At 52.3% G+C, this 70,177-nt stretch overlaps 1 protein-coding gene across 3 annotated transcripts; it reads left to right on the top strand.

The window, feature by feature from the left end:
* Positions 1-27,376: 27,376 nt before the first annotated feature.
* Positions 27,377-61,779, top strand: H6PD (hexose-6-phosphate dehydrogenase/glucose 1-dehydrogenase). 3 transcript variants are annotated; one of them, XM_082865449.1, is made up of 5 exons: positions 27,377-27,480; positions 44,018-44,654; positions 45,817-45,934; positions 57,412-57,681; positions 59,432-61,779. In XM_082865449.1, the coding sequence occupies exons 1-5, from the start codon at positions 27,476-27,478 to the stop codon at positions 60,793-60,795; spliced, it is 2,394 nt and encodes a 797-aa protein (XP_082721575.1). In that variant the 5' UTR covers positions 27,377-27,475; the 3' UTR covers positions 60,796-61,779. The 3 variants fall into 3 exon arrangements, with proteins under 3 accessions (XP_082721575.1, XP_082721574.1, XP_082721576.1); XM_082865448.1 differs by lacking the exon at positions 27,377-27,480 and adding an exon at positions 35,976-36,195; XM_082865450.1 differs by lacking the exon at positions 27,377-27,480 and adding an exon at positions 39,089-39,306.
* The last annotated feature ends 8,398 nt before the right edge of the window (positions 61,780-70,177 follow it).

Below are 70,177 nucleotides of genomic sequence, written 5' to 3'. Positions count from 1 at the left end.
GCTCGGGGCTGGCATCAGATGATTTCAAAGTATCTTTCATTTGTGGGGCTAAAGTTTGCACTCATAAGAGGAAAGACAGGTTCTGAACCTTAATCAGATCTGCAGAGGATGGGCACAGCAGAGAAACCGCTGACTCTGCATTGGGTGAAAAGCAAAAACGGTCAGTGGGCGAGTGCCATGGGTCAGGACCTGGCCCTGGGGCCCTAGGGTCCCAGCAGCACCTTGGAGCCTTTTCCCGCCACCCCAGCCTGCCTCCTGGCCCTCCCTGCCTGCGGGATTTGGGGTGCTACTCCTTAACCAGGTGGGGGCACCTCCAGTGTCCCATTTCCTGCTGAAATCCAGGCCCGCCATTTGCTCTCACGGCCCTTACCTTTGCCTTATACCTTAGTCCTTGCAGGAGCCCCAGGGACTCGGCTGGCCAGTTGGCTCTGCCTGGAGGGCGCAGGCAGTCCCCCGAGAGCTGCCTGTCCCCACGTCCTTGGCAGGAAGACTGGCAGCCTCAGCACTGCGCCTGTCCCAGGCTGAGCAGGGAGGCTCCTCGTGTCAGATCTGTACAGGCCCCCAAACTGATGACATCAGCGGGGAGCAGGGTCTGCAGGCCCCATGACCCCTGACCCCTGCCATCTCCCCCTCCTCCTCCCCCTCTGCCATCTCCCTCCCCCTCCCAGCGCAATGCAGGCTCCAAGGGCAGCCTCCAAGGGGAAGACTCTCAAGCCAGCGATGGGAGGAAGCAGCCACCAGCACCCAGGCTCTCCCCGCAGAAGTCCAGGGTCCCGGACAGTGAGAGGCACCGGTCTCCGAACTGTCTCACAGCTGCAAACAGCCCCGGAAGAGCAGGCTCGTGTGTGCAGTGTGACATCACTTCCCATCTTGCCAGGAGACAGGGCTTTTGCCAGGAACAGGCCCCAGGGGACGAGTCGGGCAGCATTTTCATGCCACTGGCATAAATGAAGACCTGCACCAGAGGCTGCTGTTCTGGGCAGAAGGTGCTGTCTGGGCTCCCTGGGGCTGCCTTCTCTGTCCCCAGCCCCTGCCTCCTGCCACCTCAGCCCCTCACATCACCCAGGAGGGTCAGCAGCTACCAGACCCCACCCACATCTGCTGGCCCTGCTTCCCTCTGTAGGGGAAGCTGGACTTCTTCCACATCCAACTTTAACCTTCTGCAACTAACTCGACACTGGGAAAAACCCTTTCTGCCAGCGCCTTTGTGCCTCAATCTGTCTCGGGAGGCTTTCCCAGACATCCTGAGTGATGCATTCAAGAATACATCCCGAGAAGGTCCCTCTGCCCTCACCCAAGAGGATGCCTGGGCTGGGAATCCCTTCTTACCTCCCCCCACCCCAATTGGAAAGACAGTCTCACTTTCCAGACTGGTGTTCACGATTCAGAGCTGGAGGTCCAAAGCCAGGGCCCAGTCAGAGCATCCCTGGGCTCATCCCAAAGGCTTCATTCACCTCCCATCCCTTCCGAGGTGCCACACATCTTGTTCTTCTATGGAGGTTTCGGCAAATCACGCCTCACTCTTGCTGGGTGCTCCATACAGAAGCGCCTGTGAAAATGGCCCATCCAAGGATGCGCGAAGCCGGTCTGTACAAGAGCCTCCGTTTGTCATCCTTCCCAACCGGGGAGGCTGCCTCCGGCCCCAGCCCTCAACTCCGATGAAGTAGAGTCGTGCAGAAAATGTTGTATAAATAAAGCCCGAGACTCACTCACTGCACCAATCAGGGACCGAGTCCTGTCTCGGCGCTGGCTGCGCGCAGCCGCCGGGAGGTGGCCGTCGGGACGCGAGCGTGGCAGTGGCGCGCCGCCCGCCAGCCCGGAGCAGTGGTGCAGGGCCTCTGCACCGCCCGCTGCTGCAGCCCCGCGGCAGCCAGCACTGCTGACTTGGCCCGGGCGGCGGGGAGGGCGGGGGAGGGCCTGCAGCAGCTTGGGTTCCAACCGCCCCTGCGCAAGGAGACCCGGAGAACCAGCAGCACGGGCTCCGCGGGCCAAGGCCGGGGCAGGTGACGGGCTGGGAGAGGAGAGCGCGCGGGAAGCACTGAGTCAGCACTGGTGCATTGCGAGCCGCCGCCGGGGAGCCTGGGACCGAGACGCACACCCGCTCCTGCCCCTCCAGGCACACCTCCCACCGAACTTAGGGACCAGCTCTAGTCTCACTGTTTCCCTGCCACAATCGCAGGGCTAGGATGCGCCTGCTCTAAGTGATCTGGGGGATGGAAAGAGAGAATTCTTTTTAAAGATCAACCCAGGCCCATGGCAGCCCCTAGATCTGACCCGTGGGCCGGGTGGGGGAGAGTTTCTTCCTGCTCCCACCCTCCGGCAGCCCCTGGACTAGTGGGTCAGGCCTGGCGGAAATGGGGGCAGGGTAGTGGTCATCATCAATTGCACTGGATTTTCTGCCTGAGGAAAACCTTGGGAAATGCTGGTCCCTTGCTGTCCAGCATGGGACCAGCTCTCGCCATACCAGCTCCTCAGCAGCTGGCTTCCCCATTCTACTCCCTGAGAGATGAGGGCGTCCAGGGGCCTGCAGGGGCTAAGACCCACCTGTCCATCCCTGAGGCTCTTGCGCCACTTTGCGCCACTTCTTCCCCAACTGCCTTGATGGGGTCCCTTTGGCCCCGACGGCACCTGCTGAGGGAAGGAGAGCTCTCACAATGAGAAGCTTGTAGAAACCCCTTTCTTCATCTCATATTGGTAGTGCATGTCATTCATCTCACAAGCTCCAGTGATGTCTGAGGGCTGGGCTCTGGGGTCACCTGCTCCCCTTGGGGCACATTTGTGAAGTTCCTGTCTCACCTGACCTCCCCTTAGGGGACCAGAGACTAGTGGATGTGGGTGGGATGCTGGGGCCAACAGTGGCATTTGCTTTGCAGCCACGGACAAGAGTCCTTTCTCTTGGCTAATTCCAGATATAAAGGAAATAATTCCAGATGTAAAGGAGGCTCGTTTGTCATCCTGGCAGGGGAGGGAGGCACTGAATGGGAGAGGAGTTTGCCTGGGCATGCCAGCTCTAGCCTCTTGCTCCCCGGGGGCAGAGAGCCCGCTGACACCTCCATCCCACTGATAAGGGAAAATTCGTCAAGGTTTGTCCAAACAGCACATCCTAGCAGCTTTCTGGGGGGAGGGGCAAGTTCTGCCTGTTGCACCAATGAGGCTCCATCATCAGCACCACACGATACTGACCACCAAAGACCCTAGTGTGCGGGACCCCGGTGACTCATCTGGGTACACCAGGCTCAAAGTGTTCCACATCCAAGGAGGTCAGTCTGGAAAAATTAAGTTGCTCTATGTCTCAGGAGGCTGTGCAAGCCCATGCCACTGATCTATGAGCCGAGGTCAAAGACTGTGTTAAATACACAGGGAATATATATAAAAGCGGGTGGAGTGAGTCAGAGAGACAGGGATTTTGAAAGCAGAGAAGTATCAAGGTACTCCTAATTTGGGGGAGGTTTGTTTTCACCTGCAGAGGGCTTTTCCAATCTAGGCAATTATGTGGTCTAAGACCCTATAAAATATCTGTCTATGAGCCCGAATTTTCCCAAATGCCTGCAGAGGTTTCAATGGGACCACCTCTCATGCCCCAAGGAGCTTCAGCTGTTGCAGCCCCTGCCAGAGGGCAGGCAGGGTTTTCTAAAGATGAGCCTCCAAGTCTGGCTCCAGTCTACAGCAAGACCCAGAACACAGTGCAGAACCCACAGAGGTCATGGCACGCCGCCAGCCTTGGCCCAGTTGCTGTTTCAGGGACTCGCCTGGATAATTTATATCTGAGAGGTTTGCTTAGAGCAGATTTAGTGAGAGACCTAAAGTTTTTTGTTTTTTGTTTTTTTTTTTGGTAAAAAGATACCGTTTTGCTTTGGGGAGAACTGCACAGGAGCTCAGCCCATCCAGTGCCCGGGACCACCTGGGCACATGCCACCGTTGGCCCTGCGTGGCATCACCCCCAATGCAGACCTGGATCCAGGCACTGCACGTCCCGGAATGCCACGCCAGTGGTGCCAGCCTTGGCGCTCCTCCAGCCGGCACCTACTGAGGCAGCAACTGCCTCTGGGGCGGCCCTTTGGCCAGATGGGGAGGAGTCTGGTCCCGGAGACCAGAGTTCAGCCGCCTTGGGCTCCTCGTGCATTTCCCCCGGAAAGAGCCACTGCCCCAAGTGTGCTTTCTGCCGCTTCTGTGCGAACCCCATCCCCATCTAGATGGGCGTCTTCTGGAGCCCCCCCCCCACAATGGCCTGGCACCCCGTGCATCATAATTCAACACCCACTACTAACACATCAGTGAATTCATCCGTTCTTAAATGCTACAGCCTCTGCCCCTGCGGTCGCAAATCGTTGTTTCAAGTTTCCCTCCAAAGCACATCTCAATAAACCCACAAGAAGAAAACCTCCACCACCACCCCGCCCCGTGAATAAGGCAGTGAAGGCTGCCTCTGTGTTCCCAGGGTTCAAGCCAGGCTAGAAAGATCACAACAGAGATCAGACCAGAAATCTCCAGCCCGATTCCACACGGCTTAAAGAGCCAGTTAACCAGACACAAACGAACGCACGCACGCACGCGCCGAGGCAAGGACTACGCTTAACTCATCAGTGAGTCTGTGGGGTCTCCCCGTGCCCAAGCATGTGAACCAACCCGAAGTCAGGTCCTGAACGCACTTTGGATTTCGCCCAGGGCTCGGCGCTCCCCAGTCTGAGTTACCCAACGGGCTGACCCGAGAGTGGGTATCCCTTTCTCTCTCCTCCTCCCCCCCGCTACTGAGGTTCTGCAGTCACTTGAAGGAGAAAGATTTCGCAGTACGGCATTCTTAAAGCTGCAGTGTCCAAATTCTCCTTCAAACCCCAAGTGTCACAGACATCAGCGCACTTACCGGGGTCCTTTGCAGAGGGTGGGTGGGCAAGGAGGTTGGGCATGGGAGGCTTGCTTGGAGAAGCCAGGCGGGTGGGAATCAGAGACTCAGACTCTAGCGAGGGTAAAGAGGAGAGGCAGACTGCACCGTGATAGCCTCTGCAGTTAAACCAGGTTGCTGGGACTGCAGCACGACTGCAATGGAGTAGTTTTTTTTAAATCACAAAACCACCACCAGAATTGCCTCCACAAATTTATATTCATCGTAGCTGAATTAAAACACAAGGTGCAAACATAAAACCAACATGAGAAAGAAACCGAATTAAAAAAAAATAATTCGAACAGCATTTAAAAATTATTTGGAAAATTTTACTCCTGTGAGCAACTGACTCAGCTTTCCTTGCACGGAAAGCCATGCGAGGAGGGACCTGGATGAACTTCATGGAGCCCGGAGTTGCTGTAAAGTGCAGGGAGAGGGCTTCAGCTTCTTAGAAAAGAAAGCTTTTTTAAAAACCCAAAGAAAAGGGAATCGTTCTGCCGGCTACCTAAGGAGCGGGTAAAATGAGCTGATGATCTAGCATCAAGAAACCCACACACCCCTCCCGGAAAGTTACCTCTCTCCTCTGCTCAGCGGCTGCCGGCTGCCGTCCTGCCCCGATGCCGGCAAGTTGCAGACTTCTGCTGGGAAGGCAGGACCCAAAATAAGAAGTGTCAGCTGGGTCCTTGCACCGAAATGATGCCAGGAGTCAACGCTGCAGGCGCGGGGATGGTCTCTCCCCTTCTCCCTCCCCCATCCTGGTTTAATTTAAACCCCTGACACTGCAAGATGCCCGCTCCTACAGAGGCGCATCTCCAAAAACCCTCCTTACCACCAGGTCCAAGGCTTTGCTCCACCTCCCACATTTGTTCACCTGAAGGTGCTTTTCCGGCAAAAGAAAAAAAACAACGAAAAGAAGACAGGGACTGCAGAATCCTTAATTCCTTCCTTCCTGGGACCACATTTTAGAGAAGGTGTGACTTGTTCAGAAGTTTGAGAACTGCAGCCTGATGCCCAGGAAGGAGCAGAAGCAACGAGTGACAAGTCTGCTTTGCTTCAGACAAAAGTCTATACCATCACTTTACCAAAAAAAGGACAGAGGTAGACACAGGGTAAGAAGAATAGGAAAATTCCTCTCTGTCTGCTGGCAAATTTTCAACAGTTTGGGAAAATCTCTATTTTTGCTTTCCCTTCAAGAAAATCCCGTTTTAAAAATTGGCAGGCACATGAAATGTACAAGATGGCCACAAAGTGTAAATTTTCGTCCTGATGTGTCTGTGATTCTTAAAGTTTCTGCTCCTACCTCTGTGAAAGTTAATATCTTTTAAGATTGAGATAGGGATTTAATTGGGAAAATTCCAGGAAAGAGCAGCGCTTTAAATGCAGATACGGTTACAATAGCACATCCTAATATAATCTATGAGAGATAAAGCAGATTAGATAAATTGAGATGGAGAGCAGGGTAAGGGGAGAAGAAGGGATTCCCAGATTTTGAATTTAATGCAGACTGAGAGTCTGAGAAAAGTCAATTAAGGAGAAAGGCGGGGAGAGAAACTAAGACTCCTAAACCAATTGCTCAGAAGGACCAACTGCATCAAGTTCATGTACATTTCATTACTGAAGTAAAACCTGGTGTGTGACTGGTTTCTAAACAGACCCAGGGGGAAGGCTGTGCTGCCGGCATCCTGCCTGGGGCACACAGGGCCACCCTGCTGCAGTGTGCCAGCGCCGAAGTGGGCACCGCATCCGCCGGCCACTCACCCACTTTCCTGGCTCTCAGGCTTTGGCAGACAGGTAAGGCTGTGCGGCACGGGCTATGCTGGCAGGCAGACCCAAGGACCAGCCACGGTCAGGCTGTTGGCACCCTCCATGCTGCACCCCTTGTTGTGGCAGGGGTGGCCGCAGACTCACGGAGGGTCCCAGTGGAAGGGACCCCAGAGAGCACACAGCCCCATCCCCCCATTTCACAGACAGGTAGTCCTGACACCCAAGAAACGTCAGGGCCTCACGCAAGGTCACCTGGCCAGTGAGAGGCAGAACCTGGATTAGAATTTGGATCTCCAGATCCTTGGTCCTGTGAACTTCGCCCTGTATTTGCCGTCCCCCTGCCCCTTAGGTGAGCCCACTTCCTCTGCCCCTTCTTCATATGACCTTGAGGATCACCTCTCTGTTCTGTGAGTCAATTTCCCCTCCCTAGATGGTATGCAGACTTAGGCCAAGGAGTTTCAGCTCTTTGAAAATAGGAAAAATACCAAGTCATTTTCTCGCCTTCAGAGGCAAGACCATACTTACGGCTTAGGAACCAAAGCAAGTGTTTCTCAGTCTCCTCCGATTTTGAGGCCTACAGGGTCATCTGCACTGGGGCTACTGGAGCAAACTGCCTCAAACGGGGTGGCTTAAAACAACAGGAGTTTATTGTCTCACCGTCTGGAGGCCAAAAGTCTGATATTAAGATGTCAGCAGGCTGGTTCCTTCTGGAGAATTCAGTCCATGCCTTTCCCCCGGCTTCTGCCGATTGATGGGAATTCTGGGCATTCCTTGCCTTGTAGATGCATTGCTCCAATCTCTGCCTCTCACTGGCCAGGTGACCTTGCGTGAGGCATGGTCTTCATGTGCGTGGCCTTCTCCTCGTGTGACGTCTTCCCTTCTCATTTGTCTCTTCTCGTATAAGGACACTTGTCATTGGGTTTAGGGCCCATCCTAATCCAGCATGATCTTGTCTTGAGTCCCTTAATTATATCTTCAGAGACCCTTTTTCCACATAAGGTCATCACAGGTTCCACATCTGTTTTCTGTGGTGGGGGGCGTCCTTAAACCCACTGCGTTGTGCACTGAAAGTTTTCACATGAGCGGCACCAGCAATGGAATATCACGGTCTGATCCCATCCCAGTCTCTGGAGCTGCCGTAACACAGAGCCCTTTAATGCCATTTGCAGCAACATAGTTGGACCTAGAGATTATCATACTAAGTGAAGTAAGTCAGACAGAGAAAGACAACTATCATGTGATATCCCTTATATGCGGAATCTTAAAAAAATGATACAAGTGAACTTATTTACAAAACAGAAGCAGACTTACAGACTTTGAAAACAAACTTACGGTTACCAAAAGGGAAAGGTGCAGGGAGGGGGGGAATACATTAGGAGTTTGGGATTAACATATACACACTACTATATATAAAATAGATGACCAACAAGGACCTACTGTACAGCACAGGGAACTCTACTCAATATTCTGTAATAACCTATATGGGAAAAGAATCTGAAAAAGAGTGGATATATGTATATGTATAACTGAATCACTTTGCTGTACACCTGAAACTAACACAACATTGAAAATCGACTGTACTCCAATATAAAATAAAAATTAAATTAAAGAAAGGAGAAGTTTGGAAGTCCAGTGGTTAGGACCCTGCACTCTCACTGCCAAGGGCCCAGAGTCGATCCTGGTTGGGGAACTAAGAGCCACAAGCCTTGCGGTGCGCAATGCTCGGCCTGCAAGTGCTCTATTTGTGTCGACTTAGTTAATTCTGTCAACAGCCCTCTGTGGTAAGTACTGCCATCATCAACCCCATTTTACAGTCAAGGAAACTGAGGCACAAAGAGGTTTAGGTCACACAGCTACTGAGTAGCAGGACGGAGGCCATCTGGCTCCAGAACCCGTGCTCTTAACCACACTTCTGCTCAATCGTGCTGGGGTTGCAGATACTTCTCTCTCTCTCAACTTGACACCATTGATTTTCTATCCAACCCACATCTCTGCTTTGTGTCTTTTACGGGTATTTATTGGGCATGTTTGAATGTGTGCTCTGTGCTGATCTAAATTCTGGGCATTGATTGTCCTTTGCCATCCCTACCAGGGATGCCTCTTCAGCCTCTAGACACACGGGAGGGACTCAGGAAAGTAAACCATGCAGATAAGCCCACGAGGTTACCCTAAGAACGGAGGGGACATGTCACTGCACATCTTTATCCTGCATGATCAACAAGACACCCGTCAGGTCAGTAATTAACATGAAACAAAAACAAGCATCCGGGCTTCCCTGGTGGCGCAGTGGTTGAGAGTCCGCCTGCCGATGCAGGGGACGCGGGTTCGTGCCCTGGTCTGGGAGGATCCCACATGCCGTGGAGCAGCTGGGCTCCTGAGCCCTGGCTGCTGAGCCTGCGCGTCTGGAGCCTGTGCTCCGCAACAGGAGAGGCCACAGCAGTGAGAGGCCCGCGTACCGAAAAAAACAGAAACAAAAACAAGCATCCATTTTCAAAACAACAAGAAAGAAGAAACTTGGGAACAACGGTGGTCTTTGGGAGATGCCGACATTGTGGTTCTTGCACTGGATCCTCTTTCCCAGGCTGTTTTAGCAAATCTGGTGAGTCTGTCACTTTCTTCAAGAACAAGTTCTAGGGGACTTCCCTGGTGACTCAATGATTAAGAATCCACCTGCCAAGGCAGGGGACACGTGTTCGAGCCCTGGTCTGGGAAAATCCCACATGCTGCAGAGCAACTAAGCCCATGTGTCACAACTACTGAGCCCCCATGCCACAACTACTGAGCACGTGTGCCACAACTACTGAGCCCGCATGCCGCAACTACTGAAGCCCATGCGCCTAGAGCCCGTGCTCCGCAACAAGAGAAACCACGGCAACGAGAAGCCCGCACCACAACCAAGCGTGGCCCCCGCTCTCTGCAACTAGAGAAAGCCGCACGCAGCAACGAAGACCCAATGCAGCCAAATAAATAAAGTAAATAAATTTTAAAAAAGAAAGAACAAGTTCTAATCCATGTTAGATTTCTTCTTAGGCCTTGAGAAATAACTTGAGCACTTTGCACACAAACTGCTGGGTGGAAGGCAGATACAGCCCCAGTTTTTTTCATTGGCTGCCTTATGCGGGGTTAATATGCAACAATACCACTGTCTCTTATATTATATGTTCAGTAGCAGTAGTAGAAAACTAGGTTCAACCTAGGGAAAGTGTCCTATCTGGAAGTTGTTCTAAAATATTACTCTAGATCAGGGTCTTTCCCTTTTAAGGACAAGGCAGAACCCTTGAAGGCCCAGGAGAAGTGCTGCCTGGAGATAAGCTCGAGATGGCCATCTGACTCAGGAGATTCCCTGCCTCTTACATCATAGAAAGTCCCTCGACCTTTACATAGCAAAGCATCTGGGTTGGGCCTGGAGAACATCGTTGAATGCATCACAGTGGCTTTTCTTAACGGATGAGTAAAGCTTTCTGTGATGACTTCCATGTGCTTGGCCTCTTCTCTATCAACACAAAATCACCGTCACTAGGGAGGGGTCCAAGAGGGTGGCTTTCGTCGTCTTCAACAGAAGACAAAGGCTTTGCCCGCCTTGAATCTCCTACATTGTTTGACAGCTGCGCTGAGCAGCGTGCTTTCTGCTCCGAGCAATGCCACGTGAGGGCACAAGGGTGGCAGAGTCAAATGCATTTTATCATTAGTGAGAACTCTTCCACCCCAAACAATCACACTGCTTCTTCCTCCTACTTCTTCATGGTCAGCTGGGGGACAGCAATCTCCTACCCTCCTGATCTGTCTCGTAGTCTGTTTAAACACAAAACCCATAAATGCTCAAATATTAGATCTGCCAGCTTACATATGCACTTGGTGAGTTTTCTCAGTTGTTCATTTAAAAAGTGTTAACTGAGGGACTGCCCTGGAGAGGTCCAGTGGTTAAGACTCCGAGCTTCCACTGCAGGGGGCATGGGTTCGATCCCTGGTCGGGGAACTAGGATCCCGCATGCTGTGTGGCACGGCCAAAAAAAAAAAAAAATTGTTGATTGAGTGCCTTCTATGTGCAGAGCAGTGGAGAGCCACACATTCTGTCCACACTGGGCTAAAGGTGAGCTTGCGCTCCATAGATTGTTAATGTATCTTTGCTGAGACATTGGAGGTTCACAGCTTAAGCTGAGATTCTTCCCCAGGATGTCTGTGTTAACTGCCAAGGGATGATGGGGGCATCTTCAGGCCCTGGCTGCCTGATGAAAAATATTTTCAGTGCAAGGAAGCCTTCTTGGGGTCCTCGGCCATAAGCATCTTTCACTGTGCCCATGGAACCTGCATCTCTTGGCCTGTGCCCAAATGTCCCCTTATCAGAGTCACTCTCTTCTTCAAAACAGCACACTAGGACCACCTCCTCACTCTACTCCTTGCCTTCTGAGCAGGTATATCAGCACCTGACATTGTACACTTATTTGTTTATTCGTTAGCATTTGTGTCCCTACACCGGGGTGCCACCTGCCCCAAAGCAGAGAGGTTGGCCGTTTCACTCACTGCTGTGTTCGCAGCATTAGGACAGTGCCTAGGAGGCAGTAGAAGCGCCATACGTTTTTGTCAATGAATGACTGACTGAATGAATGAACAAACATATTCCCTTTCACGTTTTTGTAAATGAATGAATGAATGAATGAATGAACAAACGTATTCCCTTTCCTTTCGATCTGTGCCAGTGGAATTCTTCGTTTCCAGGCAAACCTACGATCTCCGCCACTTGGGGACTTCTAATTTTCCCCCATAAGTGAAAGCTGGCTTCCCACAAGCCCACATGACGACTCTGCAGATCACATCCCACGGAAAGTCACTGCTGTCCTTCCCCGACACGTGGGCCGGGGGGAAGGGCGGGCCGAGCAGGCCGTCCCTTGGCCATAGTGCACCCCTTTGGAGTTGCCCTTCATCTCAGAATAAAATGCAAACACCGTACCAAGGCCCAGGAGGCTGTGAGGCCCAGCCTTGACCCCTGCCTCCAGCCTCCCACCTCCTCTTGGCCGACCTCTCCCTCCTGCTCAGATTCAGCAGTTCCAGCAGCCCCTGGCCTCCTGCTGGTCTTCCTGAACAGCCCCTTCTCACCTTCAGGTGTCAGCCCGGCTCCCTTCCTGGAAGAGCCTCTTTTGATGGGCTCCCTGGAGTGGCTCTTGGCTCCCTGCTCCTTCCCAATCAGTCCCGGCAGTCCGGCGTCTGTCACTGTCTGTGATTCTCTGGTTCACCTGTTCTCTCAGGAGAAGGACAGTGTTCATCCCTGGATACCCTGTGCAGGAGGAATACCTGGTATCAATGCCAGCCCCACCCGCCTCCAACATCAACGAGAATGTCTGTTGGATCAAGGGCCGCATGACTGCTCCCGGGCAGCCTATGTCCGTGTCGCCACAGCCCTCTCTTTCGACACCTGTATTGACCTGTTGGGGCCACCGTAACAAAGCAGCACAGACTGGGCAGCTTACACGACAGAAATGTGTTCTCTCAGTTCTGGAGGCTGGAAGTCCAAGATCCGAGGTTTCAGCAGGGCTGGCTTCTCTGGAGGCCTCTCTCCTCGGTTTGCAGACGGCCGTCTCCTCACCGTGTCCTCACATGTTCTTCCCTCTGTGTGTGTCTGCGTCCTAATCTCTTCTTCGTATAAGGATGCCAGTCAGACTGGATCATGGCCCCCTAAGGACCTCATGTTAAGGTAATCACCTCTTTAGAGACCTCATCTCCAAATACAGTCACACTCTGAGGTACCGGGGGTGGGGTTTCAGCATACGAATCTGGCAGGGGGCACCTAATAACACACCTGCTATCCAGTCACCCCCGCCATCACTGGCTGCCTTGCGTGAGCTCTCCCACTCTTCTCTGACTTTGGCCTTCGGCCCCCACTCTCCTTCCCACTCCTACTTATCTGAGTGCCCCCACTGCTCACGTTCTGCTTATAGAAGCTTTCTGCTCAGATCCTTGTTTCTCGCGCTTGGCCATCCGGTTGCTCAGCCCACCACACAGCAATTACCCCGTCTGCTGAGTGCTCACTAAGGGCCGGTGCTGCCCCCGCACTTCCCACATTTATACCTCACATAACCCAGGAGGGGGCTCTGACTGCCCCCATATTATGTAGGCAGGAACCAAGCTTGGACAGGTCGAATGAGCTGCCCCAGGTCATAGAGTTGAAAGTGGGGGGACCTGGAGTGGAACCCAGACTTTCAGCTTCAGGGAATGTGTTCCAAACACCATGTTTGCCCACAGATTCCCAGGGCACATCATCGGTGGGGTGAGGGGCTAGGACAGGCAGGCTCACTTAGAGAGCAACAGACAGGGCAGTCGATAGACTGGCAGCCAATGAAGAGATGGCAACATTAGAAAGAGCAGAATAGGAATAAAAAGCATGGCGATCTGGTCCATTTCCATAAGGGCTAAGAACCCTCTAAGCCTCTAAAGGTCCCCAAGCCATCACCATACGCTGATCATAGAGAACAGCAGGAAAAGAGCCTGTGTAGTGAGGACGGGCAGAGTCAGCAAAGAAAAATACAGGACTCTCAGTTAAATTTGAATTTCAGATGAACAACAAGTTATTTTTTAGTCTAAGTATGGCTCGTGTAATATTTGGGACATGCTTTTACTCCAAAACTATTTGTTGCTTATCTGAAATTCAAGTTGACTGGACATCCTGTATTTTATCTAGCAACTCTAGGTTCACTACATGTTTGATTTTAAAAAGGAAGAGAATGTGCAATGTATTCTAGAGAGAGTTCCTTCCAAAATGGGTAAAATAAAATGATGAGTGCTGAAGTGATCCTTTGTAACAGATGTAACAGATAAGAACTGTGTAAATGGGGGCTTCCCTGGTAGTCCAGTGGTTAAGAATCTCCCTGCCAATGCAGGGGACACAGGTTCAATCCCTGGTCTGGGAAGATCCTACATGCCTTACGGAACAAGTAAGTCCGTGCGCCACAACTGTTGAGCCTGTGCTCTAGAGCCCACGAGTCTCAACTACTGAGCCCATGCACTGCAACTACTAAAGCCAGTGTGCTGCAACTACTGAAGCCTATGCACCTAGAGCCTGTGCTCTGCAACAAGAGAAGCCACCTCAATGAGAAGCTCACGCCCCGCAACGAAGAGTAGCCCCTGCTCGCCGCAACTAGAGAAAGCCCACATGCAGCTACAAAGATCCAGCACGGCCAAAAAAAGAGAAGAACTGTGTAAATGACAGAAGCCATAAGTAGAGACTTAAACAAAATAGAGGTTTATTTCTCTTTCATATAAAAAAATTCCAGAGGTCAAAGGTCCACAGTGTCATCAGGGACCTGGGCTTCTCCTACCTTTTTCTTCTCTCATTCTTAGCCTGTGACTTCCAGACTCACTGTCACCTCATGAGCCAAGAGAGCTGCTGGAGCCCCAGCAATCACATCAGCATTCCAGGCAAGAAGCAAGGAGCAGGTGGAGGAAGCATATGAAAAAAGCACATGCCAGCTGTCTATCCCCCTTTTCATAAATTCTGTAATACTTGATAACTTCTGCTTACAACTCGCTGGCCAGAACTTAATCACGTGGCCCTATTTAGAGGCAAGAGAAGCTTGGAAGTGTAGTGTTATAACTGTGTACATTGCCACACTGTAAAAAATCAAGGATTTGTTATTAGAAGAAGGGGAGAATGGATTTTAGGTAGGCAAGTAGACAATAAAACACTATGTCTTCTTTCCTTGAATATTAGGACACCTGGCCTTTCTGCAGGACGACTTTAAGGGCCCACTTTTGAAAAATATAGGCAACTTTAACACACCTGCTATTTTGTTTTATAGACTTCACTTGTTACGATCCTAAGCCACCAACGGTTACAGTTTAGTATGACAGAAGAGTCATAAAATAAAGCAGCAGATTGATCTTTTTATATCCAAAATCTAATTTAAAAGGATTTTTTAAGGAGAAGAGTAAACTCCTTGAAGAATAAATTTCAGGTCTCTGTGGCTCTCCCCTTAGATTGTAATTCAGTTCAGGCTTTGCCCAGATTCTGCTATGTGCCCGACATGGTGTGGAAGCAGGGGATAGAAGGAGGACTGCGTGGCGCCCACCCACGGGGCGCTTGCTCTCTGGGAGGTGATACGTGGGTGTGAAATGGCCTGAGATAGTGCCTGCGTTCCTTCCTGATTAGGTTAGGTGAGGAAAGAGACTGGTTACGTTGGGTGGGGAAATCACTCATATTCCTGACAGAACTCATCCAGTGGAGGAGAATTCTGGTCCTATGATGCTCCACGCGGGCTGTAAAGACCTTCATTAGCAGCTGCAGCTCTTCTCAGTGACAGGTTTTGGGGCAATTTTCTGGGTCTCCTGAAATCGCTCAGTGATTTGCATGGGTCTCTTGAATTCTGCTGAGAATATTTCACCTTTTAGATTTCGTACGAAGCAAAACTCTTAAAAGATGGAAAGAAAAAAAAAAAAAAGAAAGAAAGAAATCCTTGCTTTGCCCTCAATCTGGATCATTAAAAGCGTGTGTAATGAGATGTTCTAAAGGGACTCACCGGCTCCGTTTCCGTCATGGGTCCAGTCTTGGGAGGCCACCATTCCCCGCTCCACGGGGACAAACATGCGAAGGAGGGGTCAAGTGACTGCTTTGCATCCATCAGCTCAATGACTACTCTGAGAGAGAAAAAGATGCATCACATTTGAGACGAGGGAAGAATGCTTTTCAGGGGTCATTGTCCCGCGAGTATCGCCCCCACGTGGAGGATCGGGGACTTGCTTCCCCTTACCACCAGCTGGCTGAAGGGATCTTTACGTAAAGAGCTCAAGAGGGCAACACAGGTGCCCCAGGGCCCCGTGCAACTCCCGCCTGAGAAATCGAAAGGTGGAGAAGGGACGCCTGGCTAAAGCACCCCCTGGCAGTGACATTCTTTCCCTGAGAGCCGGTTCAAGGTGGGAGCTTCTGGGGACCAGGTGTGCGCCTGGGAGAGTCTTTGATCTTCCCAAAAGATCGCCTGGAGGGGAAAAGAGACCTCAGAGGAAGAGGTCTGATCTCCAGGGACTGGGGATGGAATTACAAATAACAAAAAGCCAGCCAGAGAAGGCATTTTCACAGGAGTCAAAAGAACAGCAGGTGTCAGCTCTTCCCTATTGAAATTTCCAAAGACCCTTCAAAGTGCCTGGTGTGATAAGCTTTGAATATCTGCTGAGCCCAGGTAAACCTCATCTGTCGCTTTCTCGTGTCTTCTTCCTGCAGTTCAGAGAGCAGGCGGAGGCCACGGCTAGCAACCGGAGGGCCGCCCAGGTAGAAAAACGGTACCCTAGCCCCTCCCCTCCAGGAGCTGGGGGCAGGGAAAAGCTGTAACTCTGGGGTTCTGACTATTATATGGGACTAGACATTTTAAATCCTGGCTGCAGAGAGAGGCTGAGAAAGTCACGTCTCATCCAAGATTTCAGTTTCAGATTTCATCCAGAGGTAGAGTGAGCGCCCCAGCAGGTTTGAACCGGCAGTGGGGCGAGATGAAGTTTTGTCTTTTGCACCCAATGAGTCCCACTTGCTCAAGGCACCAGCTACATGTGAAAAACATCTCAGGGTTAATCTCCCAGTTGCAGCAAAGCACAATAAGGCATTAATTAGGGCTCCATTTACACTTCTTGCTTCACCTCTAAGCACCTGTTTATGGGGAGCTGGTTCTTCTAATGGCTGCACTCATTCCTGTTCTATTTGTAATTCGGATTTCTTTAAGTACCTGGGAGCCATGCTCTAATATTAGCCAACTTTCTGGAACTTAATACAGATAAACTCATTCTAGGAGAATTAGGAGAACGTCATTAGCCTGTTACCCAATTGCATGGGTTCTAAGAATGAAGTATTTCAGAGACCCTGGCACATGTTGGAGTTTCATATGCCTTTTACTTTGTAATGGGGACTCACGTACTCAACATTCTCCTACACTGGACTGGTGTTGATATCAAGGCAAAGTGTCTGATTTTAGCTAACACATAATTACCTTTTACAATAAAATTGCAGCTGGGCCGTTGAGGAGGCGTTGAGAGGGATACAGAAGTAGAAGCGAGAACTGGGCCCTTGAAGAGGTTTTTGCTGTGTGGACATTGGCTGCTGTCCCAGGTCTGAAAAGTGTCAGTCTTGGGGATAAACTTCTGTGTGTCTAGCACTCCCCATACAAAGGTCAAAGGATGACTGACTTGTTCTAATCCCAGGGCACAGGGGAGACAGGTGGGCAGGGTATCCTGGGCTAAATGATACTGCACAAGCCAGACACCTCTCAGATCCTCATCTATGGGATGCTGCCCCAATGTGACTTTCTTTTTTCTTTTCAGTATTTTCTTTTATTGTGATAAAGCACACACAACATAAAGTTCACCACTTTAATCATTTTAAGTGCACCGTTCAGTGGCATTAAGTATTCACCGTGCCGAGTAACCATCACCACCATCCATTGCCACAACTTTTTTCATCTTCCCAAAGAGAAACCCTGTACCCAGTAAACACCGACTCCCATTTCTCCCCTCCCCCAGCCCCTGGCAACCACCATTCTACTCTCTGTCTCTATGAATGCGTCAGTTTTAGGCATCACAAATAAATGGAACCGTACAACGTTTGTCCTTTTGTGTCTGGCTTCTTTCACTTAGCATAATGTTTTCAAGGTTCATCCATGTTGTAGCATGTATCAGAATTTCGTTCCTTTTCGTGGCTGAATAATATCTCATGGTGCGGACATACCACATTTTGTTTATCTGTTCATCTGTTCACTGATACTTGGGTTGTTTCCACCTTCCGACTATTGTGAATAATGCTTCTACGAATGTTGGTGAACAAGTATCTGGGTCCCAGCTTTCAGTTCTTTTGGGTATGTAACTAGGAATGGAATTGCTGGATCATAGAGTGATTCTGTGTCTAACTTTCTGAGGAACCTCTAACCTGTTTTCCCTATAAGCAGCTGCACCATTTTACATTCCCACAAGCAGTGCATGAGCGTTCCGATTTCTTCACGTCCTCCCCAACTCTTGTTATTTTCCCTTTTTCTGTTTGGTTGTTTAAGTACAGCCATCCTAGTGGGTGCGAAGTGGTGTCTCATTGTGGTTTGACGCGCGTTTCTCTAATGACTAATGACGTTGAGCATCTTCTTATGTGCTTTTTGGTCATTCCCATATCTTCTTTAGAAAAATGTCGGTTCAAATCCGTTGCCCATTTTTGAATTGGGTTGTTTGGTTTCGTTTGTTGCTGAATTGTGGCGGTTCTTTATATATTCTAAACACTACAAATATTTTCTCCTATTTTGTGGGTTATCTTTTCACTCTCTAGGGTCCTTCGATGCACAATCAAATGGGGCTTTTTGCATACGTTGAAAAAAAAGTTGATGTGACAAAGATCTGCCAGCTGACAGCTATGTCATGTCAATTAATTCATCTATTTAACCCACAAGTGTGTATTAAGGAGACCCTCGTTCTGGGGTTTATGTTCACAAGATATAGTCGCCACTAGACAGCTCCCCTTCGAAGCATTTATAGTCTAGTTAACAAGTCACTTCCCGTAAAACAGAGAGGCTGAAAAACACCCACAGTGGATGTTGGCAACTGACATGCGATCATTTCAAATGTGTGAATTCCAATCGGATGTGACAGGAAGTGCCCCCGCACCAAAGGAGGTTGGTCGGGGAAAGCCACACAACTCCGCATCACCTGCCCCAAACCGCACGGTCACATTTACCACCAGCAATCAATATTGCCATCCTCACAGTACGGCATCTGGACCGTAGGCCATACGCTGTATGGCATCTAAGCTAGCAAGAACTTGAGAACATTAACTTTAGGTGTTACAGCATTCCCAGCTCAGTTGGTCCCTAACCAGGTCAAGATTATTATTTTCTGGGGAAAGAGCTCCTTTGTAGCTTTGAAACATATAAATACATCAGCAGTCCCACCTTTCATGGAGGCTACATCATCAAAATTACAGGAACAGGGCTTCCCTGGTGGCGCCGTGGTTGAGAGTCCGCCTGCCGATGCAGGGGACACGGGTTCGTGCCCTGGTCCGGGAAGATCCCACATGCCGTGGAGCGGCTGGGCCCGTGAGCCATGGTCACCGGGCCTGCGTGTCCGGAGCCTGTGCTCTGCAGCAGGAGAGGCCACAACAGTGAGAGGCCCACGTACCGCAAAAAAAATAATAATAATAATAAATAAATAAAAATTACAGGAACATTTTTTATTGAGCGCCTAATTTATGTCATGGGTGCTCTGTTTTCTTAATCTTGATTTTAAAATAATAATAATAATAAAAGTTATTTACTGTTATATATCATTGAGTTTAACAGAAGTAGATCTTACAAAACCAAGAAGTTAAAAGGCAGTCACTTATATAATCAAAGGAGTCTGTAGCTTTGAAAGCCTTCATCTTAAATTCTTATGAAGAGGTTTTCTGGCACAGATAAGATGGGTTTATAGAAGCATTAAATCTCTGGACAGGGCTTCCCTGGTGGCGCAGTGGTTGAGAATCTGCCTGCCAACGCAGGGGACACGGGTTCGAGCACCGGTCTGGGAAGATCCCACACGCCGCGGAGCAACTAAGCCCGTGAGCCACAGCTACTGAGCCTGCGCGTCTGGAGCCTGTGCTCTGCAACAAGAGAGGCCGCGATAGTGAGAGGCCCGCGCACCGCGATGAAGAGTAGCCCCCGCTCGCGCAACTAGAGAAAGCCCTCGCACAGAAACGAAGACCCAACACAGCCAAAATTAACAATAAATTAATTAAAAAAAACATCTCTGGACAATATCAGCAGAGACCCTCATCACGAGTCCTGGGCCTTGGACAAGTGAAAGCCAATCAGAAATCATGGTTGCTGAAATGGTGATACCAGTACATGAGGGAAATATTGCATCTGAATTACATGTTGTTTTCCAGCAACATTTTTGTTACTTAAGGCAAGGTACACTCATATTTCAGGGAGCCTAATGGCACTGACTTAACTTGCCAACCGTCCCTACTTGAAACCTCGTTCCCCTACGAGAGTTTAAGCTCCTTGAGGGTAGCTGTGTCTCCTGGACCCTCAAAAACTTGCTTGAGAGGGACTTCCCTGGCGGTCCAGTAAGACTCCACACTTCCACTGCAGGGGGCACGGGTTCGATTCCTGGTCAGGGAACTGAGATCCCTCATGCCGTGCAGTGCGGCCAAAATAAATAAATAATAAAGTATTAAAAAAAAAAAAAAAAGACTTGCTTGAGAGTGGGGGGACCAATTGCTTAAGCCAAAAGGCCAAGCAGCATCCTTGATTATTCCTCCTCCCTTGTCACCCACGTCTAACGCATCAGCAAATCCCATCAATTTCCTCTCCGGAAGCCTCTCTCCACAGAATACAGATGTCCCTTGTATGTCGACCATGTGTTTCTGATCCTTTGACATCCGGGGCTTGCTGACCCTGGAGGGACTGCCCCTCCCAGGGCTAGCCAATTCCTAGAAATAGTCTGTGATTCACTCTGGCGCAAAAAGTGCCTTTCATATGCAAACAAACCCGTCCGGATCGCTAAGCTCCAACCTCCTTCTGTATCAGGCTCTCAGACTCAGGGCCACTATCTACCTGTCCTAATCACCCTGGGCCAGATACAGCCAACTAGGGGACAGCCCCTATTTCCCCGGAGCCTGCTGAAACTCTTCAAACTGGCCAATCCTAAGCCTGCTGACCCTGCCTTGCCCATGCTTCCCTTGGAAACCACTGTAAAGGCCCCTGTACACATTTTCCCTCACTCCCTCTGCCTCCTGGCTGACCCTGGTGCATCCCCACGTGGCCCTGCGTGGGCGGCAGGGCATGCCCACTCTTCTTGGGAACTGGAACAAACTACCTTCTCGATGGCAGTCATCTCCTGATCTGTTGGCCTTGCCGTACCTGAATAGTAATAACATCTACATGTTAATACATCCTGGAGTTGTGCCCCTAGCCTGTCTGGACCCTACAATAACCCCCACCCACTCGATGTGCTTCTCCTCCAGGCCTGCAGCCCAGAAGCCCAGGGACTTTCCAAAATGAAAACGGATTGTGTCCTCTTCTTTAAAATTCCCTAGGGGCTTCCACTACAAATTAGAATGAAATCCACACTCCTTTCCGTAGCCTGGAAGGCACCACGTGTCCCAGCTTCTACAACCTGTCCTTAGGTCTCCCCTTGCTCAGTGCTCCAGCCACACTGGCCTCCTTTCAGCTCTGCAGAGATGCCAAACTATTTCCTGCCTTGGGGCCTTTGTACGTGCTGTTCTCTCTGCCCGGAACACTCTTTCCCTAGCTTTTGTGTGATTGGCCCTTTTCCCTCTAGTCTCAGTCAAATATCACCCCTGGAGAGGCCTTCCTTAACTGTACAGTCAGACATCCTGTTCCATTATTCTGTTTTATTTTCTTCATCACACTTGTCACTCTGTAATTATTCTTTTGCTGCTCTATGGTCCATCTCTCTACCACACGCCCCGACATGGAGTAGAACATAAGCTCCTTGAGAACGGGAGCCTTGTTCATGGCTGTGTTCCCTGAGCCTAGATAGCCTGGCATGTCGTACTAGATGAATGAATGAGGGGTACCTTACCTGTGTTTCCAGGCCTGGAGAGGGGAGTGGAAGGGGCTGAGGAGTAAGGAGTTGTCCCCTGCTGTGACCCTGCAGCCACTTGGAAGCTGCTGGCTCACCAGAGGCTCCCCAGCTCCTGGCCTCTTATCAGGCTACTGCAGTGTCAGGGCTGAGAGAGACAGACAGTGCCTGCTTCCTGGAGAAGCCAACGGGAAGCCAGCCTCTGTCTCGTGAGGTTCTGCTGACCAGCACATTTCCCCTGCAAGGGTGCCTTCTCCTTCCACAGACCCCAGGTTCATCTGTCCCCTGCTCCAGAAGCTTGGCTGTCCCCAGGCTGCGTCTCCACTTGGCCCAAAGGATATGATGCAGCTTTTGCCGGTGCAGAGATGTCTGGGGTGGCTGCCAGCACTGTTATCTTTTCATTTCATCTGCCAGCCAAGAGCTTTCCCCTGCTTTTGCCTCTTGAAGCTTAAGGCAAGAAATGTTGACCTTGAGTACAGGTGCTTCTTCATTTGTTACTCAGGGTCCCCTGTTCTGTTTCACATCCAAGCCAGCGGCTCCCCAATCTTCTCTCTTCCTTTCCCTTGACCCTGAGGCTGTTCCCTGGCAGCCTCAAAAAAAATTTGGGATTTTTTTCCCTGAGATCTGGTTCAGGCAGTAGGAGCGCTGCTAGTTTGCCCCCTTTACTCAAGGGTACCAAGGCACCTCTTTAGACTGTGGCCAAGTGGCCGCTTGGAGGAAACATTTCCAGAGTCATGCACAGAGTGAAGGGGACTCCAACCCCTGAACTTGGGGGCATTCATCTGACAAACATTTTTTGAGGATCTGCTGCTTGCCAGGCATTGGTCTGCTGGGGTCTGTCTTACTGCACCAGGGAGGGACTTTGGTCATGTCAGTGTTGCATAGAAATCCAAGCATATGTGTTTGGGGCACATTATGCGACAGTTCAACAAAGCATTCTGGGACAACTGGATAGTCACATGCAAAAGAATAAAGTTGGGGGACTTCTCTGGTGGCGCAGTGGTTGGGAATTTGCCTGCCAGTGCAGGGGACACGGGTGCGAGCCCTGGTCCGGGAAGATCCCACATGCCATGGAGCAACTAGGCCCGTGCGCCACAACTGCTGGGCCTGCGCTCTAGAGCCCGCGAGCCACAACTACTGAAGCCCATGCGCCTAGAGCCCGTGCTCTGCAACAAAGACGAGCCACCCCAGTGAGAAGCCCATGCACCACAACGAACAGTAGTCCCTCCTCGCCCCAACTGGAGAAAGCCTGTGTGTAGCAACGAGGACCCAATGCAGCCAAAAATAAATAAATAAAATTTTTTTAAAAAAGAATAAAGTTGGACCTCTTACCTCTCACATCATACACAAAAATTAACCAAAAATGAATCAAAAGCCTAAACATACGAGGTAAAACAAACTCTTAGAAGAAAATGCAAGCATAAATTTTCATGATATTGGATTAGGCAAAGCCTTCTTAGATATGATTCCAAAAGCACAAGCAACAAAAGAAAAAACAGATAAACTGGACATCAGAATAAAAAATGCTTATGCTACAAAAGACACCATCAAGAAAGTGAAAAGACAACCCACAGAATGGGAGAAAATTTTTGCAAATCTGGTAAGGGGCCTGTATCTAGAATATATAAAGAATTCTAACAACTCAATAATAAAAAGATAACTCACTTGAAAAATGGGCAAATAATCTGACTAGATATTTCTCCAGAGAAGATATACAGTCAGCCAATAAGCACCTGAAAAGATGCTCAATGCCATGAGCCGTCAGGAAAATGCAAATCAAAAAAACACAATCAGATCCACTTCACACCCACAAGGATGGCTAGAATCAAAAAGTCAGATAATAACAAGTGTTGGCGAGGATGTGAGAAATAGGATCATCCATTGTTGGTGGGAATGCAGACTGGTGCAGCCACTGTGGAAAATAATCTGGCAGTTGCTCAAAAAGTTAAACACAGAGTTACCATATGACCCAGCAATTCCACTCCTAGGTATATACCCAAGAGAACGAAAACATTATGCCCACATAAAAACAGGTATACGTTCATAGCAGCATTATTCATCATAGCTCAAAAGTGAAAATAACCCAAATGTCCATGAACTGATGAATGGATAAACGAAATGTGGTATATCTGTACAATCAAATGCTACTTAGCAATAAAAAGGAATGAAGCACTGATACATACTACAACATGGATGAACCTTGAAAACATTGTGTAGATACACATTATATATATGTGTCTATCTAACGTACTATATATACACAAAAGGCCACATATTATAGGATTCCATTTATATGAAACATACAGCATAGGCAAATCCACAGAGACAGAAAGTAGATTAGTGGTTCCCTAGGACTGGAAGTGCTCAGGGAAAATAGGGAACAAGTGCTAATAGGTACATGGTTTCTTGTTGGGGTGATTAAAATGTTTTTTTCTTTTGCGGTACATGGGACTCTCACTGTTGTGGCCTCTCCCGTTGCGGAGCACAGGCTCCAGACGCGCAGGCTCAGCAGTCATGTCTTACGGGCCTAGCTGCTCCGCGGCATGTGGGATCTTCCCAGACCAGGGCACGAACCCGTGTCCCCTGCATTGGCAGGCAGACTCTCAACCACTGCGCCACCAGGGAAGCCCAAATAAAATGTTTTTAATTGGTTGTGGTGATGGTTGCACAACTCTGTGGCTATATTAAAAAACAATGAATTGTACACTTTAAATAGATGAATTGTGTATTATGTGAATTATATCTCAGTAAAGCTATTACTAAAAAAATCATGTGATAAAGATCCTGGACAATCAAGAGAGTCTGAGAGTCTGGAAATTTATAATCTGTGGTAGGCAGAATAATGACTCCCTGAAGATGTCCAGGCCCTAATGTCTGGAACCTGTGAGTATGTCACCTTATATGGCAAAAGGGACTTTGTAGCTGTGATTTTAAACACATGGAGTCTGAGATGGGGAGATGATCCTCGTTTGCATAAGTGTGCCCAGTCTAATCATGAGTCCTTAAAAGCAGAGGTCCTTTCCCAGATGCATCAGAGAGATGAACCTAAAAACAATGACGAGAGATACAAAGCACTTGACCTGCCATTGCTGGCTATGAAGATTGAGGAAGGAGGCCACAAGCCAGGGAATGTGCTAGCTTCTAGAAGCTGGGAATGGCCCTCAGCTGACAGCCAGCAAGGGAACAGGGATCTCAGTCCTAAAACCACAAGGATCTGAATTCTGCCAACACCCAGATGAGCAAGAAAAGGGCTCCCCTTGAGAGGAACACAGCAGCCCTGCCACCCCTTGGTTTTAGTTCGGTGAGACCCACATCAGACTTCTGACCTAAAGGGCTGTAAGATAATATACTTGCTTTGTTTGAGCCACTAAATGGTAGTCAACTGTTATGGCCACCATAGAAACCAATATGTCGCTACTTTATGTAGACTTTATGAAGCTAATCTTAAAGAGAGAGAGAGAGAGAGAGAGAGAGAGTGCTGGGCTTTCTCATGCCTGGGGATGAAAAGATGTACTGGTGGTTGAAAATCCATGACACCTGTTCTTTCCTCCCCACCCTGTACAAAGAGCAGAGTGAAGTAGAACTGACTTAGTGACTGCTTCCCCAAAATAGAAACTGCAACATGATTTTATTTCTAACTCCACTGCCCTCTCTTGTGAGTCATTCGTCTCTCCAGGTCTCACTTTCCACATCTGGGAAGCAGGCTGAATTAACCCTGACTTCTGCCTACCCCACAGTTTAGGAAGACAAAAAAAGTCAGCTTCAAACAGAGCTCCAGGGCGCTCCTTGCAGACACAGTTCAGGTCACGGGACACCCTCCATCACCACCACAGGGCATCACTCCTTTCTTCCGGCTTCCTTCAGAGGGTTTTGGGCACACCTGGTCCGATGGGATATGGAGTACCTTGTGATGTGGCATAACCTGTGATGTGGCGTATCTTGTGATGTGGCCTTGTAGCTGCTGTTAGCAAAGAAATGAGAAAAGCTTTAGGTATGCAAAGGTGCTAAAGCTCATCATAAAGCCCCGTGGACAAGCTTTGAGATTTTTGGTTTTAGGGGGCAACGCTCTCACACCTGGATGAAACCAAATTGTTTTCATGATGGAAAGAAAGCAAAGTAATGGTCCAGATCAGACTAGAAGGTACAGAGTCAGGAGGAGACTGAGATAAGGACTAAGAGTGAGGGAGGGTAGAGAAATGAAAACATCTCAGCTATGTGTGGGCATGGAAGTACTGGCAGGGAGAACAGCTGTGACACCCTAGGCTCATTTCATGTCACTCCCCAGTCCCCACCCCACTGACACCTAAGTGGACACATGCATGTTCTTAATAAGCTGGTTACTGCTGACTTGGCTTTGGGATGTTTTGAGAGGTGCCCTCGAGGTAACGGATGTTGGCTGTACAGGGATCTGGGAAACGTCCCCACCGCTCATATCAGTCTCTGAGCACTGCCTTCTCCCATCTGTGCCTCCTTTGGCCCCAGTTTACATGCTATGTGAGTGCACAGTGCACCCAGGGTTACGAACATGGGAAGGGCTCTTGGCCAAGTCCTGGCATCGTCCAGCACGGTTTGGCTGGCCGCTGCCCTAGACCCTCCCACCCACTTCCAGCTATGGAGGCAGCCGGGCAGGGACCCGGCTCCTTGACTCTCCTCTCAGGTCCCACCCAGTATGGCCAAATCCTTGCTGAGGCCCAGCAGCTCCGTGCAGGCCCCCAGATGGCCCCTGGCTTTGATGACAGTGGAGCCCAGCCCCCCTTGGCTCCCCAGCCTTCCTGGAACCCTCTTGCTTAATATCCTGTGTGGTAATCACGCCGGTTGGCCCTACTTAGTCTGCTGGCCACTGCCAAGTTCCTTCTGCTAGTTCCTGACATTCCTACCTCTAATGGAACCTTCATGGAATCAAAAGCTGCTAAAAGTCTTCTTTCTCTGGTCAGAATGCCCTCTGTTGGGTGGTCAAGCGCTCTGCAGCACAGGTGACCAGGCATTCTCCTGTCTCTGGGATGGGAGGAAGGTGGGTCTGAAGAAGGGAAAGAGCTAAGATGCTCAGGAGTAGGGATGAGACCACCAAGAGGTGGTCCTGGGTGGTCTGGCTGGTCAAGGTAGCAGCAGCCCTGCCTTATTTAACTCAAGGTCACCCAGGGTCTGCTGAGAAGCAGGAAGGAGCAGCAGCTTCTCTGATGGCTGCGGCCCCACAGGGTGCACTGACCACGCTGTAGGGCTGGGAGGAAAGTGGGCATGAAGGTGAGAGTGAGGGTCAGGTACTGCGTGATAATGGTGAAGGGTGGGGCAGAGGACGGGCATACCACCCACTGAGTGCTCAGAGAGGTAGCTCACCCTGTCATCTCTTTATAACCTCACCATCACCCCGCAGAGAAGGCCTTTTGCCCATCCACGGTCTTGCTAATAAAGCCATACAGGTGCAAGCTACCACTTCCTGGGCACTTATCACAGGTTAGTGTCTTCAAGGTCACACGAGTGTAGTCAGAGAGCTGAAGCTGTCTGGTGGAGACACGGCCCATAGCCTGCTCTCCCAGCCGTAAACCACTACTTCCGGATATTAAAAAGGGGATGCACCAAGCCGCTCGTTCCATAGATGGAGAAAAGCGAGGTCAAGTGACCTGTTCTAGGTCCCACAGCTTGTGCCAGGTCGCGGGCAACCCGGCTCCTCGACACAACCACTTCCCTCGGCGCTCCTGTGGCCCAGAAGGCGGCCTCTTCGATGCACAAGAGAACCCAAGGCGACAGAGGAGGGTCCGCTCACTTCGTTCTTGAGTCCAGCCCATCCACGGGAACCCTGGAATCATGTGGGAGGGCCCAGACCCCGACCCCTACCCGCAGCGACCGGAGCTAGGGGGCGTGGTCTCGCCTGCGCCTCCGCCGCCCGCCCCTGGTTCGGCCCCACTGCGCGCGCCCCTCGCCTAGTCCCACTGCGCGTGCGCGTCCCTGACCCGGGAGGGGGCCCCTTCTGCGCGCGCGCGCGCGCCGAGGCCTCAGGGGTCTGAGGCCGAGGTCCCGCGGCTGCAGCGCCCTCGCGGACAGTGACGAGTCTCGGGTTGGGCCGGGAAGGGTCGGTCGGGCCGGACCTGGCCTCGCGCCCTCCCCGTTCGCCGCCCCCGGCGTCGCTGGCGAAACCCGAGCGCGCGTCAGGCGCGGGGCCGGCGTGACGCGCCCCTGTTAGGGTGGGCCCGGCGGGCGGAAGAGGATGCGTGGGGCCCCCGCTTGGCCTGAGCTCGGCCCGCAGCACCGGGCGCCCTGCGCAGCCCCCGACGTTTCCCGGAGAAGCGGCCGGCTCTGACGGGCGAGATGAAGTAAGCTGCATCCCCCGCTTTCTCTCCGGCTCCTTTGGCCGCAGGAATTATTTACAGCCGGAGGGTGACCGCGTGCTCGCGCCCAGCCGAACCCGCAGGCCCGGGACGCCGGCCCCTCGTGGCTGTGAAATCCTTGGGCGTTCAGTTGGGAAGAGTCACCCCAGCCACCACCCACCCGCATTCCCTTCTCCGCCTTCCTTCCGCGAAATAAATTATTGTTCGCTTCTGCCTCCGTATATCCCCTGACGCGGCAGTTGTGTTTGGTGGCGGGTGGGCAGGAGGCAGCCAGGCGCGGTCGAGGCTGGTCCGGAGGGGCCGGCGGCATCCCCTTTCCTAGGCTTTCTGCAGTTCTGTTCAGTGAGAGGAGGAACTTGCGGCTTCCCCACTCCCCCACCCCGGAATCTGCTTAATCTTTGGCATTAGCGCTCAGGTTTCGATCAGCGTTTCAAACACATCCATCCAGTGAATGGTTTTGCAGAAGTAAACCTGTCTGGGTCTCTGAAAATCTGCTCACTCAAACTTGAATGTGCAGCTGGAAGTGAGAACTTCTGGAAAAGTCATAAGCCGAAATTGCTTGTCCCCCAACCGTCTGTCCCCTCCCCCCACCAGGCCCGTAGCTTGTGGAAGGTAGCCAATGAGGGAAACCTGAGTAGACCAGGTGTATTTTTTTTCCTATATATATATTTTTTATTTTTATAGATCTTTATTGGAGTATAATTGCTTCACAATACTGTGTTAGTTTCTGCAGTTTCTCCTGTACAACAAAGTGAATCAGCCATATGTATACATATATCCCCATATCCCCTCCCTCTTGAGCCTCCCTCCCACCCTCCCTATCCCACCCCTCTAGGTCCTTGCACAGCACAGAGCTGATCTCCCTGTCTATGCTGCTGCTTCCCACTAGCCATCTATTTTACATTTGTGTCAATGCCACTCTCACTTCACCCCAGCTTCCCCCCCCCACCCCGTGTCCTCAAGTCCACTCTCTATGTCTACGTCTTTATTCCTGCCCTGCCACTAGGTTCATCAGTACCATTTTTTTGTTTTTTTAGATTCCATATATATGCGTTAACATACGGTATTTGTTTTTCCCTTTCTGACTTACTTCACTCTGTATGACAGACTCCAGGTCCATCCACCTCACTACAAATAACTCAATTTCGTTCCTTTTTATGGCTGGGTGATATTCCATTGTATATATGTGCCATATCTTTCTTTATCCATTCATCTGTCAATGGACATTTAGGTTGCTTCCATGTCCTGGCTCTTGTAAATAGAGCTGCAGTGAACATTGGGGTGCATGTGTCTTTTTTTTTTTTTTTTGCGGTACGCGGGCCTCTCACCGCTGCGGCCCCTCCCGCTGCGGAGCACAGGCTCCGGACGCGCAGGCCCAGCGGCCACGGCTCACGGGCCCAGCCTCTCCGCGGCACGCGGGATCCTCCCGGACCGGGGCACGAACCCGCGCCCCCTGCATCGGCAGGCGGACTCTCAACCACTGCGCCACCAGGGAAGCCCGCATGTGTCTTTTTGAATTATGGTTTTCTCAGGGTATATGCCCAGTAGTGGGATTGCTGGGTCATATGGTAGTTCTATTTTTAGTTTTTTAAGGAACCGCCATACTGTTCTCCATAGTGGCTGTATCAATTTACATTCCCACCAACAGTACAAGAGGGTTCCCTTTTCTCCACACCCTCTCCAGCATTTATTGTTTCTAGATTTTTTGATAATGGCCATTCTGACCGTTTTGAGGTGATACCTCATTGTGGTTTTGATTTGCATTTCTCTAATAATTAGTGACGTTGAGCATCTTTTCATGTGCCTCTTGACCATCTGTATGTCTTCTTTGGTGAAGTGTCTATTTAGGTCTGCGCACATTTTTTAATTGGACTGTTTGTTTTTTTGATATTGAGCTCCATGAGCTGTTTGTTTATTTTGGAGATTAATCCTTTGTCCGTTGTTTCATTTGCAAATACTTTCTCCCATTCTGAGGGTTGTCTTTTCATCTTGTTTATGGTTTCCTTTGCTGTGCAAAATCTTTGAAGTTTAATTAGGTCCCATTTGTTTATTTTTGTTTTTATTTTCATTACTCTAGGAGGCGGGCCAAAAAAGATCTTGCTGTGGTTTATGTCAAAGAGTGTTTTTCCTATGTTTTCCTATAAGAGTTTTTTTTTTTTTTTTAAAGTATATTTACTTATTTATTTATTTTTGGCCGCATTGGGTCTTCGTTGCTGTGCATGGGCTTTCTCTAGTCGTGGCGAGCGGGGGCTACTATTTGTTGCAGTGCGTGGGCTTGTCATTATGGTGGCTTCTCCTGTTGCGGAGCACAGGCTCTAGGTGTGACGTCTTCAGTAGTTGTGGCATGCGGGCTCAGTAGTTGTGGCTCATGGGCTCTAGCATGCAGGCTCAGTAGTTGTGGCACAAGGGCTTAGTTGCTCCTCGGCATGTGGGATCTTCCCGGACCAGGGCTCGAACTGTGTCTCCTGCATTGGCAGGCAGGTTCTTAACCACTGTGCCACCAGGGAAGTCTTCTTCTAAGAGTTTTGTAGTGTCTGGTCTTACATTTAGGTCTTTAATCCATTTGGAGTTTATTTTTGTGTATGGTGTTAGGTAGTGTTCTAATTTCATTCTTTTACATGTAGCTGTCCAGTTTTCCCAGCACCACTTATTGAAGAGGCTGTCTTTTCTCCGTTGTATGTTCTTGCCTCTTTTGTTGTAAATTAGGTGACCATATGTGCGTGGGTCTATCTCTGGGCTTTCTATCTTGTACCACTGATCTGTATTTCTGTTTTTGTGCCAGTACCATACTGTCTTGATTACTGTAGCTTTGTAGTATAGTTGAAGTCGGGGAGCCTGATTCCTCCCTCTCTGTTTTTCTTTCTCAAGATTGCTTTGGCTATTTGCAGACTTTTGTGTTTCCATATGAATTGTAACCTTTTTTGTTCTAATTCTGTGAAGAATGCCATTGGTAGTTTGATAGGGATTGCATTGACTCTGTAGATTGCTTGGGTAGTATAGTCATTTTCACAATATTGATTCTTCCAATCCAAGAATATGGTATATTTCTCCATCTGTTTATGTCATCTTTGATTTCTTTCATCAGTGTTTTATAGTTTTCTGAGTGCACATCTTTCGCCTTCTTAGATAGGTTTATTCCTAGGTATTTTATTCTTTCTGTTGTGATGGCAAATGGGATTGTTTCCTTAATTTCTCTTTCTGATTTTTCGTTGTTAGTGCATAGGAATGTCAGAGATTTCTGTGCATTAATTTTGTATCCTGCAACCTTACCAAATTCATTGATTAGTTCTAGTAGTTTTCTGGTGGCATCTTTAGGATTTTCTATGTATAGTATCATGTCATCTGCAAACAGTGACAGTTTTACTTCTTTTCCAGTTTCTATTCCTTTTATTTCTTTTTCTTCTCTGATTGCCATGGCTAGGACTTCCAAAACTATGTTGAATAAGAGTGGCAAGAGTGGAATCCTTGTCTTGTTCCTGATCATGTGGAAATGCTTTCAGTTTTTCACCATTGAGTATGATGTTTGCTGTGGGTTTGTCATATATGGCCTTTATTGTGTGGAGGTAGGTTCCCTTTATGCCTATTTTCTGGAGAGTTTTTATCATAAATGGGTGTTGAATTTTACCAAAAGCTTTTTCTGCATATATTGAGATGATCATTGATTTGTTAATGTGCTGTATCACATTGATTGATTTGTGTATATTGAAGAATCCTTGCATCCCTGGGATAAATGCCACTTGATCATGGTGTATGATCCTTTTAATATGTTGTTGGATTCTGTTTGCTAGTATTTTGTTCAGGATTTTTACATCTATGTTCATCAGTAATATTGGTGTATAATTTTCTTTTTTTGTGATATCTTCTTTTGGTTTTTGGTATCAGGGAGATGGTGGCTTCATAGAATGAATTAGGGAGTGTTCCTCCCTCTGCAATTTTTTGCAAGAGTTTGAGAAGGATGGGTGTTAGCTCTTCTCTAAATGGTTGGTAGAATTCGCCTGTGAAGCCATCTGGTCCTGGACTTTTGTTTCTTGGAAGATTTTTAGTTACAGTTTCAATTTCATTACTTCTGATAGGTCTGTTTATATTTTCTAATTCTTCCTGGTTCAGTCTTGGAAAGTTGTCCCTTTCCAAGAATTTGTCCATTTCTTCGTGGTTGTGCATTTTATTGGCATATCGTTGTTTGTAGTAGTCCCTTATAATCCTTTGTATTTCTGCAGTGTCAGTTGTGATTTCTCCTTTTTCATTTCTAATTTTATTGATTTACGTCCTCTCCCTCTTTTTCTTGATGAGGCTGGCTAAGGGTTTATCAATTTTTGTTTATCTTCTCAGAGAACCAGCTATTAGTTTTATGATCTTTGCTATTGTTTTCTTCGTTTCTATTTCATTTGTTTCTGCTCTGATCTTTATGACTTCTTTCCTTCTCTTGACTTTGGGTTTTCTTTGTTCTTCTTTCTCTAGTTGCTTTAGGTGTAGGGTTGGATTGTTTATTTGAGATTTTTCTTGTTTCTTGAGGTGAGATTGAATTGCTATAAACTTCTCTCTTAGAATTGTTTTTGCTGTGTCCCATAAGTTTTGGGTTGTCGTGTTTTCGTTGTCATTTGTTTCTATGTATTTTTTAATTTCTTCTTCAATTTCTTCAGTGATCTCTCGGTTATTTAGTAGTGCACTGTTTAGCCTCCACGTATTTGTGTTTTTTTCAGTTTTTTTTCCTGTAATTGATTTCCAATCTCATAGCGTTGTGGTGAAAAAAGATGCTTGATACGATTTCAATTTTCTTAAATTTTCTGAGGCTTGATTTGTGACCCAAGATGTGATCTGTCCTGAAGAATGTTCCATGTGCACTTGAGAAGAAAGTGTATTTTGCCACTTTTGGGTGGAATGTTCTATAAATATCAATTAAATCTGTCTGGTGTATTGTGTCATTTAAAGCTTGTGTTTCCTTATTTATTTTCTGTTTGGATGATCTGTCCGTTTGTGTAAGTGGGGTGTTAAAGTTCCCTACTGTTACTGTGTTATTGTTGATTTCCCCTTTCATGGTTGTTAACAGTTGCCTTATGTATTGAGGTGTTCCTATGTTGGGTGCCTAAACATTTGTAATTGTTAATATCTTCTTTTTGGATTGATCCCTTGATCATTATGTAGTGTCCTTCCTTATCTATTGTAACAGTATTTTAAAGTCTATTTAATCTGATACGAGTATTGCTACCCCAGCTTTCTTTTGATTTCCATTTGCATGGAATATCTTTTTCCACCCCCCCCCCCTTCACTTTCAGTCTGTACGTTTCCCTAGGTCTGAAGTGGGTCTCTTGTAGACAGCATATAGATGGGTCTTGTTTTTGGATCTATTCAGCCAGTCTGTATCTTTTGATTGGGGCATTTAATCCATTTACATTCAAGGTTATTATTGATATGTATGTTCCTATTACCATTTTCTTAATTGTTTTTGTGGATCTTTTTCTTCTCTTGTGTTTCCCGCCTAGAGAAGTTCCTTTAGCATTTGTTGTAAAGCTGGTTTGGTGGTGCTGAATTCTCTGAGCTTTTGCTTATATGAAAAGGTTTTGATTCCTCCGTTGAATCTGAATGAGATCCTTGCTGGGTAGAGTAATCTTGGTTGTAGGTTTTTCTCTTTCATCACTTTAAGTATATCCTGCTACTCCCTTCTGGCCTGCAGAGTTTCCACTGAAAAATCAGCCGATAACCGTATGGGATTCCTTTGTATGTTATTTTGTGTTTTTCCCTTGCTGCTTTTAATATTTTTTCTTTGAAGTTAATTTTTGTTAGTTTGATTAATATGTCTTGGTGTGTTTCTCCTAGGGGACTGTATGGGACTCTCTGTGCTTCCTGGACTTGGGTGACTATTTCCTTTCCCATGTTAGGGAACTTTTCCATTATAATCCCTTCAAATATTTTCTCAGACCCTTTCTTTTTCTCTTCTTCTTCTGGGACCCCTGTAATTCGAATGTTGGTGTGTTTAGTGTTGTCCCAGAGGTCTCTGGGATTGTCTTCAATTCCTTTCATTCTTTTTTCTTTATTCTGCTCCTCAGCAGTTATTTCTGCTTTTTTGTCTTACAGCTCACTTATTCGTTCTTCTCCTTCTGTTATTCTGTTATGGATTCCTTCTAGGGTATTTTTCATTTCAGTTATTGTGTTGTTCATCTCTGTTTGTTTGTTCTTTAGTTCTTCTAGATCTTTGTTAAACATTTCTTGTATTTTCTCAATCCATGCCTCCATTCTATTTCTGAGATTCTGGATCATCTTTACTATCATTCCTCTGAATTCTTTTTCAGGTGGATTGCCTATTTCCTTTTCATTTATTTGATCTTGTAGGATTTTACCTTGCTCCTTCATCTGTGACATACTTTTTCGCCATCTCATTTTTTTTTTTTTTATGAGTTGGATTGTGTTGTGTTCCTGTCGTACTGGTTGTTTGGCCTGAGGCTTCCAACACTGGAGCTTGTAGGCTGGTGTGTAGAGCTGGTCTTTGTGCTGAGATGAGGACCTCCGGGAGACCTCACTCTGATGAATATACCCTAGGGTCTGAGGTTCTCTGTCCAGTGGTTCATATTTGGAGCTCCCATGTCAGGAGCTTTGGCCCAACACCCAGCTCATGAACCAAGGTCCGGCACTCCGTGTCGGGTGGCAAAAAAAAAAAAAAAAGAAAGAACAGTAACAAAGTAAAAAAATTAGACTAGGAAATGAACAGATATGTTAGAAAGAATATAAAAATAAAAATATAGATGAAACAACAACCGGAAGGTAAAACAGAACCGCAGTAGTAAAAAAGAGGAGGAAAAAAAAAAAGGTGGAAAAGACCTTGGCTGTGGAGGGCAGGGCCTAAGCAGGGGCGGGGTTTGGGTGGTGGGCGGGACCTATGCTTAGGCCCACAAGGCTGGAAAAGGCCCCGGGAGGTGTGGGGGGTGGGGCTTAGGCTCAGTGGAACAGAAGGGACCCAGGCGTGCCTCCCGCCTCTAGTTTCAGGGGGCAGGGGAACCCCACCTGGGAGCCCAGAATGCTTCCCAGGGTCGAGTGGGTGGGGCCAACACCCTCTGCTCCTCTCCTGCTCCCGCTCCTCTGGTCATGGAGGGCCCCTCCCGCCTGCCTTCCCTGTTCTCCCCCCCCACCCCCGCCCCGGCCTCCCTCCTACACCCCCAGGACAAACGGGGCCCTGAGGGGGCCTCTGAGGGCGGGCGTAGGACCCAGCCCAATAACTGGGCAGGCTTCCCCAGCCAACTGGGCAGAGGAAATGCTGGGCGTACTCCCCCCGATCCGAGCCCCCAAGGGTCCCTCCAGGCGTGGGGACCCCTCCCCCCTCTCAGCCACCCCCCCAGGGGTGCCCTCCAGCCTCCAATTCTCCTCCCTGCTCAGTCCCCCCACGTCCTACCGGTTCGTTTGGGGGTTCCTCCTGTCTCCTTGGGCGTCGAGGTCCCCCACCAGCATCAGCAGGCTGGGTGTATTTTAAATTATGTTGTACATTTTCTACAGTGATCAGCATATGAGGCTAATCTTTTGGCAAGTTTTAGGAGCACCTGAGATAAAAAGGCTCAGTGTTTGGCGTCCACAGAGCTCATTTTTAGGCAGTATTTTGTGTACATGTTTCTTTGAGGTACATAACTGCTCAGCAAATAACCACTCCAGGCAAACATTCAAAGTTATTTTTATCCAAAGACTAGAATTTACTAAGTGACTCTTATTGTCAGATGGTTTTAGGCTGTTTAAAAGGGAAACAGTCAAATCTGTGGGCACAGGGAAACCAGGAGGCACCTTTGGTCATCTGTGGCCCGCCCACTTCTCACTTTATTGATGGAACGAGGCAGAATGTCACTGCTTGTTGCCAGATTCCACCATGGACTCTGCCAGGCCCTAACGCCCGGACGGAGCGGGATGTCTGGTTTTGCTTTTTGTTGCCCTGAGCTGGGAGCTGGGTGGGTCTCTGTCTAGGAGACCTCTTGCCACCATTACCTCTCAAAGTATTTTCACCGTCATGATACGGGGGGTTTTCCCCCAGACATTAAAATGAGGTGGACGATCCCCATTTTCCACCTGGAGAAAAGGCCCTGAGTAGTTAAGTGAAAGGCCCAGGGCTGCAGAGTTAGAGGTTTACTCTACTCCTGTATTCTTTGGGCCAGATTATAAACCCCTCATGGGCTGGGGTGGGGACTTTTTTTTAACCATCTCAGCATTATATGCCTTTGATTTTTCATCGGTATGACTGGAAGGGCACAAAGTTGTCGATGTGCTGTTCCTTGGCACTTTTTTCTGTTGTGGGAAGTTAACTGGTTCTGCAGCAGTTCCAGGAGACGAGCGGGAGAAGTCGCCTTATTCATGATGTTCTTGGTTTAATAGTGACAGAGGCTAACATTTCTCGGGCGCTTACGGCGTGCCGAGCACCGCGCCAAGTGCTTTATATGGACCGTCTCCTTTCGTGCTTCTCATCGACTTGTTTTCCCACTCTGTGGTCAAGGTTGGGAGAGGTTAAATAACTTGTGTAAGCTCACACAGCTACTGAGTGGCTAAGGAGTGCAGAAACGAGCCCTTCCCCGGCAAAGGGCCTTCCAGGTTTAAAGAAAGCAGCTCAGGCTTAAATACAGTGTTTTCGTGACGTTAGAACGAAGGTGAGCGAATCCCTGTTGGAGTGGACATGGGAGGCCACGGCCATTCACAGCAGGGAAGCAGAGCTGCCGACCAGCTTGGGTCGCTTACGTGAGTGTTTAGACCACTGTCATTCCCGTCTTGGAGGGGAGCAGAATCAGTGTCCACACTAAAACAGTGGGGTTTTTGGTTTTTTTTTTTGTGATTTATTTATTTTTGGCTGCATTGGGTCTTTGATGCTGCTGTGCGCAGGCTTTCTCTAGTTGCGGCGAGCGGGGGCTACTCTTCGTTGGGGTGCGCAGGCTTCTCATTGCGGTGGCTTCTGTTGTTGCAGAGCACGGGCTCTAGGCACACGGGCTTCAGTAGTTGTGGCGTGTGGGATTCAGTAGTTGTGGCTCAAGGGCTCTAGAGCGCAGGCTCTGTAGTTGTGGCGCACGGGCCTAGTTGCTCCATGGCATGTGGGCTCTTCCCGGACCAGGGCTCGAACCCGTGTCCCCTGCATTGGCAGGCGGATTTTCAACCACTGCCCCACCAGGAACGCCCCTAAAACAGTGTTTTAAATTTGCTATTTGGGGTTGTAGTCACACGTTTTACAGGTAGGTGGGAAGTAAGTGCTGGAACCAGGCTGCCTGTATTCAAATCCTCTCACCTCTGAGCTGCCTGACCTTCAGTAAGTTATTTTATCTCTCTGCACCTTAGTTTTCTCTCTACTCATTCTAAAAATGGGGACAATAATAGTACCTGTCTCATAAGCTGTGGCAAGAATTAAATGGCATGGTGCCTGTGAAGCTCTTAGCCCAGTATTTGGCATTTAGTTAAATGCTCTATATTCTCTTTTATTGTTCATAGTGTCATTTCAGGTAGTGAGCTGCTGCCATTGTGTGCTGTGTCACAGTGCGTGAAGTCACCATTAGAGATTTATTCCTTCATGCCATCATTCACACGCAGGTGCTCATACACAGGTGATGGTGGTCTTGGGCAATGGGAATTCTTTTGTTCATTCAGCAGATATTTATAGTGTACCTTCTGTGTGCCAGGCCCTGTTTTGCCAGGCCCTGGAGGTGGGCAGTGAACAAAACACAAAAACCCTTGTCCTCATTGGAACTTACGTTTTTGAGCGGGGGAGGGGGGGAGTGACAGACAATAAACAAAATAAATATACTTATCACATACAGATATGTACTACGGGGAGAAATAAAGCAGGGGATGAGATGAGGGTTGGAGGTTTACGATTTTACTCAGAGTCGGCTGAGAAAGCCTCCCTGAGAAGGTGACATTTCAGCAAAGAATTGCAGTTAGTGAGGGAGTGGGCCACGTGGACACCTGCAGGGAAAAGTAGGTCAGGCAGCGGGAACAGCAAGTACAAAGGCCCTGAGGCAGGAGGATGGGTGGCTGGAGCCCAGAGAGGGGCAGATCAAAGAGATAGGAGAGACGATCAAAGAGGTAATAGATGGGAGGCCAGAATGTGTAGACCCCGCAGGCCACCGAACAGAAGAATGACATGATCTGACTGATGCTATAAACAGATCACTCTGCTGGGTTCGGGCGAAGATAGAAACGGGAGGCCAGTGAGCTGGTTCCTACAGTGGTCCAGACAGAGGTGATGGAGGCTGGGACCAGAGTGCAGAGGTGGAAGGAGATGAGAATGGTGGGAAGTAGTTGTATGCTAGATAAGTGTTGGTCGCAGAAACTATAGGACTTGCTGACAGATCGGATGACCCCAAGGTTTCTGGCCTGACACCTGGAAGGTTTGAGGTGCCATTTGCCAGGGATGGGGAAGATCTGCATTTGGAGCATTTGGGGGATAAGGCAGTTCAGCTTTGAACGTGGTTAAGTCTTGCGGGCACCCAGCTGTTGGTGTCAGAGTAGTAGTTGATTGTACGAGAAGGGAGTTTAGGGGGAGAAAGTCCAGACTGGAAATAACCACTTGGTGTATGGGCATTTGTGTGCTGGTGAATGTTTAACAACCTCTGAAAGGGTGGCGGTTGGTGGTGGGGAGGCAGGTTGATGGCATTTGCCGACAGACACCTGCTGTGTAAATGTTCCCACGCTGGCCAGCCTCCAGCACACGTTACAGAGTATCTATCTTCACCTTACGGACACAATAGGTTAAATAATGTCAAGAGCATAGATAATAGTAAAATGAAGTAAATCAGTTAGGGAGTGTTGAGTTTTGAGTATTTAATACCTTTGTTTGTTTTGTTTTAAGAGTTTTATTTATTTATTTTTTTCTTTGGCTGTGCCACACTGGCTTGTGGGATCTTAGTTCCCTGACCAGGGATTGAACCCGGGCCCTTGGCAGTGAAAGCTTGGAGTCCTAACCACTGGACCACCAGAGAATTCCCCTAATCCCTTTGTTTTTAGTATAACTTCTTTGGTTATAAATTTGTGTAATTCGGTTTTTAATAATGGCTGTGTTTAACAACTGACTTGACAAATGCCTGAAGATTTAGCCGTGGCATCTTGTGTGCAGGTATGCAGTGGCTCCAGCACGCCATTTGGGCCACAGGGACCCAGGATTGATACCTAACGAGGTGATGGGAGTAAGGATTCTCTGAGATTAGGGAGGAAAAAGCCTCAGAGCTGATCTTATGGATTCTGTCCCCTGTCCAGCCTCGAGGGGGACGCATGCAGGTCACAGTTCATCGTGAAGGGTCCGGCTGGCATCTGCTTGGGGATGTACGGAGGACCCAGAACGCAAAGGAGAGAGTGCAGGAAACACATTGGAGTTGGCGAGTGTAGAAGGGACGGGGCACTTCCCCTTGTACTTTAGCTAAAAGTCACCTTCACTTTGAACTCTTGTTTTACTCCCATGCATTCTTCTAAACATTCCGAGCTCCTGAGCTGTGATTTGAACGAAATCCCCCTTCCTCCTGCTGGGCAAACAGAAGGTAGAGGTCAAAGGTGTCCACGTGGCATTGGGAAAGGGATCAAAGCGGCAGCAGACACTGGCGTTCACCTCCCAGCTCCTTTCTCCTGCCGCTTGTCTGCTGGGACCAGAGGATCAGAGGTGCTTCGTCCTGTGGCTTCCCAGAAACGGCTCTGCCGCTGGAGTGCCCGCTCAGGCCGGGGCTGTGCCGGGACTGGTCCTGGGTGCACCCCACATCTGCCTCTTTCACTTTGGGCAGAACAGACGGGAACCCCGCTTCTGGTCCATACCCTCTGGCTGGCCACGTCAGTGCTCACAGCTTTGGGGATGTTAGCAGAGCCGCACTTTACAAGGTGAGTCTCCCAGGTTGCCCGGTAGGAACCCCTCACCCTGGAGCTGGGGGCAGCGAGAGGTGCCCTGGACTCTGGACATGGGCCCGGTCAGTCCCGACTCTGGGATGAGCTTTGTCACCCCCAGAGGATGCCTCCGCGGCACCGCACTTGGTAGCGTAGTGTGTTTCTGGCAAGTATCTTGAATAATAATTGTTGTAAATGAAATCGCATCCTCCACACACTGAAGTTATAGCTTCGAAGAGTTTGGCCTTAACTTCTGGGTGACACTCAGTTATCAGCTCCATGCCTCCTATTTCAGTCCTTTATTTCCCGGCCTAAGGCTGTAGGCTCTAAAGTGCCCTTACAGAAAGGCTGTGGCCGTCTCCCTGATAATAGAGATGTTATCTCCTTTCCTTGGAAAACAGAGTTTAGGAGCAGGAAAGTGCTGTAGAGGTCCTTTAGCTCCATCTCTTCACAGATGGGGAAACTGAGGCCCACCAGGGTATATGCATGTTCAAGGTTACGTGGTGTTTAGATTCTTCTGGGGAAGGATCATCATGTGTTCCAATCCACAGTCTAATACACTGTCCTCCTGTCCTGGAGTGGCTCAAACTCTGCACTAATAGTTTTCTTATTTATTAATTAAAAATAGAAGCGATGCATAGCAGGATCAGCCGTTGGAATGCCGCTTCCGTGTCTTTTCTAAGTTCACGTATGTAATCTTAGTAGCGGTTGTATTTCACAGCCCGTTCCTCTCAGAGCAGGCAAGGAGGCAGGAGGAAGTGCTTCAGAAAATCCTTCAAAAGCAGAGCCTTGCAGCCCAAGAGCAGTTTAGGCCACAGGGGGTGTAGAGCCGTCTGGTTCCCTGTTACCTCCCCTCTGCTCCAGGGTGGGGACCCTGACCTCGACTTTGACGTAATTGGGCTTCTCTGAGCCTGTGTATTCTGTGTCGGGGCAGCAGGGAGGACACCTGCACGCCCGTCTTCCTCCTCTCAGGGTGTAAGGACCAGCAGATGCTGGGGTGTGTCCTGTGCTGTCTGCAGGGCTGGGCTCTGTAGACCCTGAGAGGAGGAAGTGGCAAGGCTTCCACCATCTCAGCTCATCTGTGCAGGCCTCCATTGGTTTGGGGCTATTAGCCCACTTGTCAGGTGAGGACTGCCTGGGTGACTTCATTGGGTTACACAGCTCAGAGGTGGCCTTGAGCCCATCCTCTTACCCAAAGGCCCCCTTCCTCCACTCGACTAAGGGAGCTGTTTAACGTAGTGACTGGGGCCTCAGGCTCTGGGACTCAACAGTTGACTTCACCTACCGTTTCCTCATCCGTAAAATGGGCATCCTTGCAGAACTCCTTCCCAAGAGTGTTTTTTAAATTTTTTTTATTATTTTTTTTTTGCGGTACGCGGGCCTCTCACTGTTGTGGCGTCTCCCGTTGCGGAGCACAGGCTCTGGACGCGCAGGCTCAGTGGCCATGGCTCACGGGCCCAGCCGCTCCGTGGCATGTGGGCTCTTCCCGGACCGGGGCACGAACCCGTGTCCCCTGCATCGGCAGGCGGACTCTCAACCCCTGCGCCACCAGGGAAGCCCCCCAACAGTGTTTTGAGGGAAGGTTGAGATAGTGCATTTACGTCGTCTGGCACACGCTGACTGCTTGGTAAATGTCAGGTGTTAGGCTCGAGGTCGTTAGCAACCAGGTTTTGCAGGGGAATGGGCAAGTCTCAGCTGTTGGAGGCTGCTTTGAAATACCCGTGCTTGCACCTGCCCTTGGCCTGCTGGATCAGAGGTTCATTGCCTTGGTGAAGGGAGTAGGAGGCAGGTTGAAAACCTTCCGGGTCGTCTGATGCTCCGCTGACAACAGCCCTGGCTCTGGGCTTCACCGCTCAGTGTCCCAGAGCCCTTCTCCTCGCAGTGGGCTCTGTGGACCAGCTTTCAGCACCTTAGGCCCCATCCCCGGATCCTCTGCATCAGAATCTGCATTTTAAAAAGCTCCGCAAGAGATTCATAAGCACATAGAAGTTTGAGAAACACTGTTAAGGTTAAAAAACATGGTGATAAGAAAACCAAACACACAGAGCCACACCCCCTGACTTGTTTAGGAAAGGGTGGTTCCCTGGTTGTTTAGCAGCCACAGAGTAAGCAACCATTTCAGTAACTGATATTTCTGATCTGTGTTTGTTTAAAGGAGGCCGGGGCGGGGGGGGGGGGGGGTGGGGGGTGGGGGGGGTGGAGGGTTGGGGGGTGGAGGGTTGGGGGGGTGGGGACGTAAGCAGGAGATAAGGGCGGCTAACCTGGGAACTGGGAGCCGGGACAGGGCTGGGCAGGGAAGACCGCAGCAGACTTCAGAGTCAGAACAGGGTTAAATAGAGGCCCGGGGGTCGGCTCAGGCCGAGTGGCCAAGCGTCACGGCTTTCTGCAGTTTTCTGGGCTGGGGTAGACGTGCTGGCCCTCGGGGCTCCCTCGCCTGCCCATCCAGGCGCATCCAGACCTCTGGCTACCAGTATCCGGGCAGGAGCTCTGAGACGCGGCTGCCAGCTGGCCGCTCCTCCTTCTCCAGGCTGTTCTCTGGGCTTCAGATTTCTCACTGCCTCTTTCCTGCACTGACCTTGCAGCTTTCCCTTCCCTCCAGACAGGGGCGGCTGCCAGGTGAGAAAGAAATGCTTGCAAGGCCAAGGACAGGACAGCAGGAGGAGAAAGCGGAATGGTTCTCCGGGCCGTCTGTGGATTTGGGCGTGAGCGCACATAAAGGGACAGCGGAAGAGGAAGCTGGGGGCTGCTCATGTGGTCCCGTGGTCCTTCAGTTAAAGCGGCAATGATGGGAATGTCTGGTGTCCTATAGAACTGGTGCAGACACTGTTGCTGGAACCTCATCTTGTTTTGGCCACTAACCAGGGCCATCTTGGAGATGGATCTCAAGACAGATGGGGAAGGGGCAAAGGGCAAAGTGAGAGGAGGGGGTTGATGTCAGAGTCAGGGGCAGGTCTGGCCCCTTGATATAGGGGATGGTAAAGGGATGTGGGAAGGTCTGCAGGGCCTTTGCAGAAGCCCTGCAGGGCCTTTGCAGAAGCCCTGCTATTTCTTTAAACCTCAGTGTCCCTATCTGTATAACTAGACTGTAGCCCCATTGTTGAGGATTTTGTTAATCCTTTATCGATAGAATACTTGCTATATAATAAGTGCCATATAATGATTATTACTGTTCCTTCGTCAGTCTTCCCACACCCCAGACTGGGCCCCGGTCCCCCCACCTATGTCTGAGAACCCGTGTTGCTTTCCTCCCGCTTCCTCTGCCTTTCCGTCAAAGCATTGGCCTTGGCAGGAAACTGGAGAATGGGAGAGCCATGGAGTAGGAGTCGAGCGTATCAAGCCCTACAGCCTTGGTCAGAGCAGAAGGCCAGAGAAATTAAACCCTCTGGTGCATTTGTGACAGGTCCAAGGCCTCTCGCCTTTCCTGCATGTCAGCTGCTTCAAATTTGAGGCTGAAACCTAGCCAAGAAGTTAGGCTAACCTTGGCGAGGCTGCGGTGTGTAATTGCTACCCGTCAGCCCTGGAGCCAAGGAGCCTGGTGCCTGCCCGGCTCCCCGCTTTCCCACCACGGGACCTTCACCTTCCTGAGCCTCAGCTTGTCTATCTGCAAAATGAGGGGGGATGCTATGATAGTACCCCCTCCACTGGTTCTTTTCAGGGCTCTTGTCTGGATTCAGTGAGAGCCAATGCACAGAAGTGCTTAGCTCCGTGTTGGGCACCTGCTAGCATTCAGCGTTTGCTGCTATTAGCAATATTCCATAATGATAGCTGCACTTATATAGTGCATTATAGGAGATAGGCATTTTCCTAAACATGTTTTCAATGTTAACTCATTTTATCCTTTTAACAGCCCTGTGGTGTAGGTACCACTAATACCCCCATTTCCGATGAGGAAACTGAGGTACAGAGAGGTTAAATAATTTTTTTTGAAAATGTTTGTTTGTTTATTTATTTTATTTTGGCTGCACTGGGTCTTAGTTGCGGCACACAGGATCTTTTAGTTGTGGCATGCGTGCGGGATCTAGTTCCCTGACCGGGGATCAAACCCAGGCCCCCTGCATTGGGAGCCTGGAGTCTTACCCACTGGACCTCCAGGGAAGTCCCAGAGAGGTGAAATAATTGTTCAGAGTAAGGGTTGAGCTGGGATTCAAACGCAGCCAGTTGGTTCCAGAGTCCGTGTTTTTGATCACTGTGCTGTAGCAGTGATTAGTGATCATTTTGTGCTTGGAGCCCAGTTGACAAGGGAAGAGCAGAGGAAGAAGTGAGGGGGCAGTGATGTCTCCTCCCAAAGTTCCAGCCATCATGCAAGACCAAGGCCTGCTGCTCCGATGGTCCTGGCCACCCGTGCTTTGCGGACGAGACTGGCCTCGGTCATAGAGTGGGCAGCTCCAAGCGCACGGCTGCACTGGGACCTCCCTGGAGGCTGGTGCCACCTTGCCCTGCTCCTGCAGCAGAATGGCCCACCTCTAGCAAGTGGCGTCGTCCTTGCGTACGGGGCAGGCTCCTGACCCGCTGAGGCAGAGAAGCCAAGCTGCTCAGGAGGGAGAGGGAAGCTGCGGGACTGTAACATTTTCCTGAGAACAAGGTGGCTGTTTCTTGCCAGGCAGGAAGCGTTTGATAACCTAGAAGTGTGTTTCCCTCCTGCATCGCAGCCGCCTGAGCCGTGTCTGATCCTTCCTTGTTCCTTGTCTGTCTTCCCCATGTGCCCCAGGCACGCAGGCGCTTGGAATATGCTCACGGCGGCTGTGTGCATGGCCCTGCTGGGCTGCCTGCAGGCCCAGGAGCTCCAGGGACACGTCTCCGTAATCCTGCTGGGAGCCACCGGGGACCTGGCCAGAAAATACCTATGGCAGGGGCTGTTCCAGCTGTACCTGGAGGAGGCGGGGAAGGGCCACAGTTTTCGCTTCCACGGAACTGCTCTGACGAGCACCAAGCAGGGCCAGGAGGTCATAGCCAAGGTCCTGGAGTCCCTCTCCTGCCCCAGGGACACAGCTCCCGGTCGCTGTGCTGAACTCAAGGCTCAGTTCCAGCAGCTGAGCGAGTACCGCCGCCTGAAGACACCTGAGGACTATCTGGCCCTGAGCAAGGACATTGAGGCCCGGGTCCAGCACGAAGGCCTCCGGGAGGCCGGCAGGATTTTCTACTTCTCGGTGCCCCCCTTCGCCTATGCAGAGATTGCCCGCAGCATCAGCAGCAGCTGCCGCCCAGGCCCAGGTGCCTGGCTGCGCGTTGTCCTTGAGAAACCCTTCGGCCACGACCACCGCTCAGCCCAGCAGCTGGCCACAGAACTTGGGAGCTTTTTCCAAGAGGAGGAGATGTACCGGGTGGACCATTACCTGGGCAAGCAGGTGAGCCTGCAGCTAGCAGCCTGCTGGGGTGGAGGGAGCTGGTGCAGGTGCACCCCGTCCACAGGGCCACACCGATGGCAGAATTGGTCCTGAAGGCGTCGTGAACTCTGGGCTCCCATGGTCATCTTGACTGTGGGCAGGAGGTAAGAGGCCGGAGGAAAGGCGGTGAGTGGCAAGGGCAGGACTGCTTGGCCCATGTCCACTTGTCCAGCCACCTGTTCTTTAGTGTATCCTGTCCTCTTTGTTTCCCGGCCAGGGTTCGGGCTCTGACGTCTCTGCGTTGCCCTGCGTTCTCTGCAGAGGGGGCCCTGAGACTCTGGGGTGTGGACCTGGCTTCCAGCTGGGCGTGCTGCGGGAATTAGATGTAACCACCTTACTCCGCAACCCATCGGCTCTTTCTCAGTACCTTTTTCTTCCTGAGTTCTGTTTTGAACCAGAAGGCTGGTAACGAGATCTTAAAATGTAATAGGGACCCTAAGTCCATGCTTCTCATCCAGGCCCTGTGGTGGAGCGAGGGGCTGGCCTCCTGGGTGATGCTAGTCAGCTGGCCAGTTCTCTCTGAACATACCTTCAGGGCCCCTTCGGGATGCCTCTTCCCAGAAACCGCAGCAGAGAATACACGAGCACCTGTGTTCTCTGGTGCCGACCAGGACGTGGGCCCAGGGCTACGGGGGCGGGGGGGGGGGTTGCATCACGTAGTCATCTGGGGCAGAGGCATCGCCTTCCGTCCAGCCCTATTTGGAGTTGCAGTATTCCAAAGACAGGTCCTCAGGCCACTTGCCCATCCTGGTAGGTTTTTTCACTTGTTTATGGGAAAAATTAGAAAAACAAAACCAAAAACTGGGTGGTATTCAATTTGAAGCTTTTCTTGCTCCATTTTTAGTGTTAAAATATCTCTTTTATTAAAAATTGATGATAATAGAAATAGAGAATCCTTAGATATTTTCTTTCTTTGCAAACTAAAAAGCTGGTAACCCTGTATAGGTGACGGAGAGGCTTCTGGAGTCCTTACTGGGCTGTGAAGCCCTGGCGTCCAGGGACCGCTGCTCCCGAGAGCGTCTCTTCTGAGCAGGGGGCAGAGAGGCTGGGGGCCCTTCCTTGGGTCAGGATTCCCTCTTCGTCCTGAGAGGAGCCACAGCACCACAGTCTCCTTCCCTGGCAGGTGGTGGCCCAGATCCTGCCTTTCCGAGACCAGAACCGCAAGGCCCTGGACGGCCTCTGGAACCGGCACCACGTGGAGCGGGTGGAGATCATCATGAAGGAGACCGTGGACGCAGAAGGTGCGTGAGTGGTCGCCGCCCCGCGTCTGCTGTGAGGCGTCGGCCCGCAGGACTAGAGGGTCTGCCAGGCCCCCGCGCCTTGGCCAGTGCTCAGAGGGGAGCTTTTGCCGGTGTGTGGTCTCCCTCCAGGGCCTGCCGTGTGCCCAGCTCTGGGTCATGCTATACCCCGGGGTGCCTGCAGGCAAAGCCCACGTGGTCATCGCTGCCCTTAGGGAGCGTGCAGTCCCGTTAAGCAGCCTTGGCCCAGGTGCTGAAACACTGGCCGGCAGTGAACCCTGGGAGGTAAGCTGGCTTTCCTGTGAGTGTGGTGGAGACCGGCAGCTCGCACGAGGGCTCCCGGGCTCGTACGCAGTGCTTGTATCAGCGGCCCCCTCTGCCTTCTCCTCCCCCCTGCTCGCCTCCTGTCCCTCCTGTGCATCCGCTCTCAGCTCACTGGTCACTCGGTTGGGGAGCCCTCTGCTGACCGTCCCGACAAGGTCTGCTTCTGCCACACACTCAGAGCACACGTGCCTCCCTTCCCTGCCCCTCTGCGCTCTTGGCCTCGTCTCATCCCCGCCCCATCTGTCTTTCCCAGCTCCTCGCTGGTACCTGGCACACACCTGGGAAGTGCTGACCAAACACCGCAGGAATGAGCGGTGTTGACCTGGGAGTAGGGACACCTGAGTGTCAGGCCTGTCTCTGCATCCAAGTGACCTCAGCACGCCCATTCCTGTCCCTCATCTGTGAGGCCAGCGGGTTGTGTCAACAACAGCAGCTGAGGCCCCTTTGAGCTCCAGCGTTCCGTGATTCCATCACGTCTTGTGAGCATTGACTGTGTGTGTTCAAAGCATCGGTTCTAACCCCAAATCATTAAAGCTAATTCTTACTGTTTGCCGATGCCCCCAGTAGCCATATGAGATGGGCACTGTTATTAGCTTCCACCTACAGACGACGTTTGGTGACGAGCCCAAGGTCACGGCCGGAAGTGGTGGAGCCGGGTCCTGGTCCAGGCAGTCTGGCCCCGGCACCAGGCTCTGCACCACTGCAGTCAGCTCGTCCCCACCACTGTGTTCCGCAGCCTGGGCGGCAGTGCCGGAGGCCACCGTCCCCACCCCACAGTGTGTGCCTGGGCGGAGGGGAGGGCCCCTCGGGCCTGGATGGGGGACCAGGAGGTCTGTCTCTTTCTCTTTCCCTTGGTGACTCTCTTCAGCTTTCTCCCCTTTGTCTTTGAACGTGTGTTTAGTGCTATATAAGCTCTCCGGGGGCTGCAGTGATAGAGAGGTGTGAAACCCAGCCGCGGTCCCCTGCTACCTCAGGGGTTCACTGGGGGAGGGAATATATCAGGACAGGCTCCACAGGGAATGATGCAGATGGTGCTTTGGGGCCGGGGCGGTGGGCTGGGGTGTCAGGCAGGAGGCAGCCCTCGAAGGGCTTTGCTGTCCTTTAGGGGAGCTGGGTTTCTCCATCTGGAACCCATATGAGAAAAGAGGGGCTCTCCCCATGCCGTGAGCCTTCGTGGGTCTCGGGGATCCTTCCCGAGCCTCCCACGTTTCCCCTCCTGTCCTCAGCAAGGGCTCAGGCCGTGGGTTTCCTCCTTGTGCCTGTGTGTGTTGGGTGTCCTGGCAGGACTGAGGGCTGGGCTGTGCCCTGGCTTCATCTGCAGAGAGATGAGCTATAGATCCGGCACTGAGAGTGTGGGGCGGGATGGGAGGAAGCCTCCGTCACCCCAGCTGTGGGCCAGGGGCAGGGGCCAGCACCTCTCTGCCTGGGCTTGACACGGGGTCTTCTCTCCTAGCGCATTTCTGGCAACTCCTTCCCGGGCCCACCCTGGGTTGGGGAAGAGCCGTGATGTCTGGAGTTACCAGTTGGCGTTGTTGCCTCTTATTTCTTCCAACCCTGCCACCCCATCCTTCTTGCTATCTGATGTCATTTGCAGGATCCCTGCGGAGCCAGGGGCTAGGCAAACTGCAGGCCTGCTTATCCTTGCGAAGGTACCTTTGGATGTTGGAGAAAGGAAAACAGAAGGCAAAACAGAAAGGCAGGGAGAGGCCTGGGCAGGTCTGTTTGCCACGGCAGGCCTACGGCAGGGAGAGTCTCGGGTTTGAACGGCAATGTAACAGCTGAGGTCCAGGAAGGAGGGTGATGCCACGCCTCTGCCTTCAGGGCTGCTGTGTGTGACCAAAGCTCAGGCCCTGTCGCCTTTGGGGTGTGGGCTCCGACAGTGGATCTCACGGCTGCTAACCCCAGAGCACGTGCTGCTCCACTTGGCCCAGAGGCAGAGAGAGACAGAGCAGGGCAGGCGGCGGGGACCCACCAGCCCTGAGGGGCTTGCAGCCAGAGGGGGATAGTTCAGCCCACTGTCCTTGTCAGAGGTGGCCAGCAGGACTGCAGCTGTCCTGGGTGCTGGGTCTCCCTGGTTGGCCCATTTATCTGCTGGTTGGATACACAGGCATTGGTAGTGTATGGTGGGATGACTTCCTGCCTCTGTGCTCATCCCCGCAGGGTGGGACTGTGGACCTGGGTCCTCGGTAACAGTGAGAACAGAGGGTCTCTTCTCCTCTGTGTCTGTGTCTGTCTCTTTCCCTCCCTGCCCCCCACCTTCTGTCTGCCTGTCTCTCTTTCCCCTGGGGCTCGGGGACCCGGAATGACGGGCTTCTCTGCATCCCGAGGAGGCGGCCTGGTACAGCCCTGTGGCCCCAGCACGGATCCTTGCTCTCCCCTCTGCGTCCTGTTTTGGAGCCCATCCCCCAGGGAGGTCCTGCAGGAGCTGGGGACCCTGCAGCCGCCCCACCATGGCCAGTAGGCCCCGTCCCAGCACATCGGGGCCTCGGCTGTGCCGCCTCCTGGGGTTGGGGGCGGGAGGCTGCAGGAGGAGAGACTGCCCTCCCCGCCAGAGGTCACAGTGTCTTGATGTCGTTTGATGAGCTCAGCAGGCGAGCTGCCGCAGCAGGACTGAGCGTGGCCAGCAAGCGTCCAGGCAGGATTCCGAGCCGCGTGGTCTGGCCGTTAAGCAGAAGGACAGAGTGTGGCGGCACTCCCCCGCCCCCGTCCCCCTCGCTGATTCCTGTGCCAGGAGGCCCGGGATGGCCCAGCTCCTGGTGGCAGCCTAGACTGCGGCCTGCGTGCTGGAAAGGGAGGGGCTGTGGGCGCTGGCACGGGGGCTTCTGAGCTGCACGGTGGTTTGGATGTCTCCCCGACCCCCAGCCCCACCATCCAGGCCCCCGGCTCCCCCGCTCCGCGGCCGTGGGAGAGGGTTTTCCTCCTTTTCTGCCGTAGCCCCTGGCCCAGAGGAGTTTGCTGCATTCAAGGCTGCTGCATAGGCAGGAGGGGGAGAGAGCAAAGGGGAGGCGGGAGGAGAAGTGGTCCTTCTGCAGCCCCAGCGCTCAGCCTCATCTGGGGTACGCCTCTGGGGAGTCCCCGTCCAGTGAGCCCCTGAGCGTCACAGAAACCCTGGGTACCTGCCGGGGTCTCCTGAAGCAGCACTCCGGGCCGTCCAAAGTGTGACCTTGTCTGGGCCACTAGCCTGTGTGTGGAGGTGAGCCCTGCCGGCCCTCATCGCGGCCACTGGGAAGGGGTCTGCTGAAAGGGGGGCTGGTCGCTCATGGACTGAGGTGCAGCTGTGCAGACCAGGCTGCCCTTTCTTCCGGGGGTGCTGGGATGTGGTCCCAGGTCGGTGGCCCCTCAGAACCCAAGCTCCTAACCACTGCACCTGCAGCCCCTCTGTCCAGGCCGTCGGCAGTTGGCCTTCCTGCCAGGGTGTGCTCGGGCTGTCTCTCTGCTGCCCTAGATTCCCCTCTGGCTGGAAGGCTCTTTTTTTTTTGCAGGGGAAAGGAGGGAGACTTCTTGAGGACAGTGTAGCTGTCACTGCTTCGGGAGGGTCCCTGTTCTGACATTGGCATGATGCCCGTTGACCTCTGAGGGTTGGAATGATCATTCCGTACCCCTCACTGAGGGACCAAGGCAGCCAGCATCCTCCCAGGTACGCACCAGCTGTCTCGCCTCCCAGCCTGGTGTGTGAGGAGGGGCTGAGAGGTCGCTCAGCTCCCCTACCTGCCGTCTGTAGGGCTGTCTGCAAGGTGAGCCCAGGGCAGCTGCCGGGCCTCCAGCCCATGGACCCTCACTCTCCTTGGCCCTCCACCTTTTTATTTTTAGCCGTCCCAGAAGCTACTGGTAGAGATGGCAGCTGGCTTTTAGGTTTTTTTTTTGTTTTGCTGGGAAAATCCGGATCTCCCACAGTGTGAAGGCAATGAGGAGGGGGTTTCTGGTCCCAGATCTGAAGGCTGCATCTTCAGCACAATCTCTATGTAATGATGGTAACCCCTGTTACCTCTCTCTTGGGATTGTTTTAAGGATTAAAGCAGATAATGTGCATGGAAATACTCTACAAAAGGAGATGCTGTTCTCCTTCCAGGTTGGCAGGGAGGGGAAGCAGCAGTGTTCTCCGTCTCTCTGGGCTCCACGTGGCTTGTAGGTGACTTGTGTTGGGTTATATAAAGACCTGTAATGGATCTGCAATTCTCTCTTATGCCCACTTTTTTTTTTTTTTGCGGTACGCGGGCCTCTCACCGTTGTGGCCTCTCCCGTTGCGGAGCACAGGCTCCGGACGCGCAGGCTCAGCGGCCATGGCTGACGGACCCAGCCACTCCATGGTATGTGGGATCTCCCCAGACCGGGGCACGAACCCGTGTCCCCTGCATCGGCAGGCGGACTCTCAACCACTGCGCCACCAGGGAAGTCCTCTTATGTCCATTTTTCACATAATATTATCCTCTCTCTCACTTACATATGTATTTAAATTTCCATGTATTGACAATTTGTGTAATATATACCTTTCAGTAGCTCTGTGTTTCTGTTCAATTCTGTTTATATCACAGAATATGAATTATTCTATTATTAGGCATCTCAGTTTCCACTTTTTGCTATTTTAAATAGTACTTTGCACGCTTAAAAAAAATTAAGATACGATTGACACACCGTAAAATTTACCCTTTTTTAAAGCGTACAATTCAGTAGTTTTTAATATAGTCACACAGTCACGCAGCCATTATCTAATTCTAGAACATTTATGAGTGTTCTAAAAAGTATTTCTTCTTAAAGTATACTTCTGAAGTGGAATGACTAGGCCTGAAGGGTGAAAACGACTTCATGGCGGTCATTACCTTATCAGACTGTTTTCCAGAAAATTCTCAACAGCAGCGTCCATCACTAGTGGTATTCCTACAGCTTTGCCCGCATCGGGCGCCCCTGTCTCCCCTGTTCCTGCCGGTTTGGTAGGTTTGCAGCAGCTCTTCTCAGGCGTGTGGGACACAGCTGCTTCTGCCTCATGTGGGGTGCCGCCCCGTGAGGTTTCAGAGGGCAGCACGACCAAGGAGCAAAGTGACGGGTCTCCTGTGCTTGTGATCCTGTGACTTGGACGAGCTCTGGGTTTCAACAGTTTGGGAGCCAAGTTCATAGGGGTCTTTGTTCCTGTCGTCCCGCCTGGTCATGCTTTATTCTGTCCTTGTTCACGTATTGATGGGTTTTTACCCCTCAGCTTTCAACCTAGGAAGGATGCTAGGAGTCATTATGGATCATTTTCAGGAAAAATCAGTCCACAGTAACTGGTGGTAACCAGAAGAAATCACATTGTTGGGTGCCGTCAGGAGGACCAGCCCATACCTTCCTCTCCCTGCCTGCCCCTCCGCCATGAGGTACCAGCCCTGGGCCTCATCACTCCACGTTAACTGGAAGTACAGCTAAGCAGGAAGGGATCAAAGTCCACAAACGTATGGGCCGTGCTAAACACAGGCGCACCTCCACCCCATCCCGAAGCTTGAGATTAAGGAATGAAGGAAGCTCTCTTTTACACAGCGGGTAGTAAACCTATGAATGTGTTCTCCCCAGGAGTGAGAGAGGATAAAAATAGGAAGGGGGCTGTTTAGGGATTTGCTGAACTAATGACTAGTAAGCAGATGACAGGGCTTTTTAGGACTCTGCTGTATTCTCTCCATAAAGCATTCATCTGTTCTCGAAGCTTTAATTATCCTCTTTACACTCTTTAATCTCCTGTATTTCATTGATTCTAAGACACACATTTTTACATATTTGAACCTCTCTGAAGCTGGGTTTACCATTGATGGGGTGATATCGTTGAATTGGCAGCCTGTTTCTTAGTGGTGACAAAGTAATGATGCTTTCACCATCATTGGCATCTTTGATGTGATGAGATTTAGTCTATCTCCAGCATTCTTTGCCTTCCCAAGCCCTAGTATCATACCTCCAGCTGCCCTTGAGATATTTTCACCGGGTGTGTATCACCACGTCAGACCCAGCAGATTTAGAACTTAAACCATCATTGCATTTTTCTCATGAGATACCGTCTGCTTTTTCTGACTTCTTTATTTTCAAATGGTGAGCGTTCTCTGAGTTGCCCAGCTGGTAGCCTTTCTCTCACAGCCCCTGTAATAATAACGCTGGCCAATGTTCATTAGTGTTCCCTGCGTGCCAGGCACCGTTCCAAGCCCCATTAATCCTCACAGCAGCCCTACAAGGCAGGTACTGTGACCAGTCCTCTTTTATATGTGACGTGGAGCCACTCGCCCGGGGTCACAGGGCTGAAAGGTGGCAGAGTGGGTCCTCGAACCCGAGCAGCCTGGTTCCAGAGACTCCAGATCACGACTCCCGCACTGCCTTTCATGGATCCAGCCCGTGACCGTGCGGTCTTCACTCACGCACTGAATAACGTCTCTGTGTTTCACTGTTTGCTCTGGCCCCTGTTACTTCCTTTGATTGCAGCAAAAGCTGCCCCGTTGATTTCATTTCCACCAGTCCCCTCTCTGTTCATCTTGCCAATCAGAGATGGCTTAATCTTCCCACAGCGCCTCCTTCAGGGGTCCACTTCCCTACGCTTCACACCGTTTTTAAAAAAGTTTTATTGATATACAACCCACATATCATACAGTTCACTTATTTAAAGTTTACAATTCAGTGGGTTTCGGTGTATTCCCAGAGCTGGGCATCCGTCACCACGATCAATTTTAGAACATTTTCATCACCCCGCGAAAGAAGCTCCGTACCTCTGATTTCCCCCAGCCCCCAGCCCCCAGCCCCTGTGAACTTGCTCTCTGTCTCTGTGGATTTGCCTATTCTGGACATTTCATGTAAATAGAACGTACAATATGTGACTTTCTGTGTCTGGCTTCTCTCACTCAGCGTAATGTTTTCAAGGTTCTCTGTGTCAGTGCTTCATTTCTTTTTCTTGCTGAATAACATTGTCATGTGGATGGATGTACCACATCTTATCCGTTTATCAGTTGGTGGACATTTGGGTTGTTTCTACTTTTTGGCTATTGTGAAGGGAACTTTATTTTTATTTATTTATTTATTTATGGCTGCGTTGGGTCTTCGTTGCTGCGCGCGGGGTTTCTCTAGTTGCGGCGAGCGGGGGCTACTTTTCGTTGCGGTGAGCAGGCTTCTCACTGCAGTGGCTTCTCTTGTTGCGGAGCACGGGCTGTAGGCGTGCGGGCTTCAGTAGTTGTGGCTCGCGGGCTCTAGAGCGCAGGCTCAGTAGTTGTGGCGCATGGGCTTAGTTGCTCTGTGGCATGTGGGATCTTCCCAGGCCGGGGCTCCAACCCGTGTCCCCTGCATTGGCAGGCGGATTGTTAACCACTGCGCCACCAGGGAAGCCCTTGGCTATTGTGAATAACGCTGCTCTGAACATTCATGTACAAGTTTTTCCGTGGACATATGTTTTCATTTCTCTTGGGTGTGCACCGAGGAGTGGAATTGCTACAGTAACTGTTTGACTGGTGAGGTCAAGAACTTTTAATAGCTCCTCAAAGCCCTCCGTCTAGTTTCCAAAGCCCTTTCCATCTGCTCTTGGTATCTGCTATTCCGAGTCACAACCTGGCCGCTTCTGCCAGACCAGGCTCACCCTCACTGTCGGACCCGCGTGTCGGGGCCTCTGATCTGCGGCTCATGCTTCTCCCCCCAACTAGGACATGGTCCAGGGGCAGAGTCAGCCCACACATGTATTTCTTTGAGACACACAACGGCTTAAAAAATCGGAATTATTTGTGCAAGTGAGACTATACTTAATGATCCAGATTTTCATGTTCTCTAAAAATTGCAAGATTTGGTCACCGTGGGCCCACATACCTGTGAGGTACCCCCCGCCTGACTGCAGCTGAGGGACACAGCCCTACCTTGTCCTTCTCACACCTTTCCTGGCCTGCTAGGTGCTGGGGTCCCTGACCTCTGACCTAGACCCATCCCTCCAAGGCCCAGCTCGGCTTGCTGCTCTGACCATCGCACTCCACTTCTGAAAGCCGCTGGAGCTCGCGCGGCTCAGCTCCACACAGGAGGCTGTTCAGATGGGAGTGCTGGGTGGCTACAGGGGGGCTGTGACAGCACGAAGAACTGCAGGCTCTGGGGCCAGCTGCCTGGGTGCAGATCTCATGTTTACCCCCTTCTACCAGCTGTGTGACCTTGGGCCAGTTACCTGACTTCTCTGAACCTCAGTTTCCTTACATTTTAAAATGGGGGTAGCAGTAGGACCCCTTTATCTGTTGTTACTGTGCGGGGTAAATGGACTGATATACATCTGTTATTATCAATATTATCGTTACTGTCTTTTTCCTGATGTCTTCTCAGTGATAGTGTGCGAACTTTGGAGACCAGACCGCGCTGGGGCTGGGAGCTCAGCCATGGCTTCTCAGCGGCAGGCACGCCGGGCTGGTTGTCCTGTGCGTCTGGGGTTCTGCCTCCTCGGCCAGAGCTGCAGCCTCACGCTCCACCCCTGAGGACGAGGGCACCTTCCCACGAGCCGGCTGTGGGCCTCACTTCCTGCCCCGCAGCGCTGGCGCCGCCACCAGGCCCGGCCTGTGGGGCTGAACTCAGGGCTGGCGGTCCCTGCTCCCCGTTCAGCTGGCTCGAGAGAGATGGCGAGCCGGGTCAGGGCAGGTGGGCTGGGCAGGTCTGAACCGGGAGCCACTTCTTTTTGTTTGTTTGAATTAAATATTGACCGGATAAAAAAGAATGCTTACACAATCTAGGGAAGATACGCAGAACTGTGTGTGACGAATGCCAGGGTACCTGCCAACCTTGTGTCCCTCCCCCAGTCCCTGTCCTTTGCGTTCCAAGTTTCAGGTGGACTTTCCCCTTGCTTCTCTTTATTGTTTCTATGTGTGTCCGGTTCCCTAAACAACGTGCCGTTTCATTTCGAAGAGCCGTCGCACTGTGTGTGTGTGAGAGTTGAGTCTTTCTGTCCCTTGAACCTGCATTCACCATAATCTCTCCAGACCTGTCTTCTAATAACTGACTTTATTTCCAGCTGTTCCTAATCCATAAAACCCATCTATGGAATTTCTGATTTCCCTTGTATTTTCCATTGATTGAAATTCTGTTTATTCTGGTCATTTTATGTCATAGTTAGTTTTTAGCAAAGCAATCAGGTTTCTTTCCTCAGCACTGTGCCTTTGAGGTGGATTCCTGACGACGTGTGTGTGTTCGCTTTCTCGGCCGTACGGTGTTCTGCGATGTGACTGCAGCAGCGCATCTGGTGCTCGGGGTGCAGCAGGGAGCAGACAGATGCAGTCCTACTTTGACGGAGCTTCAAGGGTTCCAGGGAAGACAGATAAACAGGCACCGAGTTAGTCAGGTGAACTGGCCAAAGACAGGACCCCAGGAGGGGAGGCCCGGAGGTCGGTAAACATCTCCTAGAAGCTGAGACCCGAAGGAAGAGTAGGAGTTGCTGGGTGGGAGAGCAGGTCCCATCTTACAGGTGGCGCCCGTGAACGCTGGGTAAAGACTGCTCTTCCTACCGTGATGGTACCTTTTCTGTACGTAAGGCTGTGACTGGCCCAGATTTTGGCAAGTCAGCTGAATGTGAACATGTCGTCTGAGCTGCTGTGCCTTTGAACCCTAAGCCTTTAGACCACCGCGTTGTATGTATTTGAGACACTGATAATCAGAGTTCGTGCCAAGGTCTGGAGGAGGGAGAGTAACGTGTGTGGTTAACCAGCTCCTGACTCTGCTTGTCCTGGCCCTGGGCCTCTGATTCTTTCCTCTCGCGTAGAGCCAGGACAGTCATGGTACCCTCTGCGCAGGATCTCTTGGGTGTGACGGGGACAGTCGTGGTACCCGCCGTGCAGGATCTCTTGGGTGTGACGGGGACAGTCACAGTACCCACTGTGCAGGATCTCTTGGGTGTGACGGGGACAGTCATGGTACCCGCCGTGCAGGATCTCGTGGGTGTGACCGGGGGCGGGTGCCTAGCATCTCCGCACTGTCCCAGGCACAGCAGGCGTCAGTGTTGTCACTGCCGGGCTCTGTGATCAGTGTTCTGTGTGTCACCCTCTTTTAGCCTCTCAGTAACTGTCCACCGGGCAACTTGCCGTCTCCACCTGTATGTCTAAAGCTTAAAACGAGCTCCTGGTTTCCCCTCTACCAGACCATCCCTCTCCTAGTCTCCTCATCTCAGTAGATGCCGCCGCTGCCCGTCTTTGCTCAGGCCCGAGTCCTAGGAGTTGTCTCTGGTCCCTCCCTTGCTCGTGCTTCCCCGCATCGGTCAGCGGGCCCAGTCAGTTCTGACCCCAGAAAGGATCGTCCGCTCCGTCCAGCTGCCCTTTCGATGCCACTTTAGCCCAGGCCCCACCGTCTCCCGCTGGGCAACCGCACAGCCTCCTCCTCGGTCTCCTCTTTCTGTAGCCACTCTCCCCGTAGCAGGCCGGGCGTCTGTGAATGTACGGAAGAGCTTGTTGTGTGCTGCTTCCGACCCTCCAGTGGCTTCCCCTGAGCTTAGAAACAAGTCCAGCCTCGTCTCCAGGTGCTCCGAGCCCTGCCCTCCTGCCTGCTCTGTCCCGCTCACCTCCTTCTGGGCGCCTGGCGGCCGAGCTTGTTCCTGCCTCAAGGCTTTTCCTCTCGAAGCTCCCCTCCATCCGGAATGTTCTCCCCAGCTTCTTGCAGGGCTGCCTCTTCAGGTCTCAGAGGGGCCCGGCCGTTCCCCTCTGTCACGAGCTCTGTCTGTAATGTCTCTGTTGGCTTTTCTCCCTCCCATCTTCCCTCCCTCCCTCCCTCCCTCCCTCCCACTCACTGTGAGCTGCTGGCAAGGACCTGTCTGTTGCCCGGCGACTCCTGCGCTTGGTAGGGGGTGGCAGTGAGCCCCATTTGATGGCAGGATGCAGAGCAGAGACTCAGAAGTCAGGTAACTCGTCAGGGTCATGTGCTAGCAGGCCGCCCAGGGCCAGACCTGATGGCCAGGGCCCAGGATCCGCGCATGCAGTCTGGCCTCAGCGGGGACCACAGCCTTCCCCAGGCAGGTGCCCGGAGACGCCCAAGGGGCCTGACACCTCCTGGCGGAACGGTTCTCGTTGAAGGGAGGTGGCTCAGAGACGCCCGCGCTCCTTCCTCCCCCTGTGCTGCCCTGTGGCCCACTCTCCGCACTGGGGACCCGAAGCACAGGTGGGGCTCCTGGCGCTCGTCGCGGAGCTGCTTACGACCTTCGCCCTCCTCCCGCACAGGTCGCACCAGCTTCTACGAGGAGTACGGCGTCATCGGTGATGTCTTGCAGAACCACCTGACCGAGATCCTCACGCTGGTGGCCATGGAGCTGCCCCTCAACCTCAGCAGCTCGGAGGCGGTGCTGGGGCACAAGCTCCAGGCCTTCCGGGCCCTGCGGGGCCTGCAGAGGGGCAGTGCTGTCGTGGGCCAGTACCAGGCTTACCGCGGGCAGGTGCGCAGAGAGCTGCAGAAGCCAGACAGCTTCCACAGCCTGACGCCGACCTTTGCAGGTGGGCTCTGGGGCTGGGCACGGGCTGCGGGCCGCCCCCACCCCTATCCCCCAGACGGAAGCACTGGTCCCAACCTGGACGCCCTTCAGGTTGGGTTGGAAGGGACTTGAAGTGGGGTTTTCACAAGGGTGCTCAGTGGCGAGTAAGAAGTACCCCTGCCTCTCTGACCTCCCGCCAGCTCAGAGCCGCGGGTCACCTGCTGGCTCCCTCTGGGCGGAGGACACCTCAGTGGCAGTCTCCATTCAGTCCACGTCCGCGGATCCCGCCGGGGCTCGCCAGTCTGGGCTCAGACCTCGCTTTGCCCTCGTGGAGCTTACATCAGCCCCCAGAGAGGCTGCAGGCCTGCCCGCTGCAGCCAGGGGCACCCCCAGTGGGCAGGTGCCCAGCGGGGCCGTCCTCTGGACACTTCCACAGGCTCAGAGCTTTCTGGGGTAGCAGCCGCCACAGCCAGAGCAGCAGCTGCCTGTCGGGCACTGACCACGTGCTGGACTTTATGTGCATTATCTCATTTAATCCTCACTGACCACGTGCTGGACTTTATGTACATTATCTCATTTAATCCTCACGTGTACAGACGCGTCAGGCAGGTGTGATCATCATGCCCCGCTAGAGGTGAGGAACCATGAGGCTCAGGCAAGTTGCCAAAACTTGCCCAAGGTCACGCAGAGACAGTACGTGGGAACTTGAGTCTGGAGGGCACTCGGCGTCCGGCTCTTACCGCCGTGGTCCCCGCTGCAGGCCTCCTCACCTGCACGGCAGTTCCCCACTGGCCCGTGGCTGAGAGCCCTGTCCACCCTCCCCTTCTCCCTGTATGTGACGGCCTCAGCGCGTCCTGAGTGCTCTGCAAACAGGAAGGAAGTCCGTTTCCCTAGGAACCCACAGCCCCTCAGTCAGGATCGCTGCTGCCTTGCCCACCCTCCTTGAGACTCCTCTCAGAGGCTCTGGGTTGGAGCCTCTCAGTCCAGTTCCCCTTTGCTTGGGGACGATGACTCTGAGAGGTGCCTCAGGGAGCTGGGTGTCCGAGGTGGCCCCAGAGGCTGCTTTTCAGCACTGACTGGGCAGAGATGGTCACAGAAGAGGTGAAAGATGGGGGTGAGGCTAGCGAGGCCAGGGGTGCCCAGAGGAGGGCTCGCAGAGGGGAAGGCTTGCTGGCAGGAAGGAAAGGAGAGGAGGGCAGGTGGGCCGAGAGGACCTGGTTCTTATGCTGGAGCATCACCTCCACTGCCCCCCATCACCCCAGGCGTCCTCGTGCACATCACCTCCACTGCCCCCCGTCACCCCAGGCGTCCTCGTGCACATCACCTCCACTGTCCCTGTCACCCCAGGCGTCCTCGTGCACATCACCTCCACTGCCCCCCGTCACCCCAGGTGTCCTCGTACACATCACCTCCACTGTCCCCCATCACCCCAGGTGTCCTCGTGCACATCACCTCCACTGTCCCTGTCACCCCAGGTGTCCTCGTACACATCACCTCCACTGTCCCTGTCACCCCAGGCGTCCTCGTGCACATCACCTCCACTGTCCCCCATCACCCCAGGTGTCCTCGTGCACATCACCTCCACTGTCCCTGTCACCCCAGGCGTCCTCGTGCACATCACCTCCACTGTCCCCCGTCACCCCAGGCGTCCTCGTGCACATCACCTCCACTGTCCCCTGTCGCCCCAGGCATCCCCGTGCACATCACCTCCACTGTCCCGTCGCCCCAGGCATCCCCGTGCACATCACCTCCACTGTCCCCTGTCACCCCAGGCGTCCTCGTGCACATAGACAACCTTCGCTGGGAGGGTGTCCCTTTCATCCTGATGTCTGGCAAAGCCTTGGATGAGAGAGTGGGCTACGTTCGGATCTTGTTCAAGGACCAGGCGTACTGTGCCCAGAGCGAGAAGCGCTGGGTCCCGGCCCAGAGCCACTGCCTTCCTCAGCAGATCATCTTCTACATTGGCCACGGTGAGCTGGGCGGCCCAGCCGTGCTGGTCAGCAGGAACCTGTTCAGGCCCTCCCTGCCCTCCGCCAGCTGGAAGGAAGTGGAGGGCCAGCCTGGGCTTCGCCTCTTTGGCCGCCCTCTGTCTGATTACTACGCCTACAGCCCTGTGAGGGAGCAGGACGCCTACTCCATCCTCATCTCTCGTATCTTCCACCACCGGAAGGACTCCTTCATCACCATGGAGAACTTGCTGGCTTCCTGGGTCTTCTGGACGCCCTTGTTGGACAGCCTGGCCCACGAGGTCCCACGCCTTTACCCAGGAGGAGCAGAGAATGGACACCTGTTGGACTTTGAGTTCAGTGGCAGCCACTTGTCCTTCTCCCAGCCACCACTGGAGCAGCTGGTGCTGGGGCCGGATTCTGCTCCGATGCCCAGCGACTTCCAGGTTCTCAGGGCCAAGTACCGAGGCAGTCCGCTGATATCGGCCTGGCCGGAGGAGCTGATCGCCAGGCTGGCCGGCGACATCGAGGCTGCAGCTGTGCAGGCTGTGAAGCGCTTTGGCAAGTTCCACCTGGCACTCTCAGGTGGCTCGAGCCCCGTGGCCCTGTTCCAGCAGCTGGCCATGGGGCACTATGGCTTCCCCTGGGCCCACACACACCTATGGCTGGTGGACGAGCGCTGCGTCCCGCTCTGGGACCCTGAGTCCAACTTCCAGGGCCTGCAGGCTCACCTTCTGCAGCACGTGCGTGTCCCCTACTACAACGTCCACCCCATGCCCGTGCACCGGCGCCAGCGGCTCTGCGCCGAGGAGGACCAGGGCGCCCAGGCCTATGCCGAGGAGATCTCCACCCTGGTGACCAACAGCAGCTTCGACCTGGTGCTGCTGGGCATGGGCACCGACGGGCACATGGCCTCCCTCTTCCCTCAGTCCCCCGTCGGCCTGGATGGCAAGCAGCTGGTGGTGCTGACCACGAGCCCCTCCAGCCCGCACCGGCGCATGAGCCTCAGCCTGCCCGTCATCAACCGCGCCCACAAGGTGGCGGTGCTGGTCATGGGCCGGATGAAGCGTGAGATCGCCATGCTGGTGAGCCGCGTGGGCCGCGAGCCCCGGAAGTGGCCCATCTCGGGCGTCCTGCCTGACTCTGGGCAGCTGGTGTGGTACATGGACTATGACGCGTTTCTGGGGTGACGGTTGCCTCTGCCCTTTGCTCACCCCCGCGCCTTCCTTCACCCGCCCTCTCTCCGCCCTCTCAGTCCTGCCCCAGCCCGCGTGCCCTGCTGTCTGGAATCTGATGCCTCGTGGTCAGGCTCCCGGAGACGAAGGACAAAGGCCTTCCCCAGCCCCCGTGACCGTCCCTGCCTAGTGGTGGCGGGTACACACCGGAACAAGGAAGAAATGGAACCTCTGCCCTTGAGAAGCTTCAAATCCAAGTCAGGAGAGAAATGTCCACCTTAAGAAAAGACCTGCAGCAGCTACACGTGAACACCAACCAGCGCAAAATAGGACGCAGCGCAAAATAGCTCCCTGCGTGAGCAGCAATGTGGTGGGCCGAGGTTAATGGGGGGTTTCCTGCGGGCCGGGCCCCTTCGACCAGCTCTGGTGGAAAAGCAGAACGTGGACGGTAGAGAGCAGGAGCCCAGGCGCCAGTGGCCCTGTGCCCCCCACACAGCAGGCTGCCGGGAGCCCTCAGCTCTGCTCCATCCCCTTCCTCCTGAGCCTCTGACTCAGCTGCTGTCCTGTCTCCTCCGGGGCCACCTCCACCTGCTCTGCATCTCGGGTCTCTTTCTTTTCAGTCCCGACCATGGAGATCTTCCCACCCCCTCTCTGTTTCTTTGCTGTCCCTCAGACGCCCCATTTATGGACAGATGATGATGACAGTAACACGGTGACAAACGAGGTGTTAAAATGGATCCAGAAATCGTGCGACTGGTTTGCAGCTCCTTTCCTCAGTAGATGGATTTCTCTGATGGCAGGAGGCTCTGGTTCCCCAGCTCTGTCGGGGAAGACCACTGCCCCCACACTTGCGCTCCTGTCCCCAGCCAACTCTGCGTGAAACACACTGGAGATAGACGATCAGGCCATTCCAGGGATCCCACGTTTAGGAGGGTCCTTTGTGTCTCAGGGGACTTCCCAGTGAGTGTTTCCACTCTCGGTGTCCCCTCTTGTTTTACCTGGGAAGATCCAGTTAAATCTTTCTCTGACGGTGACATCTCATTTGGGGGGAGAGCTGTGACATCAGGTGACCGCGACCATCCAGGTGCTCTGATCTGACCAGGCTGAGCCAGGCCTCCCTGGTGGGGCCCTGCAGCTCATGTCCGCACTGGCTGCCCACGACCGTCTCAGGGACTTGACTGATGGTCAGCGCCGAGGGCGGCTGCTGCCTGTCCTTCTCATACTACCTCGTGGCGGCATCGGCCTCCTGTCTGCCGGTCCCTCCTGCCAGCGCTCACCTCACCACTAACGCGTTGCTGAAGATCTGGGGGACGCCAACAAGCTTCTCGTTAAGAGCAGGTGGGTAGTCCGCTCCTGAGAAGCCATGGGTCAGTAATACCTGTTTTTCTGAAACCCCCAAGGCAGGGGCGTCTCCAAAATTCTTTTTTAAAAATCAAGCTTCTCAGGACACTTCTTTTTTTTTTTTTTTTTTTTTTTTGGCTGCGTTGGGTCTTCATTGCTGCTCGGGCTTTCTCTAGTTGGGGCGAATGGGGACTACTCTTCGTTGTGGTGCACTGGCTTCTCTTGTTGCGGAGCAGGGGGTCTAGGCGCACGGGCTTCAGCAGTTGCAGCACGTGGGCTCCGTAGTTGCAGCACTTGGGCTCAGTAGTTGTGGCTCACAGGCTCTAGAGCGCAGGCTCAGTAGTTGTGGCACACGGGCTTCGTTGCTCCGCGGCATGTGGGATCTTCCTGGACCAGGGCTCGAACCCGTGTCCCCTGCATTGGCAGGTGGATTCTTAACCACTGCAGCACCAGGGAAGCCCTCTCAGGACACATTTAATTTTTATTTCAATTTCCCACATAGCCATGTCCCCAAGATATGTCAATAAAGGATAAGACAGGTGTTTCGGTGTAACTGTTTCCCCATCTTATAGTCACATTTTGTATCAGGCAGATACATCTGATCAGCATATACAAAGTGTCAAGGTCACAACAAGGGCTTTCCTGGGTGAGGAGGAGCAAGATGAAATCTGTTTCTCTACATTCGATTGTTTACACTTTCTTCAAGGCAATTTACACTTCTTCAAGAATTTAAAAGAGTTCTTGCTGTGATTTGAGATGTGTGCCTGTGAGGTGGGCGCTGGCAGGGGGCCCTGCACCTGTTGATATTTGGCTTCCCCTGGTCTCCAACGACCCGGTCCAGACAGGACATCTCTCTTTAGGCCAAGAGAGCTCACCTTGGCCAAAAAGAGCACAGTGCCGGGGTCAGGAAGTCTCCTCCCTTTCTGAAGAGTCAACATTTTTTTTTTTTTTTTTTGCTTGCGGTACGCGGGCCTTTCACTGTTGTGGCCTCTCCCGTTGTGGAGCACAGGCTCTGGACGCGCAGGCTCAGCGGCCATGGCTCACGGGCCCAGCCGCTCCGGGGCATGTGGGATCTTCCCGGACTTTAGCTTTGATGCACCTGGTGGGCCGGCCTGCAGGAGCGGACACGTGGTTGTCGCCCGAGTGCCGCCTCTGGCCACGTGGGGGCGCCCTCGCACCATCCCTGCTGTCTGGAGCGCGGGGGCGTTTCCCCTCCGCGCAGGTTCCTGCGCTTCCCGGGCCCCTTAGCTCTGAGCAACGCCCCCACCCCCACTCCCCACGCCCCCCGACCCCGCCGTCGTTCTTTAGGAACTTCCTCTGCGAGAAAGAAGGGGACCCCCACATGCCTGAGTGTTACTGCAAGACCATTTCTGAATAATAGTGAGTCACTGCGAGCCTGAGCCTGGCACGTCCTCTTTTCAGAGGAGCGCCTTGCCTCAAAATGTACTTTCATCTGTGGAGAGCGCCTCTAAGGGCAGGGGCAGGTTTACTTTCCGGAATCAAGTGGTGTCTTAAAGTCGCACCAGGAAGATCCACTGGGAGACACTGTCGTATTCCTGCTTCCACCTGCTCCCTTGCCCCGCGATGGTGGTTTTCAAACTGTTTGGATCATGACGCACAGCAGAAAACACACTTTAGGGCCTGAGCGAGTGCTCACGTTCATGCATGAATCTACGTCTCAGGCAAAAGTTTCAGAAAGGAATTCTCACTCTGAGAATTCAGGATACCTTCTCTAATTTTTACTTTTAAAAATGCTGCTTGTAATTTGCTAAATTGAGTTGATCTATAGTTTGAAAAATGCTGCTCTAATCTGACTTTACCCTGTGGTATAAGCCGAGGCCCCAGGGTTTGGAAGGGAGCACATGAGCCCAGCTCACACAGGGAATGCTCATGTCTGCACTGGGACTGGTACCCACGCCTCGGACCAGTCCCAGGTGATGCTGCGCCAGCCTCTGTGGTGGGATGCTTGCTTCCTCCATCACGAGGGAGGGGAGGAGTAGGTGTTGAAGGCAAGGTGACCAGAACCCTGGGGCTTGTGGGAGCGATGATGATGTGCCCTTTACAGAAGGGTGATACGTTCCAGGCTCAGTACTAAACGCTTTGCACTGTGTGGCCTCGTTTAATCTTTACAACAATCCTGTGAGGAGGTGGAGGAATCCTGATTTAGCAATGATTTTGAAACTGAAACTGGAGTTGTCTAATGACAACAGGCCAGTTGTTCTAAGCCAGACGTGGACCCCAAGCCTTCAGGGTTCTAGACGTGCGCTGCCACCACCTCCCCAGGGAGCTCGGTGCAGCCGCGGTTCCCAGAACCCAGGCTCTCGGAGCAGACCCCACGTCAGAGGCCGTGTGGGCCTGTGAAAGGCAGCAGGGCCCCTCCTCCTGGAAGCCGGGTCAAATCCCCATCTCTAGAGCAGGCGTTACTACCATTAGCTGTAGGGAAAGAATTTGGGACTTTCCGGGTTGCTGTAAGCTAGATTCTGATTTTGCTCCGGGAGCAAAGTTTTCTGTTAACCACAAGTTTGAACAGTCCTGTTGACCTGCCCGGCTTCTCATTCCTCTGCAGACAGTGCTTTCTTCCCAGTCCTGGGCCTCCCGCGGAGCAGCACAACCCAAGCTGTCTGCCAGCGGGCGCTGTTTCACAATGCTCCCTGGAGGGCCGCTGTTCCGGAACACAGGGCTTGGTCTCCCCGGTCTGGGGGCTTTCTCCTCCCCATTTGTACAGAGAGCTGGGGACGGTGTGACTGAGAAAGGGAGGGAGACGCTTCTGCAGAACCTCAAGGGGCAGTTTCCTACACATTAGTTTTCAGAAACGAGTTTTTTTTCCCTCCACAGAAATACGTGCCACCTGCAGGAGCAGCTTCTGCGTCAGCTTTACCAGCCCTATTCTTATCCTTAGGAGACGGACCTTGCGGACCTCAGCCCATTGGTAGAGAAGTTGCTGGGCAGCGTGTCCGTGTCAGAGAATGAGCAGGTCACAGGAAAGGCCAGTGGTGACACGAGGGGGAGCTGGCCGTGGCGGCAGGCCCACGTGATCAGCGCCTGCCTGCCCCGCAGACATAGACTCCGGGGAGCGGGGAGGCGCTGGGAGGCTGCCCGTGTGGCCCACGTGGCCCACCAGGGGCCGTGCCTGCTGAGCGGAAGAGCAGCCCCATGCCCTCAGCCCTCCCACGGTGCTGCTCTGGGCACCGCAGACCTCGGGGCTGCAGCTGAGCAGGTGGCGCTCAAGGCGCTCACTTTGTTCAGGGCGATTTCCACGAGGAGGAGGGTGGTTCCTCCAACCTCATCCACATTAGGCAGCTGCTCAGAGCCTGGGACGAAGAGCTCTCGGAGGCCCCGAGCATCTTGGTCGCAGTCACGGATTCGATCCTCTAATAACCCACCCCTCTGCCCCCGTGGACTGGCCAGTGTCGGCCCAGGCGTCGGCCTGCCGTCCGAGGTCCATCTTCCGTTGGTTACTTGAAGTTTCGGGTTGGGCGCCAGTGTGTGCTTTGTGGTCCTTTGCTAGGTAGTGTCCACATGAGATGAAAATCCCACTTCCCACCCTTCCTGCTCTAGAGCAGGCTGCGGCCTCCTGTGTAGATCAGCCTTCGCCGGAGGAAGCCAGCCACACACGCCTGCCTGTGTTCCCGGAGGACATGCGTCTTCCAGGACATCCCGGGACCCTCTTCTAGGGGCGCGCACTCCTGGCCTCACACCGTCAGCAGCTCGAGGTGGGGCCGGAGTGAGAAACTCCCAGGATTCCGAGGCTCATTGCGAAGCAAGGCGCAGACTTAACTGAAGCTGTTGTCAGCACCAGAGAGGAGTAGCCAGAGATTTGAGGAGGTGCTTCTGATAGCACAGCCAGCCAGGGAAAATGATCCCTTTGATGAAACTTCCTCTCCAGCCAACTTTCGGGAGAGCCCATCTGTTTGCAAAGCGGGTCCCCAGCGCTGTGTGTGTGTGTGTGTGTGTGACCCACAGAAGGGGAAGGGCGGGGATCTAGGTGAAGTACACTGCTTTTATTCTTGATTCCCAGGATGGTCTTTGTTTAAAACTCTTACCTTCCTCTCAGGTGTTTTAAAAGCAGTCTCTGCATCTTTTCTGTCCCTCCCGCGTGGGAAGGGATAAACACGTTTTCACTCACTGAAAGCTGCATGGAGTATGTTTGAACGGCGAGTAGCTTTGCAAGTGGAAGTGTAAACAGAACTACATATATTTGTCAGTTTGGGTCTTTAGCTGTACCCCCACAGAAGTCTAGACTTGAGTATGAGAGGAAAGGACCCTGGAAGAGCTGGTAGTCAAAGGCCCAGTTGCATCCACTTCTCCGAGAAGTGGCCTGTACACTCTGCCCCTCCTGGCCCTTCATGTGGGAGAACGGGCTGAGAACAGACACCATGGGCCCTCTGCTGGGTCCAAGAGCCATTGCTGCCCATGGCTGAGTGAAGGGCCTCGTCTCCAGCACGTTGGCGCCGTGCTTAGCAGCGAGTGCCAGAATGAGACCTAGATTAGGGCGGGGGGTGGGCGTGTGGGCACTGAAATCAGGGCATGTTGCAATCTGGGTCGTGTCCGTGCGTGCTGTCCCGAGCTGGGAGAGCCAGCACAGCACGAACTTTTGCCGGGAGAGAAGAGAGACAGGAAGACTCTTTTCTCAGAGGGCCTGTCTGTTCCCTCGTGTGCTGGGAGACCGTGGACGTGAACACCTCCACCCCCGCCCGCCGCCAGTGGCAAGAACATGCCATGCCTTTCTGCAGAGAGAAACCGCCCCTGGTTTTTATGGAAATACTGCACACTTTTAACGATGCCTCTGACAATGAGACATATTCAGAACAGAGCTTTTAAAATGCCTTTTTGTATGTCAAATGTACCATGTATTCTTTTAAACAATGAAATCGTTTTGCCAAAATTCATGCTTTCATTTTCTCTGGGAGATGGAGTGTGACGGCTGTGTGTGTGCTTGGAGCAGCGGGTGGGGAGGGAGACCCAGTTACCCCCGTGCCCATCACAGGTGGGACATCTGAGCAGCCAGCTGGTTTCCACTTGCTTGAGGGCCCCTGGGCTCCTGGGAGAGACAGTGGGAGGGCAAGACGACTGGGTCTCATAGATTCCCAAGCAGTCTGAGGAAAGCTGTCCCCTTACCCCCGTCAACCTAGCTGGCAGCCCACCAACGGACAGAGCCTCACCCGGAGGGTGCTCCCTGTGCTGTCTGACGGGGAGGTCGGGACGGAGCACCTTTGGAAGCAGCAGCGCCTGATGCCATCATTGTCTTCTCTTGCGTTCTCTGCCATCACTCCAGCCTGTGTCATGATCCCAGGAACACAGGGTCCCGGGGGAGTCGAGTGAAGCTGCAGGACCACTGGGGGTGCACAAGCCAGGGATTTGTTGGTTGTCGTCCGTGGTGTGCAGGACCCGAGTGGACCTGGAGGCCTCGCAAGGCGGGGACGGGAGCAGCGTGCACATCCAGAGGGGCTGGGATCCCGAGGGACCGAGAGGCACCGGTGACAGACACACCCAGAGCCACCCCCGCCCCTCGCCCCCCCCCCCCCCCGGGAAGAAGGGAAGGCCCGTGGGCAGTAGTGAACGCTGGAAACCGAAGGCTGCAGTCACATCCTTGACGGAGCCTTGGCCTGGGAACACACGGAGCACGCATGCCCTCGGGGAGGGCGCCCAGAGCTGGGGAGCGTGCCCGGGTCTCTGCTGGTGGCCTCTGGCTGTGCCAGCCGGTGTCAGCCTGCCTGCCCCAGCTCCCGACACAAGGGGACAGCGCGGCTCCGGCTCCCCCCACTCCACACCGTCCACCCCTCACCTGTCCGGCTGAGGACCAAGCCTGCAGACTCCAGCGTCTCTTGCATTTCGGGTACTTAGTGCCCTGCGGTAAATGTGTGAGTGAATGAAGGGCAGTCATGAAAGCAGGAGAGGAAGCATCAGCTGCAGCTGGCAGAGCTCTTGGATGGCCCAGGTGTCGTGGTCCAGGCCGCCTGGACACTTGCTGTGGCCCCTTCTCCTGAAGGAGATGCTGAGCAGGACCGTCTGCCTGGAAACGCACAGAGGTGGCCCAGCGGCCAGGGCTTGGGACCGGGGCTGAGTCACCAAGAGAGGCTCAGGAGGGTCCACCAGCAGGACCCAAGATGGGTGTGCAGGCCCCAGGCCCGCTGTCTGTGGCTAAGGAGAGGAGAATGGGAGCCGGCACCTTGGACAGGAGCTTCGCAGAGCCGGGGCGGCCAGCGGAGAGGCGGGACAGGACGGGCGGAGGATGAGGCAGGGGTGGCAGCCAGAGGGAGAACCGGCCTTGGGTGGTCATCTCTAGAGGAGACTGGACCTCTTGCCTTCACAGGGGGCTGAGGCAGAGGGGGCAATGAAAGGTGGTCCATCCATGTCGGGGACCAGCGCTTGTCGGCACTAGAGGGATGGGGTGGGAGGCATGACAAAAGCAAGGCAAGCTCTGAGCCCCACGCGTGGCGATTTTCCCACTTGCTGCAGGTGGAGAGCAGGGCTGGGAGGTCGGGGCCAGCTGCCAGGCACTGGAGGTGAGGGCCTCGAAGCCCCGGCTCTGCTCGTCCGTCCACCGCCCTGCCTCACCCTCTGCTCTGCCGTCCTCTTTCCTGTCCCAACCCCCTGGCTTGTGGGAACCCATCATCACATTATTTGCTTGAAGAAGCATTCTTGGAAATAAAAACTGTAAAACTAAGCTCAGTGCCCCCTGCCCACACACACCTGTTCCATAAACCTTTACTTTTCAATTACAGAAAAAAAAAAAGGAAAAATACGGAAAAAAGCGCAAAGGCACAACTACGAATCCATGCAGATTACTTCCACTCAGCATTAAACACTGTAAGATCTTTGCCTGCTTTCTTTTTTTAAGGAAAAACATCACAAATATTTTGGTAAAATAAGGCTTACTTATTATTAGTGAATTCATAGAGTGCCAAAAAGTACACAAATGAATGTTCAAAAAAAAAAAAATCACTGCAGTCCAGTCCCCTCCACTGCAGAAATTAGCAATATTAGCAAAAGGTGAACCAAAGCTCGTGTCCTCCTGGAGCCTCTCCTCCTCGTTCTCTTGATCCCTCCATCTGCCCTTTGTTTTGGGTGGTCCGTCCGTCCGTCCATCCCTCTTCGAGTTCCTCTTTCTCCTCCGTGCCCTCTTCACCAGCAGATGGCTCAGTGGCCTCCTCAGCGGCGGCTGACGCAGTCCAGGCAAGAGACCTCGTTTCGCTGATGGTCATCAAGAGGTGACCGTCGTCAAGACCTGCTGGCTGACACTGAATCTGGGGGACCAGGTCAGTGTCCACCAACCCTGAGAGTGAAGCCCTGGCCAGGGTCGGGGGACTGCTGCTTTCACTGCTGTCTTGTCCTCTTCCTTGATTCCCTTTGTGAATTTCATTACGTGGCCCCCAAAGCTGAGGTCTGTCCCCCTTCTCACTTCCAATCAACAGGGGAGGCAGTTTGGGAAAGGTGAATTGTCTCCCGTTTGGATTTCTATTTACGTATAAAAAAGACACCACTAAAAACATGAAATAGAGGAGAGTTGTTCACAGCGCCTGCCACCCTGACTAGTTGTCGTGTCCAGCCACCTCCCTCGCCCACGAGACTCTCACCTCAGCGGTCTCTGTCGTCACACTTTTGTGTCCTGCTTTATTTCATGTTTATCTCATCGTGAGCATTCTCCACGCGTCCTCATGGCCTTCATACTTTGTTTCCACGCAAGCATGAGATCCATCAGCTGATAGCATCCTGTTAACAGGTCCTGTCCTCTGTGGTGGAACGCGTAGGTTATGTCTAGCTTTTACCTGTTGGAAGACAGTGCTGCAGCAAAGCGTACTTAGAAGGCAAAAACCCTTTTTATTCTTTTAAAATTACGGAACTGTGAGGTTTAAAAGGACCCGGTACACGTGAACGACTTTGTAGTCGAGAAACAAACCCTGATATGACAGTAATTATAACCACAAGAATAATCAGTGGCCTAGGAAGGAAAGGAGGGGAGAATCTGAAGACACAGGAGGAGGCTGGAAACCTCTAGGTCAGAAGAGAGAGGAGGGAACCATGGGGCTGGCACGGTCACAGGCTGTGTCGGGAG

Source organism: Leucopleurus acutus (assembly GCF_964270905.1).
Source record: "Leucopleurus acutus genome assembly, chromosome: 2".
In the NCBI taxonomy this organism is placed as follows: domain Eukaryota; kingdom Metazoa; phylum Chordata; class Mammalia; order Artiodactyla; family Delphinidae; genus Leucopleurus; species Leucopleurus acutus.
This window is presented reverse-complemented; position numbering and strand designations above follow the sequence as displayed.

Coding starts and splice junctions, on each gene's coding strand:
- H6PD (XM_082865448.1), top strand. CDS start 36,134: ATGGGAGGCCACGGCCATTCACAGCAGGGAAGCAGAGCTGCCGACCAG. Junction 36,196..44,017: donor GACCAGCTTGGGTCGCTTAC/GTGAGTGTTTAG, acceptor CATGTGCCCCAG/GCACGCAGGCGCTTGGAATA. Junction 44,655..45,816: donor ACCATTACCTGGGCAAGCAG/GTGAGCCTGCAG, acceptor CTTCCCTGGCAG/GTGGTGGCCCAGATCCTGCC.